This window comes from Ovis canadensis, chromosome 10 (assembly GCF_042477335.2).
Source record: "Ovis canadensis isolate MfBH-ARS-UI-01 breed Bighorn chromosome 10, ARS-UI_OviCan_v2, whole genome shotgun sequence".
Classification (NCBI taxonomy): Eukaryota; Metazoa; Chordata; class Mammalia; order Artiodactyla; family Bovidae; genus Ovis; species Ovis canadensis.
Window position 1 is genome coordinate 69,593,581 of NC_091254.1, and position 72,089 is coordinate 69,665,669.

Here is a 72,089-nt window from a genome sequence, read left to right on the forward strand (position 1 = left end):
TTACATAGTGCTTTTGGTTTGGCTTAATAATAATATTTTGACATCTCTTACATATTTTTCTTTTCCTATTCTAAATGCTAAATCCTACTGACTTCAATATATCTTTTTTCAATTTTTATGCAGTATTAGAATGTGTTGTGTTTTTTTTCCTCCTGGTAAAGAAAGAATTTGGCTTTATTTAGGAGAGTTTTCTTTCCACTATGTTCAAGCAATCTTTTGTGTTTTTAGGGGTTCCTTCCTTTTTAACATGAGAAATGATTTTTATTTGAGTCATAGGCTCAATCATAATTGTTAGAGAGACCCATATTCTGCCATTAGATTATCTGAATACTGTGGGAACACATTAGCCAACTCTAATGTATGTTGTCCTGAATATAATGTAAACTAATTCATTGAAGATGTGGACAGAGCTCATGCTGGGGCTTCAAGTAAAGAAAGTTTTTATGCTGTAAACATGCTCTTCACAAGTGTGGGTGTTTCAGGAGCGTAGAACAGGTTCTGCTCCATACATGAACCCCAAATGGCCTTCAGCCCATCTGTCCAACAGGTTGCATGAAGTGAAAGTGTTAGTTGTTCAGTTGTATCTGACTCTTTGTGACCCTGTGGATGGTAGACTGCCAAGATCCTCTGTCCATGGGATTCTCCAGGCAAGAATACTGGAGTGGGTTGCCATGCCCTTCTCCATGGGATCTTCCTGATACAAGGATTGGACCTGTGTCTCTTACGTCTCCTACATTGGCAGGCAGTTCTTTACCACTGGGCTTCCCTGATAGAATCTGCCTGTAATCTACCTGTAATCTACCCAAGTTCAATCCCTGGGTTGGGAAGGTCCCCTGGAAAAGGGAAAGGCTACCCACTCCAGTAATTCTGGCCTGGAGAATTCCATGGACTCTATAGTCCATGGGGTCACAAAGAGTCATACATGACTGAGTGGCTTTCACTTTCTTTACCACTAGCACCCCCTGGGAAGCCCAACAGGTTGCATAGATATAGGTATTCCTCAAAGAGGAATTACCTGTGTCTCAGACTAAATTGATTTTCCTGGAAGCTAAACTGAAATTTTATTTATTTATTTATTTTAATTTTTTTGGTAGGTCCAATTCATTCTTTTATTTTTTAATTTTTATTTTTACTTTAATTTATTTTATTTTGCTTTTCAATATTGTATTGGTGTAAACAAAAACAGAACAACAACAAAAAAATCCAAGTACATTGTAATATCATAAGAAAACAGTTGCCGTATGTTTGTAATGTCAGATAAATATCACAAATTAAGCCAAATAGGACCATTGTACTTTGTGTAGAAAGAAGCTATAAGTACATTAGTGAGAAAAACCAAGGTAGGTGAATGAGCACTGGGGAATCTCAGAGGGGGTAACTTAATAAGCACTTCATTGGGGCACTCTATATAGACTTATTAATTATGTACATATTCTCCACATCATGGAGAGTCACATAGCCTCTATCTGAGAAAATATTCTGATAACATCTTTTGACTTTGGTTACTATGTGAGCACAAAGATAATAACATAGCATTTATAAGAAAGCTGTATAATTAATCTGGCTATCAGAAGTGTCTCTTTTTAGAGTATAATTCTTGCAATTAGAGCTAGGGAAATCAATTGACAGTGGGTATATTTTACTATCACTCTCTTGGAGGCAAATCTGTATTCCTTTTGCTAAATTGGGAATTCGCAGTAGCACAGTATAATCTTTGTGTAGCATGACAGGTCCCACAATTCAGCATAATTAGAGGTCAAAGATTGTTTGGGGATGGGAAGCCAAGTACATAATGACTAGTCACTTAAAAGTGTTTTCTAACTTTTCTACAAAGAATATTAATACGATGATACAAATTTGGTAAAAAATATCTTCCATGAATTAGGCTGTACTATAATACAGTTAACTACATTTGACACTGTGTGTGTGTGTGTGTATGTATGGGAATATGCTAGGTCACCATGCAATGCAATTTGAAATGTCTTCTGAGAATCAGAAGTTATTAATAATATGGAGTTGGGTCAAATTCTGGGCTTAGTTATTCAGGGAAAGTGACATCTGCAAAGTTCAGTGTCTAATAAAAACATAAAGCAAATACGTAAATGTTTCCTTTTCTTACATTAATTTTTTTTTTCAGTATGAGATGAATGTTATTACATTACCTTATTCTAAATGACTACTACAGAGTGGAGAACGAAAATAACATTTTACTTTTTATGTTTATAAACTGAAGTGATCTAATTTAATTTGCTTGTTTTAAATAAAAGATTTTAATAGTCTTATAAACTAGGATTCTGTTAATTAATGGAGAGTGCTGCCGAAATAGAATACATTTCTGGTTTCTTTGCTGTAGGCAAAGATTTACTAAAGCTTTATACAGACAATTCTAAGCGACCATGATTATATGTGTTGAGTGTAGAGGGGATGTGTTGGGCTCACTGATGTTTAAGGTCCTTTGGGCTTTCAAATTCTCTGTGGAGTTATTCCTCAATGAAGTTTAGCATTTTCTAACTTGTTTAAAAGGAAGAATTTTCGAGTTTTTCTTCAGCATTGCTGAAACACAGTATTTGCATTATTTTAAAAATCTTTAAATTGTAAATGAATTATTGTCCCATTGGTGCAAGCAAATGCATAAAAACACACGAGAATATTTGCTGCAAATTAAACAACTGCATGTGTGTGTGTGTATATATACATATGTATGTATATATATATATATATGTTTTACCCAGAGTTAACTATGTTTCTGCTATGAGAAATTGAAATGTAGACTTTCATTGAGTTTAAAGAGCATGTCAAACTGACCCAAAGTTATGGGACAATTTCTGAAGGCCTCAGTATAGACTTTAAGACACACAGACTTTGACACACTGACCCTGGAGAGTGGAGGTGGCCCTGCAGAGAAAAACAGCTGGCTTTCAAATGCTTCATTCTTGGCCAACTCAACCCTCATCTCTGAATGCTTCCACAGGCTGGAAGCAGACTGTGTTTTAGTGAACATTTAATTCCCATCCAACGACTGTTGCCAACAAGGTCACCAGGAAGATTTTGGGTGATAGGGACAAGGCCACAGGCTATAGAAAAAAAAAAAAAAAGAGAGAGAGAGAGAGAAACTAGGGATGTTTCAGGGTTATGTTATGATATTAGGAAATTTCACTGATTCTGTCAACAAATAGTGGTTGAATAACTGCAAAGTAGCAGACACTTGTGCTGTATCTTATAGAGGGTCTATCCATGCAGTCACGGTGACTATTTCAATTTTAATGAATTGAAATAATTAAAGTTCAGTTCCTTAGTCACTCTGGCCACTTTCCATGTGCTTGGTAGCCATCTATGGCTAGTAGCTACCATATTGGACAGTGTGAATAAAAACATCTACATTGTCACAGAGAGTTCTCCTGGGGAGTGCTGGGGAACAGTTAAAGTCATGGTTCTATGCTGTTCATGTTAGTAATCCATTTTTGGAGATTATGTAAACAAATAGCTTCAATACCAAGCGGTGTGAATTAAGAGCCATTTGGGAAGTAAAGAAAAGTGCAGAAAAGGATGGCAAGTAGGCTGGTATAAACAGAGATGTGAGCAACCGAAGCCATTGGAGTTCTGGCTCTGAAAGGCTTTGTGAGCTAAGTTTGGTCTTTTTCCTAGAGGGATGGAGAAACCACTGGAAGTTTTGAATGGGAAATGTGATCCAAGTATTATTTCAGGAAGCTATTTTTGGCAGCAATGTGCAGACCGGATCGGGTGGAGAGAGAAGGTGATAAACCACATTAATGCATATTGAAAATAGACCATATGTGCAGCTGTGAGGACCTGGGCTTGAATATCAGCAGTTCACTCTAGATGCATATTACAGTGACTCTTGATTAAAATAAGCTTATTTTGTAACAGTATTCTTATAAACCCAGGTCTATATGTCCCTAAATGACTCATTCCTGTGTATTTTTCTTTATCTTCGCAGTCAGAGGGATGCAGGTTCCTCAAGATTCATAGAAAAAAATAGGAAGAACCAAGGACAAGAAGGTAAGATCAGTGGGAAAAATGAAGGGAATGGAAATAGTTCAGACAGAATAGAGAAACAGAATCCAATAATTATAGAGCAGAAGTGATGAGAGAGATCTAGAGAGCTAAAAGCTCCCTCAGTGCTGGGTCCATTTACACAGTGGTGCAGCGGAGCTGGCTTGTCCTGGCTGGATGTATGGGCTTCTCCGTTTTGCTCTCAGTGAGGTCTCATGATGGGAATGTTTACACTATGGAAATTGGCAACTGCTACAGATCACAGCTTCTGCCACCCCAAGCTGTGCTCATCCAGCTGTGCTGCCAGTGCAACCACACGATCCACACAGATCAGCTTGATTTGCTCTGTAAAAGACAAGCTGGGAAACCAAAGACACTGTTGTGCCCACTGTCATAGCAAGGGTGGGGAGACTGGTGCCTCACACCTAGAGTTGATAATTTTCAGTACACATACGAACTACAGTGGTTTGTATTGTCGTGTACCTACGTCTGAAACTAGGTATGAACATGCTCCAAATGTTCTAGGCATTTATTTTTTTTCGTCCTGTACGTGGAGATGCTCAGGACTGTACTGTAATAGGTTTGTAATACAGTACCTTTCACACAAATAATACCTTGAAAAGCAAGCACAAAAAAATAAAGAAAATGATTTTCATCTTATAGTACAGTACCTTGAAAAGTACAGTAGTACCAGCTCCATCACTGGGGCTTGAAATAAAGATACTATACTGCTCTCCCCTACACAGCAGGGCACAGTAAAGTACCCAATACCACAGTCACTTGGAGAGGTTGCAAGCACATGACAGTGTGCCCCAGACTCACGAATGAGCTTACAGGATTGGATATTTGAACATAGGTTCACCTCTTTGAAAGTTCTCAACTTCAAGGTTCATATTGTAGGTGTGTGTGTGTTTTGTATTCGCTCAGCTGTGTCTGACTCTTTGCCACCCTTTGGAATGTAGCCCACCAGGTTCCTCTGCCCATGGGATTTTTCGGGCAAGAACACTTGAGTGGGTAGCCATGCTCTCCTCCAGGGGATCTTCCCGACCCAGGGATGGAACCTGTATCTCCTGTCTCAGCAGCTGGAGCCTTTACCACTGAGCCACTGGGGAAACCTTTTGTATGTTGGGGACTTGCTGTATTATGTTTATTTGACAGCTGAAGACATAGGATCAGAGACCTTAAGAAACTTTGCCCAAAGTCACATAAGTGTTTGATCTGGAATGTCGGTGTGAATCTCTCAGACCCCGGACTGACCCTTCCCCACCAATCTGCTGTGTGGAGGAAAAACTCTTTCTTGGCGGTGATGAGAGCCTCCAGGATCCCTGAGGGGGTGAACAGTGACAGCCCGAGGGCTCTGGCAATCAGGAATGAGGCTTTTTTTAGTGTGTGCATGGCAGAGTGCTTTGCTCTTACCGTAATGGGCTTGCGGGGAGAGTCAGACCCAAGGTTCATCAGAACACACAAGGGAACCTTGTTTTAGGGATCGCACATCCTCTGAAACCTCACAGGTAATGAGTAGATTCGGTGCTTTTAATATAATGCCAGTGAGACATCCCAGATTGACTCAGAGTCCCAGAGTGAGAAAATTCTATGATCAAATCTTTCCAAGTCTTGCCTTATTCCAAAGCTCTCATATTTAAAAACAACAATAACAAATGGTTCAGGTGTTTCTGAGATTTGTAAGTAGGAAAATAATCATTTCTGAGAGGCAATCTATGCCTAGAGTTGTGGGGGAGTAAAAGCACTTTCTGAATACCTAGAAGGCTATAGAATGGGTGAATGACCAGGGTCAAAAACGCACAAAACAAACTGGCAAAAGGACCCAATTACAATAGCAAATAAGGTTTGTGGAACCGATAGCTTTTCATGAATGGGGTGTGTAACGTGGCAACGCCATCTGCTTGTATAATGTCATGTTTGTGTATATTCGCACTTACGCACGGACATGCATCTATTATAACAACTCGGAAAAATACCCACAGGGTATGGAAATTCCAGCCTAGACTTGGGTTTACAGACATGCTTCCTTTATTCTCAACACCCGTGCATGTGAGAAACTGCAACTCGAGCACAGACTTGGCAGGCAGACCCCGTTCACTGTCTTCTTCAACACTCTTCTTTCTCTGCAGTGGCACCTATTTGAGGGGCACTAAGCAGACTCACGCCTCTCAGTCTTCCAAGGGGTGTTGAAGACTTGTTTGGAGGACATCATTTATGCTGCGCTGTAAAAGAGCCGAGACTGTAATGGAGCCCCAAGGAGCTAAATTCTCCAAAGCCCAGGATCATAGTAATATGCAGTATTTCATTTACAACCCCCTTCTAAGTAGGTTTGGGAGGATAATGCCTTGTTTAAATAATAATATGCCACATTTTACCATTCAAAGTACTTTCACACAAATCATCTATCTAATTTTCTCTTTGAAACAATGAAGGAGATAAGGCCCGGATAATTACCTACAAGAGAATCAGGAGCTCAGAAAGGTGAAGTGATTTACCCAGTCACACTGCAAGTTCTCAGCAAAGCCAAGATAAGAAGCTGTGTCTTCATTCCCAGCTCAGCTGGGTCTTTTTACCAGAATGTTAGTGCCTGAAGCTTCATAGGTAGAATGCTGAAATTCTCAGCACAGCCTTTTGCCTCTAAGCATTCTTTTCCATGGTTGGCCTTTAGCATCATTTGGATTTTATGACCTTATAAGATGGCAGGGAATTTTGAAGACAAGTTTATAATTTAAATTTTCGGACTTTAAAATCTGACCTGAAAGCGTATCAATTTCTTACACTAAATTTGCAAAATTAGATACAAGTTGCCCATAATGACAGTGAGTTTTACTCTCTGATTTTCATCCTTAGGCAAGGTTGTGAGTTTCATGTGAGATGGGAGAGCATTTGGTGGTCTCCAAAGCAGTGAATAAGGAGAGCTGACGGGGCACTACCAGTGTCAGAAATTGTTTCACTTAATTTGTAATTAAAAAAAAATTATTTGTTTGACGGTGCTGAGTCTTATTAATCGTTGCTGCATTGGGGGTCTTCTAGTTGTTAATTGTGGCATGCGCACTCTTAGCTGTGGGATGTGAGATCTAGTTTCCCAACCAGGGATTGAACCTGGGGCCCCTGCATTGGGAGCATGGAGTCTCAGCTACTAGACCATCAGGGAAGTCCCTAATTTGTCATTTTAGTAGTTTCAACCTGTTAGAAGTAGAATTTTGACTTGTTCATACACTGCTTTTTCACTCAAACCCACCTTTAAATACCCATGTATTATTTTGCATAATGTATAAACATATACAGACAGACACACATATGTATAGCTGTATGTAAGCTAGAGGTTTATAGTACAGAACTATTTTCTTATACTTTTCTACTTGTGATCCCTTTTCTCTTTTCTCACATTTTCCCCCCACATCCAGTGGCCCATAAAAACCACATATTCATTCATCTTTTATATATTTGATCACATCCATGTAATTGCAAAAAATACACAGATATACATACATGTACATGTAAATATATACATAATACACATACCTATGCACATGAATAATGGGGATTTTAAAATCATTTTTATTAAGAGATTGTATCAGAACCTTTCTGCATTTTACTTGCTAAATTACCAATAACACATGAAAATATTTCTACTTTATCTAATGGTCTACTTCTATTTTCTTATCTCTAGTGGCTACATAATATTCCATGATAGAGTTATGCCATGTGGATTCAATCACTCATTTATAAGCAGACTTCCATTTGTTTCCACTTAGTCTTCTTTTTACTACTTGAAACAATTCTAAGTGAAATATATTCAAACAGTGTTGCCTGAGATACTTATATAGTGTATATATTTTTTTCTATAGGATGACCAGACAGAATTTTGTATTGAAGAGTATATTTAATATGATAGATTTTGCCACATTGCTTTCTGAAAGAGACTGCAGCCCTTCATCTTTCCAACAGTGTGTGTGTTCATTTTTATTCAAATTGTATTATTTCCTTTTATCCAAATCTGTAACAAGTGTTCTTCTTCATAACATTGGCTAGTTTGAGGGCAAATTGATAAAGTAATACATTATTTTCCCATTAAGTTTCCCTTCCCTGAATGCTAGTGAAGTTGAGCATCCTTTCACACAATTGCCATTTGGATTTGCTCTCCCATGAGCTGCCTACAATTATCCCATTCCTATAACTCAGTAGTTCTTTTTTTTCTTTTATTGGTAATATCTACCTATCTATGGGGCTTCCCAGGTGGCTCAATGGTAAAGAAACCACCAGCTAATTCAGGAGACTCAGGAGATGCGGGTTTGATCCCAGGGTTGGGACCATCACGTGGAGACAGAAATGGCCGCCCTCTCCAGTATTCTTGCCTGGAAAATCCCATGGGCAGAGGAGCCTGATGGGCTACAGTACCTGGGGTTACAAAGAGTCAGACATGACTGAGAGACTGATCATGCACCTATCTATCACTTGTTTATCTATATATCTATCATAATGAACATTATATATTTGCCCCTTATTATTTAACTGAAAGCTGTTTTTTTCCTATTCTAAGTTGGTCCTTTGACTCTAATATCTTCTGTTTCCTGTGTTGCTTAAAATTGCACAAGGTATTCTAAATCTTCTTCAAATATTTTTTATCAATGTATTATTTACTATTGTCTTTACTCCATCTGAACTAAATGCTACAAGACTGATTTTCTTTCTGTCATTGTCAGTGATTAAATAACCCATTCTTTCCCCAAAGAATTAAACTACTACTTTGTCTTTATTAAATTCTCATATGTACTGGAATTCTTTCACTTAATTCTCTGATGAATTGTGTGTGTGTGTGTGTGTGTGTGTGTGTGTTTTAATCTTCTTAAAACTGATAGAAAATGTATCCTTTAATTCAGTCTGGGACCACAATCTGCCTGATGGTAACTCCTGGAGTTTCTGGTGTAGATTGTAATAAATAGTAAAATAATTCAAGGGGCTGTTCTCAAAATCCAAAAGTCTTCAATTAAAGGCAATTACCTGACAGTCAGAGGAAAATGAATGCATTACAACCCACAAATGTAAAGTATAGGATTCACATCATAAACAGCCCAAGGACTAAGAAGTATAAGGGAGCCACATCACTGGCCATGCATTTCATGACTGTGAGCACAATAGCAGTGACCATATTATTGTTAGCCAAGACAGGAGTGTAAAGATACGTGTTGTGCTGGACATGAGGTGACTGGCATTGTTCTTTCTGTTCATGAGTTTTGACCACGTCAATTTTTATGATTGTTTTAGCTCAATTGTGCAATTGGTGTCAGCTCTGAGACTCGTGTCATAGTAACAAATTTACAATGACGGTGGACTCAAATATATCTTTGTCAGCAAAGATTTGACAGAGTTTTGGAATATCCTTGCATATATCAAAGAAAGGCAGGCTAGATAAGAACATAACTGCCAACAAAAATCTCACATTCCGATGCTGTTGATTGTTGTTATTTAGTTGCTAAGTCATGTCTAGCTCTTTGTGATCCCATGAACTGCAGCAAGCCAGGGTTCCCTGTCCTTCAGGATCTTCTGAAGTTTGATCAGATTATGTCCATTGAGTTAGTAATGCCATCCCACCATCTCACCCTTCGTCGCCCACTTGTCCTCAACCTTTACCAATACCAGAGTCTTTTCCAGTGAGTCAGCTCTTTGTAACAGGTGGCCAAGGTATTGAGCTTCAGCTTCAGCATCAGTCATTCCAATGAATATTCACGATTAATTTCCTTTAGGATTGACTGGTTTGACCTCCTTGCAGTCCAAGGGACCCTCAAGAGTCCTCTCCAACATCACAATTTGAAAGCATCGATTCTTCAGCACTCAGCCTTCTTTATGTTGTCAATCAGTTAAATGAACTTGTTTTCATACTACTGAATTCTTCCCTTGGCCATGGACTTAAAATTTTTATCAAAGTCTTGACAATAACATTGATACAGTTATCACATACCTGGGTGAAAAAGAGCAGTGAGGAGTGATTCCATGACAGGCAGAAAAATCAGGATTCAAAACACCCCCTTAGGTTATAATCAAAGAGTGACATTTACTTGGGATATTAGTAAAGTTCCTCATGTCATTGAAATAAGTGACACTGCTATATTTAAAAATGAATAATGAACAAGGACCTACTGTAGAGCACATGAAGGTCTGTCCAGTGTTACGTGGTAGCCTGGGTGGGAGGGGAGTTTGGGGGAGAATAGATACATGTATATGTATGGCTGAATCCCTTCACTCTTCACCTGAATCTATCACAATGTTATTAACCAGTATATCCCAATGCAAAATAAAAAGTTTAAAGAAATGTAAAAAAAATCATGTAGGTAAACATTGCATTTGATCAAGGTTGCTATCACCCAGAATAGATATGATGAGGTTTTTATGCTTTTATGTGTTTTTTAGCCACAAATGAGCTGTATATTCTGCCTAGAAATACCTAGGGAAATATAAAATTTATCTACTTCAGTTTGAAAATATGATTCAACCTCTGTACTCTATGTATTATAGGAGATATTTTTATAAATATTTTTGTTCCAAATCATTTAATGTCAGTTCAATTGAGTAAATGTGTGACAGGTGCCTACTGTGACTCAGACACTGTGGAATATTCCAGGAAAAAGGTTGCAAATAAGATGTCTTCTCTGACCTCAAGGAACTCAGAGCTTAATTGGGAAGGCAGACCTGAAAAACACATGATGTAAACATAGTCACAGGAAGGGCACTGTGGTTACCTAACTATCGGTTGTAAAAGTTGTTAATGGATTTTCATTTTCATTTATTCTGCTTTGACCTGAGAGATGTCCCTGGCTCCCTTTTCACTTTGCCACTTAAGAGTGAGGCAGTGAGTTATTTTCACATGGCTATGGAGTCATAAGTCTCGCTTTCCTTGACTGATGGCTATAAAGCAGCAAGAGTTTCCTGACTAACTGGCATTCCAAAGAAAAATAAGGATCATTTCAACATAATATATTTATTTATAAAACTATTATCAAAGATAGGTTTAGTTTGTCTGACCTTCTAGTAACTGGCACTCATTTATAATAGAGTTAGGGTGCTTCAAATACATTTATTATTATTATTCCTATGGCAAAGAACCAAAGCAAACAAAGCAAAAGAGTACAGTTGACTCTTGAACAATGGGGGATAGGCCCTGCAGTCAAAAATTCGAGTGTATAGAAAACTAAAAACAGAGTTACCATAAGTGCCTGCACTCTCACTCCTGGGCATCTATTTAAAAAAATACATGCACCCCTATGTTCATAGCAGCATTGTTCACAATAGCCAAGACAAGGAAACAACCTCAGTGTCCGTCAAGAGATGAATGGATGAAGATGTGTTACATATATATACAACAGAATACTACTCAACTATAAAAAAGAATGAAATAATCCCATTTGCAGCAACATGGATGCAACCAGAGATTATCATAGTAAATGAAGTAAGTCAGAAAGAGAAAAGCAAATATCATATGATATAACTTATAGGTGGAATCTGAAATATGGCACAAATGAACAGAAACAGGATTAGAAACATAGAGAATAGGTTGGTGGTTGCCAAAATGGAGAGGGATGAGAGAGAGTTAGAATGGGAGTTTCGGATTAGCAGATGCAAATTGGTGTATATAGGGTGGATAAACAACAAGGTCCTACTGTATAGCACAGGAACAACATTCAATATCCTGGGATACACCATGATGGGAAAGAATATGAAATAAAATATGTATCAGTTCGGTTCAGTCACTCAGTCATGTCCGACTCTGCGATCTCATGAATCCCAGCATGCTAGGCCTCCCTGTCCATCACCAACTCCCGGAGGTCATTCAAACTCATGTCCATCGAGTTGGTGATGCCATCCAGCCATCTCATCCTCTGTCATCCCCTTCTCCTCCTGCCCCCAATCCCTCTCAGTATCAGGGTCTTTTTATACATACCTGAGTTGCTCTGCTGTATAGCAGTAATTGACACACACTGTAATTCAACTATACTTAAATAACAAATAAATAAAAGAAGATACCATTTAATAATAAAGGGATCATAACAGAAAAAAAAATCCAAGAATAACTTTGTAGTCTTCTTTCCACGTTGGAGGTTTCTCTCTTGCAGATTCAACTAACTGGACATGAGTTTGAGTAAGCTCCAGGAGATGGTGAAGGACAGGGAAGTCTAGCTTGCTCCAGTCCACGGGGTCACAGTCAGACACAACTTGACTGAACAACAATAACTCAGGTCTACTGTAATAGCAACAGTATCTTCTTGGTGGAAGTAAGAGCATGAAAGAATACCTGTCCATTTATCTTAGTCTCCTTTCTAAAGCGAAATTCTCACTCTCCATCAGTCTTATTCGGATGGGACATAACTTTCCTGTTGTTTAAAAAGCCACACATTCATTCACCTTTCTCAAACAGCAAAAGTCTAACAAAACCCTTTAGATGAGTATTTCCCCAATTGTTTTCTCGGAATAAGAAGTCTGAGAGAATTCAGTGATAAGAGGATCCAAAAAAGTTAGGAAAACATTACATTTTCCTCTCTTAGAATTTCACAACGTATATTATCATATTCAAGCAAGTCATATTACTGGATTTAATCAAATATGTTCTGAAATGATATGATCAAAGAGCTCTGTACATTAAACACCTATGAACATCCTTGGGAACTTGGAGAAGCCTACTTTAGATAATAGGATATGGGCATCTTGATAGTTTGATAATTAAAGTACCAAAAAGCACTTGTGGAATTACCTATTGATTTGCACTGCTTTCAGAAGTTTAGCATTCCTGCTATTGACTACATTATCAGGGAGGAAATTATACAGGGAAAAGTCTTCAGAATTCACAATGGGAAGAGGGAATTGTGTGGTGTGTGTGTGTGTGTGTGTGTGTGTGTGTGTGTGTGTTTTGGGTGGGATGGAAGTTGGGTAAGAGGATGTGAGAAAATATTGTATTGTTTTTTCCTTTACCTCGAGGGACTTTGCTGTTTATGGAAATTAAAATAACATGATAGAATTAAAACCAGCTTAAGCTAAAGTACTCTTTTGACAAATAATGTCATGCATTTACAAACTTTTCCAACTCATAAAAAGTATGCAGTGTTCTTTTCAATGGGTCAGCAGTCACTTTCGAAGAATGTTCAGGAACCTTAGATTCCTGGCAGTGGGTTAAAAACCAGTATCCCAGTTTTGCAAATTAACAGGCACAGAGAGGTTAAGAGACTTGCCCAAGGCCACAGAGGAAGTAACAGGCTGAATCTGGAACAAACTTTCTGTTCTCTACACCCAGAGGAAACCACTAAACCATGCTTCTCTCAACATGGAAGCTTAGAATATCTGACATGCTCATCTGGCCTTTTTTGTTTTTCTTCCCAATGACCATGGAAAGCTTTTGTTGATGATGTGGTTCAAACCCCATCTTTTCTTTTTCAGCCTTCCCTACGCTTGGCTCACTGGGGCTGCCATAGCAGCCTGTATTTTCCCTGCTTGGTATAGGAAGCCCCTTCTTCAGAGTTTCTGAATGGCTGGCCTCTGGGTGACATTTGAAGCAATCACCCTCTCTACCTGTAACCCACATCCCTGACCTCAGTGCTCAGTGAACTTTTTATTTACATGCACAGTCAAATTAAATTTGCCCAGCCTTTGAAAACTTACATCTGTTGAGTGTCTAATTTGTATTGCCATTTGTTCCACAGATGTGTAACAAGACAAATACCTGTCCAGGCTTACATGGGATTCAGAAATGCTTACGTTAATCATGCGGGTGGAAAGGGGGTTAAGGGCTCTACAATAAATCAGCCTCCAAATGGTTTCACTTGGAAAGGCCTGGGAGAACAGGGTTATTTTTATCCTAGGATGCTTTTAATTTGAATCAAAAATGCTTTACCACATGTTCTGCCACAAGTTCAAAAGGATTGGTAACAAACATTTAATCTTTTTCTTCTCGGATTGGCGCTAAGCCCTCATCAAAAAGCGTATGCAGTCAAGTAGCTTATCTCCACGGAGCTGCTTCCCTTAATGTGTTCCTAATTATAATCGTATATATGGCTCACTGTGGCCGATTGAACAATATGGCAGTAATTTCTTTACAGGCCTCCCTGCTCTTTGAACTGTGAGTACAGAGGGCTGGAACCGAACCAGATAAATGGGATTTGAGTGCTGGCAAATCAAGCCAGATGCGCTCCTTAGAGAATGAATCTCCAGCTGTTTCCCAGAAAGGAATTTCAGCCGACAGCTGGGGACCCTATCATTATCGTCGTGATTATGATAATCACCATTCCCACAACGTGCACCCACACGTCTGAGAAATGGGCAACTCTTCGCATCTCTTCCTGAATCACTACCCACCATAGAGTCTCCTGAAGGCTTTGCAAGGGATAGTGTGTAAAGCAGACAAGGCTGTGACTGAAGATATGTGATGGAAACCTAATAATACTATATCGACACAATATATTTGTTGGTGCTGCCTGGTGGCTGAAGGCAATCTCTCAAAGTCATTTTTCGAATACCCAAGGCTCACAGCATTTCTGAGCATTTGTAAGAGGGGGATAAGTGAGTCCTCTCTCCTTCAGTCAAAATGGCACGTTACTGCTTTGTACATACACCTCTGTGTCCCCCACATGACTGTCACTGGCCTTGTTTGAGGTACCATCCAATAACTGCTTCTGGAAGGACTAACTTCTTACTTTATATTGAGCCTTGTGCTAATTGGGAAGAAGCTGAGCTTAAAAAATCAGAAGGAAGTTGCCATGACCATCCAAAGAGACTTCCAATCTAAGAGAATCCATGAGTTTAAAATGATTATTAGGGACTGACTGCCTTGGTGGTCCAGTGATTAGGAATCCACCTGCCAATGCAACGGATATGGGTTCTATCCCTGGACTTGGACAATCGCACAAGCCTCAGGGTACCTAAGCCCATGCACCTAGAGCTGAGGCTCCACAAGAAGAAGTCACTGGAATGAGAAGCCCATACATCGCAACAGAGAGTAGCCCTGCTCACCACGAGTAGAGAAACCCCGTGTGCAGCAACAAAGACCCAGCGTGGTCAAAAATAAATGAAAATAAAATTAGAATAAATAAAAGATAATTACTTTGAATCATTTAAGAATCATTCAAGAGAAAGGAAATATCCAACAGGAGTGGGACCCACAGGATTTCCTACCTGTGACTTTCACAGCTTGCTGCTCTCTGTGAAATTATTTTTGTTTCTCTCAGAAGCCTAACTCGTAAAAATCCTTCACCTCTTGCCTACTCTGGTTTTCCCAGTTCCTGCCCCTGGCTTCCCTTCTTCAGGTTTTCTGTGGATATCTCATTTCTGTTGAATTACCCTTATACATTTCCAGGGAAGAACTTCAGAAAGGCCAGGATTAATCAAACTGTTGTTGTTCAGTCACCAAGTTGTGTTAGACTCTTCATGACACCATGGACTGCAGCACACCAGGCTTCCCAGTCCCTCACCATCTCCCGGAGTTTGCCCAAGTTCATGTCCATTGAATCGGTGATGCCATCCAACCATCTCATCCTCTCTGGGCCCTATTCTCCTTCTGTCTTTAATCTTTCCCAGCATTAGGGCCTTTTTCAATAAAATTAAACTCATTATCATCCATTGTCACCTAAATGAGGTTGGTCAGGTAAAATACATACAGAGGGGGCTGCTGCTGCTGCTTCTGCTGCTGCTAAGTCGCTTCAGTCATGTCCGACTCTGTGTGACCCCATAGACGGCAGCCCATCAGGCTCCCCTGTCCCTGGGATTCTCCAGGCAAGAACACTGGAGTGGGTTGCCATTTCCTTCTCCAATGCATGAAAGTGAAAAGTGAAAGTGAACGTGAAGTTTCTCAGTCATGTCCGACTCTAGTGACCCCATGGACTGCAGCCCACCAGGCTCCTCCATCCATGGAATTTTCCAGGCAAGAGTACTGGAGTGGGGTGCCATTGCCTTCTCCACAGAGGGGGCTGAGGAGTGGCCAAAGAGGCCAAAGCAGTGGAAATCTGAAAGAAGGAGCAGAGAGGGGTAATCATGGAGAAACTATCTACAAGGCTTTGTTCATATCTTGCTTAAAACTTTCTCCATTTTATTTCAGTTTGCGTCTTTTTGCCACTAGCCTCTAAACTCCGTAAAGATAGGAATCACCAATTCTATTTTGTTCATCACTTGATCTCATTACCTAATGCTTGAGAGAAGGAAATACTAAATAATATTTATTAACTTTTGTATCTTCAGTGGATCATACTAAGTGCTCCACAAATATTTGAAGACTATATGATTATATTTTTAGCTTGACCAGCCTTAATTGAAAACTCTTCTAGATTCTGATTCTCAAAAACCAACAGTCTTTAGGACTGAAAGTATATTGTACAATTAGCCCTTCCACATGGCTTTTGGCACTGAGGGTAAAACAGTGTTTTAAATCGATTGGAAGACCTAGAGTGTGCAAGTGACAAATCAATAAAGTTTAGTTTTATTTACTTAATGGAACTAAAAATCCAAGGAACTGTATCACTTTACATGGCTATGAAAGTGAAAGTGAAAGTGAAAATGAAGTCGCTCAGTCGTGTCAGACTCTTTGCGACCCCATGGACTGTAGCCTACCAGGCTCCTCCCTCCATGGGATTCTCCAGGCAAGAGTACTGGAGTGGGTTGCCATTTCCTTCTCCAGGGGATCTTCCCCACCTAGGGATCGAACCCTTGTCTCCCACATTCCAGGAAGACGCTTTAACTTCTGAGCTACCAGGGAAGCATGGCTATAGAGGAACATAATTTATTTTAACTTGCCAAATATGCATGCATGTGCATGCCTAGTCGCTCAGCTGTGTCCATCTCTTTGCGACCCCATGGACTGTAGCCCATCAGGCTTCTCTTTCCATGAGATTCTCCAGACAAGAATACCGGAGTGGATTGCCCTTCCCTCCTCCGGAATCTTCCCGACTCAGGCACTTCTCCTGTGCCTACTGTATTGCAGGTAGACTCTCCCATCTGAGCCACCAGAGAAGCCCCCATATACATATATATGCATATGTATTTATTCATAAGCTGTACTTCTATTGGTATTTAATCTATTTCTTCTTAACTTTAGATGAAAATAAATTTAAATAACAATTCAAATGACCTTTGTCCACAGTCTGAAGGCTCGACTTGCCCCGTCCTGGGTACAACCATCCCACTTGGGAACAGACCATAGCTCTAGAGAAGTGACTGGACAGTTGTGGATCTCACTATTCTCGATCCATTCTCCTCTTTAGAACAATGGTAGAGAGTTAGAAAAAAGCAGAAAGGTGCCTTTGGCCATGTGGAGAGAATTATTACTGAATATCTTTTTTTAATGGACAAAGAGTAGATATTATCCTGGAAAGAATGTTTTTAATGAGAAAATTCTAGAATTGTGTTTACTAGCATAATTTAAATAATCAGATATATAGGGGTTTAGAGACACTTAAATGACTCTGAATGACTCGTTGTAATGAGATGCAACTTGATGGAGCATGTTGTTAGAGAATTTGTTCTTCTTCCTTTTAAGTCCAACTTTGGAAGGGTGAACACTGTGGTATTAAAAAAATATGTTTAACTTCCTTTTAGGAGTACATACCAGTTCTCATAGCTTGTATAAATACTCTCTTTTATGCCAGTTGGATAGTCACTGGTTCTATAAAATCCTCCATTATAATTTTCATGAAAAACAAATCAATTCTAATTCAATTCAACAATCACACATTGATCGCCTAAAATGTGCCAAACATAATACAGAACATGCATTTTACAGGAAAATTGGAACTGCACTAAGATATGCAATAAATCATCTGCAATTTTATGAAAAGGGAAGCCAGGCACGTTAATGGAGTTTGTTTTCATAAACATGAAGTGTTTGGGCATGTTTGATTTTTCAGTTGGGCTGCTCAGCCAAGCTTAGTTAACACCTTGTAAAAAGTGAGTTGCTTCTCATTTCCTTAATGGAAAGAAGGGAGAGTCATAGTTAAGATCCCCCCTATCAGCTGGAGGCCTTCTGCAGCATTCCTTAAGCCTCTGAGGTTGGATCTAGGATGCAAATCCATCTGGATACTTGAGAGCAGAAAGTATGTTTCTCTGGAGACTTCAGACTCTCTCCCCATCAATCTTAGACAAGTAGACTATCTAAAAGCAGATCTTTGTTTCAAATTGCTACATTGGAATAAAGGTGCTATTGATAAGCTTTTACATCTTAATAATTTCTTGAAATATGTAGCTGGATTCTCATTTTTACCATCCCTTTGGCCTTCAGTACATACCATATTTCTGCATCTGTGTGGATATCACTTTTCTCAGTAATATAATGTTAACTTAAGAATGTGATAAAACAGGAAACATGCTGGAACTTTTCCTTGTCCTGTGGCCTTAACAAGCCACAGCTGTATCAGCAGCTGGTCATTGAAAGAGCCTGGCCCAAGCCTCTCCCAGAATCCTTTCTCAGCTAGATCAAAAGGCAATAGATGAGGCAGAAGGTTTTATCATCAAAGCTGATAGAAATATGTGGGAACCAATATTTCCATTTAGATTGCTTTATCCTCATCAGACTGAAGAGATTTTTCTCTAGTGAGAAGAGGCTGTTAAATCAGCCAATTTGAAAAGTGTTTTTTGTTTTTTTTTCCTTACAAGTTTATCCTTTCTGAGTCTGTCAAAGAAAAGCAGTATGGTTCCAAAAAGTTTGTTCACCTCCCAACATTCTTTGCTAAGTTGTCAGCTTATTCTCATACCAATTATTTTAAAAGTTGTATTAAATACTGCTAGTGATTGCTTGGATAGCATTTTCACTGCAAATAGCATCCCAGAGATTTAATAAATGAATATCAAATGTCTACTATTTCATTTGCAGGTAGAGCTAAGGAATAACTACTATGAGAGATTTCTAGAAGGAAGTAAAATAGACTGTTTTATTTGAGGCTGTTAAAAATGAGTGTATTAATTCTCTCAGATGACACTGTTCAAATGCAGTTGTTGGCCCATTCCCATAGGTTCAATTCAACCCATTCAACAGACTCACTGTGGCCATAAAGAAATGCTGAGAAATATTCTGTTTATGTTTTTAAATCTTTTTTTAAAGACTTCATTTTAGAGCAGTTTTAGATTTGCATTAAAATTGAGAGAGAAGTACAGAGCTATTTCACATACCTTTGGCCCCTACACATGCAGAGCTTCCCCCATTATCAACAACCATTTCAAATGGTACATTTGTTAAAATTGATGAACCTACGTTGACATACCATCATCACCTAAAGTACAAATGTTAGGGCTCACTCTTGGTGTTGTCCATTGTATGATCTGGGAATTGTTGGGGAGATAGTGGGGAAATGGAACCCTTGGACTTTATTGATGTGAATGTAAAATGATGCACATGCTCTGAAACATAGTGTGTGTGTGTGTGTGTGTGTGTGTGTGTGTGTATGTGCGTGTGGGTTAGTCACTCAGTCATATCTGACTCTTTGCTACCCCCTGGACTGTAGCCTGCCAGGCTCCTCTGTTCATGAGATTCTCCAGGCAAGAATATTGGATTGGATTTCCATTCCCTTCTCCAAGGGATCACCCCAACCAGAGGATCAAACCCAGGTCTTCCACATTGCAGGCAGGTTCTTTACCATCTGAGCCACCAGGGAAGCCTAAAACATAGTATAGACATTCCTCAAAAAAGGGTCTATAGAATTACCATATAATCTAGCAATTCCACTTCTAGGTATATAACCCAAAGAATTGAAAGCAGAGACTCAAAGAGATAGTTGTACACCATGTTTATACCAGCCTTATCCACAATAGGTAGGGACTGCCAACAATACAAGTGTCTTATCAAGAGATGAGTGGGTCCACACAATGTGGTATATACATATAGTGGAATATTATTCAACCTTGAAAAGAAAGGAAATTATGACACATGCTATAATATGGATAAACCTTGAGGCTATTGAAGTCAGTTATAAAAGGATGAATACAGTATGATTTCACTTATACAAGGTACCTGTAGTAGTAAAATTCATAGAGGCAGAACTTAGAAGAGTGCTTGCCAGAGGTTGGGAGGGAGGAAACAATAAGGAGTTATTGTTTAATAGGCATAAAATCTCATTTTTGCAATGCAATGAAAAGAGTTCTGTGGATAGATGGTGGTTAAAGTTGCATAACAATGTAAATGTAGGGCTTCCTAGATGACTCGGTAAATAAACTGCCTACCAACTGCAGGAACTGCAGGAGATACAGTTCGATCCCTGGGTTGGGAAGATCCCCCTGGAGGAGGAAATGGCAACCCACGCCAGTATTCTGGCCTGGATAATCCCATGGACAGAGGAGCCTGGCAGGCTACAGTCCACAGGGTCACAAAGAGTTGGACACAACTGAGACTGAGCACAGCATACCACAACAATGTAAATGTACTTAATGTCACTGAGTTGTACACGTAAGAATGGTTGTGATGGTAAATTTTATGTTATATGTATATATTACAATTTTTTAAAAAGTAAAACAAGACCTTTAATTTTTTCACTGAAGTATGTGAGTGAAGTTGCTCAGTCGTGTCCGACTCTTTACGACCCCATGAACTGTAGCCCACCAGGCTCCTCAGTCCATGGGATTCTCCAGGCAAGAACACTGGAGTGGGTTGCCATTTCCTTCTCCAGGGGATCTTCCTGACCCAGGGATCAAACCCGGGTCTCCTGCATTGTAGGCAGACACTTTACCGTCTGAGCTACCAGGGAAGCCCCCTTATTGAAGTATAATTGACTTGAAATATGGTAATAGTTTCAGGTATACAATACAGTGATTCAATATTTTTATAGATTATGCTTTATATGAAGTTATTATAAAATACTTGCTATATTCTTTGTGCTATATACATCATATCCTTGTAACTCATTTATTTTATACCTAGTAATTTGTATCTCTTAATCTCTTTCACTTATCTTTCCCCTCCTCCCATTCCTCTCCAGCCACCACTAATTTGTTCTTTGCATCTGTGAGTCTGTTTCTGTTTTGTTTTTATACATTCTCTGTTTTAAAAATTTAGATTCCACATATATGTGAAACCATATAGTACTTGCCTTTATCTGATTTATTTCATTAAGCATAATATCTTCCAGATCCATCCATGCTGTTGCAAATGGCAAAATCTCATTCTTTTATATGGCTGGGTAATATTCCATTGTATATGTATACCAAATCTTCATCCATTCATCTGCTAATGGACACTTATGTTGCTTCCAAGTCTTTTCTATTATAAATAATGGTGCCATGAACATTGGGATGCAAAATAGCACTTTAAAAGCAAAACAGAACACAACATATAGTGTTCAGATCTTGTTTTTTATATACCACTATCCAATAAAAAGAACCAAGACTCTTCTAAGAAATGGCTGTTTCTAGGACTGGACCAGTAAAAGTACAAGATAAGCTTGGAGAACCATGCCAAAAAGTAATGAAATATTCAAAGAGGCAAAAAGAATGAATGAAACAGAACAACAACAAATGTTGGGGCATGTCAAGGGACACTGGAGTCAACTGAGAAATCCAACTGGCCAAAACTTGAGAACAATTTGAGCAATAAGATAAATAATGTAGTACTATGGCTTCCCAGGTAACATAGTGGTAAAGAATCTGCCTGCCAGTGTAGGAGACATGGGTTTCATCTCTGGGTCAGGAAGATTCCCTGGAGTAGGAAATGGCAACCTGTTCTAGTATTCTTACCTGAAAAATTCCATGGACAGAGAAGCTTGGCAGGCTACAGTCAATGGGGTTGCAAAAAGTCAGATACAACTGAGCACACAGCATGTAAATTGGAATCTAACCCAAAGTATGAAGTGAATATCTATGAGTCCATACTAATAGAAATCAATATTTTATGAGTCAAGAAATGGAGGAAATGGGACCAATCTTCCTTATAGAATAATTTTAAATAATATATATCAGTATTTTCTCCTCCAGAAGGTGAAGGTAGGCTAGATTTAATGACTGCCTTGGTGAATAGAGTATGGAAGAGGGAAGAAGTAATTTTGCAATGGGGAAACCTAGCAAACACTACCTTAAGCAAGGTTAACACCAGAGACAATTGAGACTGATAGAATGTACTGGCTTATATGATGTGATAAGAGGTGGGTTTGTCTGTGTTATTCTTTCCCCAAGCCCATAACTCTAGTCATGAGAAAAACATTGGAGAATGTCAAATTGAGGAGCACTGAGGAAAATACTTGACCAGAGCTCTTCAAAGTTATCAGGTTCATCAAAAATGAGACTGAGAAACTGTCAGAGACTATAGGAAATGAAGGAGACAAGAGGACTAGGTGCAATACGGTACCCTACATGGGATTCTGGGGCAGAAAAAGAAAATTAGTGAGAAAACTGGAGATTTAAAATTTGAATTTATTTAATAATATATACCAGTATGAATTTCTTAGTTTTGAAAAATGCACTGTGATTATGTAACTATCAAATTAGGGGGAATGGGGTGAAGATATACAGGAATTCATAGTACTAGCCTTAGAACTTTTCTGTAAAAAGTTATTTTTTAAATGAATTTACTTTCAAAGCTTTTGCAGAATGAAGGAAACTATAAGCAAGGTGAAAAGACAGCCTTCAGAATGGGAGAAAATAGTAGCAAACAAAGCAACTGACAAAGAATCTCAAAAATATACAAGTATCTCATGAAGCTCAATTCCAGAAAAATAAATGCAATCAAAAAATAGGCCAAAGAACTAAACAGACATTTCTCCAAAGAAGACATACATATGACTAACAAACACATGAAAAGATGCTCAACATCACTCATTATCAGAGAAATGCAAATCAAAACCACAATAAGATATCATCTCACTCTGGTCAGAACAGCTGCTGTCAAAAAGTCTACAAACAATAAATGCTGGAGATGGTGTGGAGAAAAGGGAACTCTCTTACACTGTTGGTGGGAATGCAAATTAGAAGAACCACTATGGAGAACAGTGTGGAGATTCCTTAAAAAAACTGGAAATAGAACTGCCATACAATCCAGCAATCGCACTGCTGGGCATACACACCACGGAAACCAGAATTGAAAGAGACAAGTGGAGCCCAATGTTCACCGCAGCACTGTTTATAGTAGCCGGGACATGGAAGCAACCTAGATGTCCATCGGCAGACGAATGGATAAGAAAGCTGTGGTACATGTACACGATGGAATATTACTCAGCTATTAAAAAGAATGCGTTTGAATCAGTTCTAATGAGGAGGGTGAAACTGGAGCCTATTATACAGAGTGAAGTAAATCAGAAAGAAAAACACCAATAGAGTATATTAACACATGTATATGGAATTTAGAAAGATGGTACTAATGACCCTATATGCGAGATAGCAAAAGAGACACAGATGTAAAGAACAGACTTTTGGACTCTATGGGAAAAGGTGAGGGTAGGATGATTTGAGAGAATAACATCGAAACATGTATATTAACCATATGTGAACTAGCTTGCCAGTCCAGGTTCGATGCATGAGACAGAGACAGGTTTGATGCATACTCAGGGCCAGTGCACTAGGATAACCCTGAGGGATGGGATGGGGAGGGAGGAGGGAGGGGGGTTCAGGATAGGGAACACATGTACACCTATGGCTGATTTCTGTCCACTGGATCATGGAAAAAGCAAGAGAGTTCCAAAAAAACATCTATTTCTGCTTTATTGACTATGCCAAAGCCTTTGACTGTGTGGATCACAATCAACTGTGGAAAATTCTTCAAGAGATGGGAATACCAGACCACCTGACCTGCCTCTTGAGAAATCTGTATGCAGGTCAGGAAGCAACAGTTAGAACTGGACATGGAACAACAGACTGATTCCAAATAGGAAAAGGAGTACGTCAAGGCCGTATATTGTCACCCTGCTTATTTAACTTATTTGCAGAGTACATCAAGAGAAACGCTGGACTGGAAGAAACACAAGCTGGAGTCAAGATTGCTGGGAGAAATATCAATAACCTCAGATATGCAGATGACACCACCCTTATGGCAGACAGTGAAGAGGAACTCAAAAGCCTCTTGATGAAAGTGAAAGAGGAGAGTGAAAAAGTTGGCTTAAAGCTCAACATTCAGAAAACAAAGATCATGGCATCTGGTCCGGTCACTTCATGGGAAATAGATAGGGAAACAGTGGAAACAGTGTCAGACTTTATTTTTGGGTGGTCAAAAATCACAGCAGATGGTGACTGTAGCCATGAAATTAAAAGAGGCTTACTCCTTGGAAGAAAAGTTATGACCAACCTAGATAGCATATTGAAAAGCAGAGACATTACTTTGCCGACTAAGGTCCGTCTAGTTAAGGCTATGGTTTTTCCTGTGGTCCTATATGGATGTGAGAGTTGGACTGTGAAGAAAGCTGAGTGCCAAAGAATTGATGCTTTTGAACTGTGGTGTTGGAGAAGACTCTTTAGAGTCCCTTGGACTACAAGGGGATCCAACCAGTCCATTCTGAAGGAGATCAGCCCTGGGATTTCTTTCGAAGGAATAATGCTAAAGCTGAAACTCTAGTACTTTGGCCACCTGATGTGAAGAGTTGACTCATTGGAAAAGACCCTGTTGCTGGGAGGGATTGCAGGCAGGAGGAGAAGGAGATGACAGAGGATGAGATGGCTGGATGGCATCACTGACTCGATGGACGTGAGTCTGAGTGAACTCCAGGAGTTGGTGATGGACCGGGAGGCCTGGCGTGCTGCGATTCATGGGGTCACAAAGAGTCGGACATGACTGAGTGACTCAACTGAACTGAACTGATGGCAAAAACCACTATAATATTATAAAGTAATTAGCCTCCAATTAAAAGAAATAAATCAATTAAAAAACTGAATTTACTTTTGTTAGCATGATAAACAATATCTAATTCAAACCAATAGCTAATCAGGTAATAAACAATATTGGAGGTATTTTTAAAGCAGGAAAAAATTTAGGAAATGATGAACTAATGTATAATATATAATGTTTCTGAGGCAATTAAGATGGTGCCTAGCACTGTTTCATGCTCAGGAAGTGATAAATGTTATCACTTAATGATAGCTTGGATGAACTTGATTGAGGAACAAATAAACATTATGTTTTGAGGAAGGAGAAATATTATTTCTATTCATTATTTTTATTATGTATTATTGGTACATTCTTGTAAACAGTAAAGAATCAACTGACTATTATCTGTAGAAGCTATAATTATTTTAAAATTTTAGTGAACTGACTTGGCATAATATAAATAACTTTTAATAATTTTTCTATGCACCAGCAAAAACAATGTGCATAAACATAGTAGAAAAAGAAACTATTAACTGTATTAAACAACATAATCTATCTAGAAATAATATAAGTGCCTAACAATAGAGAAATGAAAGAAGTAATTTATAGTTTATCTGTGTGATGAGTATTAGGCACGTAGTTATACTTTTGTTTTAAGGAAAATTTGTGCTAGTAAGTCAGGTGTCTAAAGTTAGGTAAAAATTCAAGATTCCAAATCAAATACTAAGTAGATTAACAACTGAGAGGAAATTATGCAAATATAAAAACACTAAAATCAATCCACTTGTTACTTAGATCAAAATGGTTAAAGAGTAAAACCTCAGTAGTAGGGGGAGAAGAATGAATCCTTTTCAAAAAAGATAAAAAATACACATGTACAATGAATGTTTTTCATGTGAGCTGATGTGAGTCAATCTAGCCATTTATAGTTATTAGCTTTTCTATGAAATTCAGGCGGCCAGTATAGAAATGGGAAGGTGAATGAGATGCACATTAAACATACAACATTGAAAGGCAGCATGGAGAAACAGAAGCAAGTATGGCCTTGAAACAGATATGTTGGTTTTGCATAAACTTTTTGATCTTTTCTCTGCCTCAGTTTCTCTGTCTCTAAGATGGAACAATAATGTTTCTATGCATCTGTCTATATATGTATCTATCTCTTAAGGCTGCTGTGGGGTTGATGAGTCAATATAGGCAAAGTGGTTTGAACATCTCTTGTACGGTGTTCAGTTCAGTTCAGTCACTCAGTTGTGTCCGACTCTTTGTGACCCCATGAATCGCAGCACAACAGGCCTCCCTGTCCATCACCAACTCCCGGAGTTCACTCAGACTCACCTCCATCGAGTCAGTGATGCCATCCAGCCACCTCATCCTCTGTCATCTCCTTCTCCTCCTGCCCCCAATCCCTCCCAGCAACAGGTCTTTTCCAATGAGTCAACTCTTCACATGAGGTGGCCAAAGTACTGGAGTTTCAGCTTTAGCATTATTCCTTCGAAAGAAATCCCAGGGCTGATCTCCTTCAGAATGGACTGGTTGGATCTCCTTGCAGTCCAAGGGACTCTCGAGAGTCTTCTCCAACACCACAGTTCAAAAGCATCAATTCTTCGGCACTCAGCCTTCTTCACAGTCCAACTCTCACATCCATACATGACTACTGGAGAAACCATAGCTTTGACTAGACAGACCTTAGTCGGCAAAGTAATGTCTCTGCTTTTCAATATGCTATCTAGGTTGGTCATAACTTTTCTTCCAAGGAGTAAGCCTCTTTTAATTTCATGGCTACAGTCACCATCTGCTGTGATTTTTGACCACCCAAAAATAAAGTCTGACACTGTTTCCACTGTTTACCCATCTATTTGCCATGAAGTGATGGGACCAGATGCCATGATCTTTGTTTTCTGAATGTTGAGCTTTAAGCCAACTTTTTCACTCTCCTCTTTCACTTTCATCAAGAGGCTTTTGAGTTCCTCTTCACTGTCTGCCATAAGGGTGGTGTCATCTGCATATCTGAGGTTATTGATATTTCTCCCAGCAATCTTGACTCCAGCTTGTGTTTCTTCCAGTCCAGCGTTTCTCTTGATGTACTCTGCAAATAAGTTAAATAAGCAGGGTGACAATATACGGCCTTGACGTACTCCTTTTCCTATTTGGAATCAGTCTGTTGTTCCATGTCCAGTTCTAACTGTTGCTTCCTGACCTGCATACATATTTCTCAAGAGGCAGGTCAGGTGGTCTGGTATTCCCATCTCTTGAAGAATTTTCCACAGTTGATTGTGATCCACACAGTCAAAGGCTTTGGCATAGTCAATAAAGCAGAAATAGATGTTTTTTTGGAAGTCTCTTGCTTTTTCCATGATCCAGCGAATGTTGGCAATTTGATCTCTGGTTCCTCTGCCTTTTCTAAAACCAGCTTAAATATCAGGGAATTCACAGTTCATGCATTGCTGAAGCCTGGCTTGGAGAATTTTGAGCATTACTTTACTAGCATGTGAGATGAGTGCAAATGTGCGGTAGTTTGGGCATTTTTTGGCATTGCCTTTCTTTGGGATTGGAATGAAAACTGACTTTTTCCAGTCCTGTGGCCACTGCTGAGTTTTCCAAACTTGCTGGCATATGGAGTGCAGCACTTTCACAGCATTGTCTTTCAGGATTTGAAATAGCTCAACCAGAATATCATCACCTCCACTAGCTTTGTTCATAGTGATGCTTTCTAAGGCCCACTTGACTTCGCATTCCAAGATGTCTGGCTCTAGATGAGTGATCACACCATCATCATTATCCAGGTTGTGAAGATCTTTTTTGTACAGTTCTTCTGTGTATTCTTCCCATCTCTTCTTAATATCTTCTGCTTCTGTTAGGTCCATACCATTTCTGTCCTTTATCGAGCCCATCTTTGCATGAAATGTTCCCTTGGTATCTCTAATTTTCTTGAAGAGATCTCTCGTCTTTCCCACTCTGTTGTTTTCCTCTATTTCTTTGCATTGATCGCTGAAGAAGGCTTTCTTATCTCTTCTTGCTATTCTTTGGAACTCTGCATTCAGATGCTTATATCTTTCCTTTTCTCCTTTGCTTTTCACTTCTCTTCTTTTCACAGCTATTTGTAAGGCCTCCTCAGACAGCCATTTTGGTTTTTTGCATTTCTTTTCCATGGGGATGGTCTTGATCCCTGTCTCCTATACAATGTCACAAACCTCATTCCATAGTTCATCAGGCACTCTATCTATCAGATCTAGGCCCTTAAATCTATTTCTCACTTCCACTGTATAATCATAAGGGATTCGATTTAGGTCATACTTGCATGGTGTTCGTGATCAATAAATGTTGGCTATTGTTTTAAAAAACATAGAAAAGGAAATCTCAAATAGGCAATTAAGTGAGAAACAGAAGAGAGGTCAGACCTGGTGATAGGAATTTGGAGGTTACCCAACAGTGGGAAGTTACCCAACAGACCTAAGTGAGATTCACTCTGATCATGAGGACAGAGAAAAGTGAGCAGATGACTGAGCCAAGATACTTCACGAATTTTCCCTTTGACTTCATCTCAATAACTTCACAGAGAAGTGGAAACACCCACTGCTTTTGCATATTTCAAATGACTTTGCATGTTTAAAATTATGAATGATATCAACACTGGTGAAAGAAATCAAAGAGGACACTAATAGATGGAGAACCATGTTCATGGATCAGAAGAATCAATATAGTGAAAATGAGTATACTACCCAAAGCAATCTATAGATTAAATGCAATCCCTATCAAGCTACCAATGGTATTTTTCACAGAGCTAGAACAAATAATTTCACAATTTGTATGGAAATACAAAAGACCTCGAATAGCCAAAGCAATCTTGAGAAAGAAGAATGGAACTGGAGGAGTCAACCTGCCTGACTTCAGGCTCTACTACAAAGCCACAGTCATCAAGACAGTATGGTACTGGCACAAAGACAGAAATATAGATCAATGGAACAAAATAGAAAGCCCAGAGATAAATCCAGGCAACTATGGACCCCTTATCTTTGAAAAAGGAGGCAAGAATATACAATGGAGTAAAGACAATTTCTTTAACAAGTGGTGCTAGGAAAACCAGTTAACCGCTCGTAAAAGAAGGAAACTAGAACACTTTCTAACACCATACACAAAAATAAACTCAAAATGGATTGAAGATCTAAATATAAGACCAGAAACTATAAAACTCCTAGAGGAGAACATAGGCAAAACACTCTCTGAAATAAATCACAGCAGGATCCTCTATGACCCACCTCCCAGAATACTGGAAATAAAAGCAAAAATAAATAAATGGGACCTAATTAAATTTAAAAGCTTCTGCACAACAAAGGAAACTATAAGCAAAGTGAAAAGACAGCCTTCTGAATGGGAGAAAATAATAGCAAATGAAGCAACTGACAAAGAACTAATCTCAAAAATATACAAGCAACTCCTGCAGCTCAATTCCAGAAAAATAAACAACCCAATCAAAAAATGGGCCAAAGATCTAAATAGACATCTCTCCAAAGAAGACATACAGATGGCTAACAAACACATGAAAAGATGCTCAACATCACTCATTATCAGAGAAATGCAAATCAAGACCACAATGAGGTACCATTTCACGTCAGTCAGAATGGCTGCGATCCAAAAGTCTACAAGCAATAAATGCTGGAGAGGGTGTGGGGAAAAGGGAACCCTCTTACACTGTTGGTGGGAATGCAAACTAGTACAGCCACTATGGAGAACAGTGTGAAGATTCCTTAAAAATCTGGAACTAGAACTGCCTTATGACCCAGCAATCCCACTGCTGGGCATACACACCGAGGAAACCAGAATTGAAAGAGACATGTGTACCCCGATGTTCATCGCAGCACTGTTTATAATAGCCAGGACATGGAAGCAAGCTAGATGTCCATTAGCAGAGGAATGGATAAGAAAGCTGTGGTACATATACACAATGGAGTATTACTTAGCCATTAAAAAGAATACATTTGAATCAGTTCTAATGAGGTGGATAAAACTGGAGCCTATTATACAGAGTGAAGTAAGCCAGAAAGAAAAACACCAATACAGTATACTAACGCATATATATGAAATTTAGAAAGTTGGTAATGATAACCCTGTATGTGAGACAGCAAAAGAGACACAGATGTATAGAACAGTCTTTTGGACTCTGTGGGAGAGGGAGAGAGTGGGATGATTTGGGAGAATGGCATTGACACATGTATAATATCATATATGAAATAAATCACCAGTCCAGGTTCAATGCATGATATTGGATGCTTGGGGCTGGTGCACGAGGACAACCCAGAGGGATGGTACAGGGAGGGAGGAGAGAAGGGGATTCAGGATGGGGAACACGTGTATGTATACCTGTGGCAGATTCATGTTGATGTATGGCAAAAGCAATACAATATTGTAAATTAATTAACCTCCAATTAAAATAAATAAATTTTAAAAAAGGTTTTTTTCTGATTAAAAAAATGAAATAAAATTATGAATGATATCAGAGCTAAATCGGAAAGTGTGTAAAACAATGGAAACACATACACAATGCCTGTAGAAGCATAACTTGGTACAACCACTTTGGAAACTGATTTTGCATTATCCATGGGGTCACAAAAGAGTTAGTCACAACTTAGGAACTAAACAACAGCCAACTATTTTGTGCAGGCTTGTCATTTCACTTTTATGTTTGTTTTTGTGAGTTTTTTTTCTTCTTTTGAAATATAGTTGACTTTTAATATTATATTAGTTTCAGGTGTACAGCAAAGGATTCAGTTATATATGCATATCTCTCTATATTTGTTCTATTCTTTTCCATTATAGCTTGTTATAAGATATTGAATATAGTTACCTGTGATATATAGTGGGTTCTTATGTTTATGTATTTTATTATTTATAATATTGTGGATCTGTTAATCCCATACTTCCAATTTATCCATTCCCCCTTCCCCTTTGGTAACCATAAGTTTGTTTTCTATGCCTGTGAGTCTGATTCTGTTTTATAAATATGTTTTCTAGATTCCACATGTAGGTGGTATCATATAACATTCATCTTTCTTTGTCTGACTTACTTCACTTACTATGATAATCTCTAGGTTCATCCATGTTGCTGTGGATGGCATTGTTTCACTCTTTCTATGGCTAAGTAATATTTCACTGTGTGTATGTACGTATGTGTATATATGTTTGTGTATGTGTGTGTGTGTTCACATATATATTTATACCACATCTTCTTTATCTATTCACCTATTGATGGACATTTAGGCTGCCCTCACGTCTTAGCTATTGTAATAGTGCTGCTGTGAACATTGGGGGCTTCCTTGGTAGCTCAGCTGGTAAAGAATCCACCTGCAATTCAGAAGACCCTAGTTTGATTCCTGGTTCAGGAAGATCCCCTGGAGAAAGGATAGGATACCCACTCCAGTATTCTTGGGCTTTCCTGGTGGCTCAGATAGTAAAGAAACTGCCTGCAGTGCCAGAGACCTGGGTTCAATCCCTGGGTTGTGAAGATCCACTGGAAGAGGGCATGGCAACCCACTCTAGTATTCTTGCCTGGAGAATCTCCATGGTTAGAGGAGCCTGGTGGGCTGTAGTCCGCAGGGTCACAAAAAGTCAGACATGACTGAGAGACTAAGCACAGCCCAGCATGAACATTGGAGTGTATCTCTTCACTTTTTTTTTTTATAGTAGTACTACTCAATTTGTTTCCATAGACAAAACAATAATTTACTTTTATCTGTATAATTGAACTAGTTTGAATGTTCCTGCCTGCCTTAAAAAAAAAAAATCCTTTTTGCCTAATTCAATATAGCTTGAGGGGAAAAGGGGATAATAGAATGCCATAAAATCAAACCATATGATATATTTCAAAGATTCTACAACTCCAGCTGACTTACTACAACTACTAAATTTTAAGATTTACACAGTAAGAGTTGATTAGTGGTCTACCATTTAGTGGGCAGTGGCTGGTCTAGAGACTCTAGGTTGGTTGGAGTATGACTTATATGGCTAGAATGGATGTGATTGGAGCATCTGTCCTGAGGTTGGGGCATCTATCCTGAGGTTGAAGGGAAAACTGAAGACTAACAAAATATCTTGACAACTCCAGTGCTGCCCCTCAAGCTTTGCATTTTCTCCCAAAGATTATAACATATTCATAGTCCATCAAAGTTACTTTAAACAAATTCCTGCTTTACCAAAAGCTGACATAATGTTTTATACTAAGAATGAACAAACAAGCATTTGTCCAGTAGGAGCCTCCCAAAGAAAAATCTTTATGCCAGAGGATAAAATTGATTGAAAGGTTGTGTCCCATGGATGCAAAATTTTGGCTTTTTGCAATTTCTTTTAGAAGATGTTGAACAGAAGTGGAGATTTTCTGGGACATGGATTCAATAATAACATTGTCCCTCATGTGGACATTGCACTTGAAATTAAGCTGTAGAATCTTAACCATGTGGTGCAATCTGACACTATCCCTCAAGGCTGGTCTGAGCCTTAAGTCATTACATCAGCCCAAGTAAAACTTCTTTCTTTTCCATGCTCTTCACCTTTGTGAAACTTCTTTGTAACTGTGCTCTGTAAAGTTAAGAGCAGGAGAATGCCAGTTGTGCTGCAAAGAATGAAGGGTTCGCAAGCTTAGAGCAGAAAGCAAAATTACTAAACTATTAAGCTTAATTAACAAGTGAAAAATAAACCAAGTTGTACCACAGTGATTTTTAATTCTGTCAAATAAAGAGGAACCAGACTGCAGGGTAAATTCTTATTTATTAGTTTTGGTTAATGAGTTTTTCCATAAGCAGAATTTCTTAAATTTTATTGAATCAATAAAATCACCATTTGGAAATCTGGTTTTTCCCACCAGAGTATGACTTTAATTGAACATACAGCAAACACCCCAGTGCTGTAAAGTGACTGGACGCAGGTGATACTGATCTGGCAGACAGGGTTACAGAAGTCCTTGATTTGAATGCAGTCTCTACCGTGTACCTCTTGTGCATTAATTTTTGTCTTCAGGATGATGGTATTTTCCTTGAATTTATTACCAAAGAATCATTGTAAGAATAGTAATGTCAGAGCCTCCCTTTGATGGAGGAACACTATAGCCTCCCTTCTAGCCTCTGAGAAGACAGAGCATCCTTGGTCACTGTGTAGAGAATCTCAAACCTCTCCTAAGAAGAACCAAGTCTGGAGTGTGGCTGTCTCTATATAATACAGATGGCTTTGCTGAACACATCCTGTCCTGATCAGCTGCTTTGTGAACACCTGTGTGGTGTTTTGTTTTTTTTTAATAACAGAGGCAAAGGAGAAAAGTATGAATCTGTCCCCATAATTTGAAAGCAACATGAAACCTGTGCTTTGCAGATAACTGGTCAATACAGCAGTACCCCCTCCAAAACGCCCAGCAGATTCCTGAAACTACAGATGGTACCAAACCCTATATATACTATGTTTTTCCTATACATATACATCTACGGTGAATTTTAATTTGTAAATTAAGCACAGTAAGAAATTAACAATAACTAATAATAGCACAGAATACAGAATACAGAGAAGGCAATGACAACCCACTCTAGTACTCTTGCCTGGAAAATCCCATGGATGGAGGAGCCTGGTGGGCTGCAGTCCATGGGGTTGCTTAGAATTGGGCATGACTGAGCGACTTCACTTTCACTTTTCACTTTCATGCACTGGAGAAGGAACTGGCAACCCACTTCAATGTTCTTACCTGGAGAATCCCAGGGATAAGGGAGCCTGGTGGGCTGCCATCTATGGAGTTGCACAGAGTTGGACACAACTGAAGCGACTTAGCAGCAACAGCAGCAGCACAGAATAATTATAGCTAAATACTGTAATGAGAGCTATGAGGATGTGGTGTCTCATCAAAATATCTTATTGCACAAATGTAATGCCTTTTCCACCTTAATTAAGCACTTATCAGGCACCATGACTGTAACTTCTGCATTTTGAAGTGAGACAGCAAAACTAGCACCAATTTCTTTTTCCTTCTTTACAATTTCATGGATAGAAGATCCATCCTTACCATGTTGTTGTTGTTGTTCAGTTGCCCAGCTGTAGCTGATTCTTTGCCAGCCCACAGACTGCAGCATGTCAGGCCTCCCTGTCCCTCACCGTCTCCTGGAATTTGCCCAAGTTCATATTCATTGCATTAGTGATGCCATCCAGCCATCTCATCCTCTGATGCCATTCTTACCATAGAAATTAGCAACCTCAGCATATGAAATTTCTCTTAAGTCAAGAACTTTCACCTTTCCCTTATAGAAAAGATGTTATGGCATTTCTTTGGCATAACTGAGTTGCCAGCATCACTACTGTTGTGGTTTAGGGCCATTAACAAGTAAAATAAGGGTGACTTGAACACAAGCACTGCAATACCATGGCAGTTAAGCAGATAACACAGTGGCCACAGAGTGACTAACCAGCTGAATAGTCTGGAAAAGGAGATGGTTCATGTCCCTGGCTGGATGAGGCAGGATGAAGCAAGACAACATGAGATTTTGTCATGCTACTTAGAACGGCATGCAACTTTAAATTTATGAATTGGTTATTTCTGGAACTTTCTAGATAATACTTTCAGACCATGATTGACCACAGGAAACTGAAACCTTGGAAAGTGAAGCTGTGGATAAGAGGGGATATTGTATTTTCTTCCTTGTTTCAGAAGTTTGTTGGTGGAAAATAAAATTCCTACAGTGTGGCCCCAAGTCCTCACATTTGTTTGTATTATGTTTTTAAAGACAAAAAAAAAAAAAAGAAAAGAAATGATAGGACTTGGGGATTGTTAGGTGACTCCTAGGAGAATGCCTAGACTAGGCGGAAGGCTTCTTCATGGGTTCTTTGTTAAATGAAAGTTTTCTGATGTCTCATGACAGTCATATACCAAGGATCAGAAGAAGTGGATTTTAGTGCTATTCTCCAGATCATGTATTTACCAACGAATTGGCTTTGTGTGAATTCTACAGGGCCTCAAGCCAGACATATCAAGAAAGCAAATGTACTTCCCTTCCTCTCCAAAAACTCTCTCTGTAGTTCCACCTCACAAATGGTAATCCCAGGGATGGGTTCAGGTTTCATGGAATCTGGAGCTTATAAAATTTGGGGATGCTCTTCAAGAGGTTCACTTGAAATTGCTATCTACTGCACCATGCTAACTATGGGGATAGTGTCGATGTTAGATTTGTACCACTGCTCCAGGGAGCTGTGCTGGCATGGTTTCCTCCCACCTGGTAAGCCAGAGGGCTGTGGCCCTCAGAAGATGTCCCCAGGTGTCAGAGGACAGTCAGGCAGGGCTGCAGCCAGGTAGCAGTGGCTGAAGGTGACAACGGCCTCATCATTACTGCCTGCTTGAGGGTGTGTGTCATCATGGAAGCTTCTGTGTCTTGCATTAGGATTGTATCTTTTTTAAATTTATTTTTAATTGAAGAATAATTGCTTTAAAATATTGGTTTCATTTTTGCCATACATCAACATAAATTAGCCATAGGTGTACATACGTCCCCTCCCTCTTGAATCTCCCTCCTATCTCCCTCAGCATCCCACCCCTCTAGGTTGTTACAGAGCTGGGGTTTGAGTTCCCTGAGTCATACAGCAAATTTCCATTGGCTGTTATTTACATATGCTGTTGAATATGCTTCCATGCTACTCTCTCCATTTGTTCCACCCTCTCCTTCCTTCCTTCCCCTACCCCAACCTCCCCAACCCATGCCCATAAGTCTGTTCTCTGTGTCTCTGTCTCCGTTGCTGCCCTGCAAATAGGTTCATCAATACCATCTTTCTAGATTCCATATATGCATCAATATATGATATTTGCTTTTCTCTTTGACTTACTTCACTCTGTATAATAGGCTCTAGGTACATCCACTATATCTTATTTACAAAGATTTGGCTGGCTCTGTTGCTACCTTGTAAGCACATTTCCATCCTCTGGTAACTTCTGGCAAGCGTCCTCAGAGGTATAAGAGAGGCTACTCAGCCTGCTTTGTTAGTACTTCCTGGTCAAACCCAGAAAGTCAGGTTGAAAGTTCTATAGTGGCCTCCCCCAGCTACTCAGACACCCCACTGGATGTGTGTTCCAGATGAACCAGCAGTCCCTGGGAACCCTGTCCTGTTACATATACTTTATTTCCTGAAAAGGATTAACTCATTTTACATTATAACACACAGTCATTTCAGCACTATCAAAATAATTCTTGCCTTCAGATTCTTCCAGTTATTTCCCATTGTCATTTTTTTATTCAAGAGAGAAAAGGATACTTTTTTTAAAAGTTCATCCATTTGATTGGAAAGGAAAAAGCAAATATCCAAAACCAGATATTAGTTTCCTATAGGTCTGTCCTTCCTACCATGAATAACAGATTTTTGTTTTTGCTCAGCATAAGCTAGAAATTTCTCCGCAGTCATTTTTTTTTTTCCTCTCTAGCTCTTAATACTGATGTTGGTGTCATGATCATTTTTCAAATTTGCTTTAGGAACCAGGTTATTTATTCTCAGGGTTCCTTTCCAAGACTCAGAGCCTGGGGCTAATAGAAGCTTTGGAGAGGAGATGATTGGGGGGTGGGGGGAGGTAAATATTTACATTCTAACCAGTACAGCTGAAGATGACATGTACCTAAATCGGTATCACTCACGAAACCAACTTACCAAAGTATTAACAATGCACATCGCCGGCCTTTTAACGATGGGTTGCCTCCAGACTCTCCACATTGGTTGTCTGGCGTCACCCTCCTGAACCTCTGGACTTGCAGGGCCCCAGCTGATAAACTGAGAAGCTTTTCATACAGCATGAGTGCCCTGATGCCGGCCGACAACCACTGTCTCCAGCCTTGCCTGTGGGATATTCTGTTAAAGGTCAGGCCCATAAAATGGAAACATGGCTGGTATGAAAATAAACTTCTGAAAATAATTTCTGTCGCTCGAAAAAAGAAACCTTTAATTCCAAGCTTCAGAACTTTTCTAATTCTGTTGGCAGCTGCGACATAAGCTCTCTCCTTTGAGGTGACGCTTTCTACCCTCATCTATTGGTTTGGTTCCTTCCAGAGAACGCACTTTCTCTAGCCTAGCTTCTGACGACCTACTAGGAAACAATCTGGCATGTATACCTTCCGGGGTTTCCTGATTTCTCTAATACACCTAGAATACAAAATGGACAGATCTATTACCAGTGCTTCCTTTTTAAGTTACCTAATTGTTTGGGTTCTGTTCTCATACTCTGAAAAAGTCCTTTTTGCTGTTTTCCCCTACTTTATGAAGGCACTTAAAACTGGGGAAGAATACTGAATTCGGCCCCCGCCATTTTTTTCTGGTTATCAGACATTACAGGCTTCTGCAGTGTTTTCTCAGTTAAGCTCCTCTTTGATTTGTGAGCAAAGGTTTAAAAGGCTAAAAAGGGGGAAATTGGTTCAATATTTCAGGCACAATGAAACATTTCTTTTGTCACTTTATTTCCCTGCTGTATTAATTTGTGGTTACTCACCTTCTCCTCAGAGATCCCCCGGGAACCCCAAATCTGACTCTCTATGATCTGACACATGAACCCAAACATTTCTCCCAATAAATTACATCTCATGTATAATAAAGCAAAACTGGCTTCTTTCGAATCTTGAAACATGTTTCAGGCACCACTGGGCCATGTTTTGTTTGTGGGGTCACATACATCCTGACTATGAGGCTCTCTGTGGCCCATGCTCGCCTGGGAAGAGGAACCTTGGGTTCACTTTGCGGACGGAACAATGCTGGAATGTTTTTTTCCCTGTCCATTCACTTCAACAATGTGCCATTCTCTACCTCCTAAGCACTTAATTTATTCCAACTCTTTGGCCTGACCTGTAATCCCCCTCTCCTTACCACCTGACCCATCTGTGTTTCATTTCCCACTCGTCAGCGTCCAGAGAGCTAGGCCCAGGCCCTGTTTGGAACCATTAGACAGAGATTGGCCCTCTTCCCTCTTCCTGCACCACATCCTCCGCTGGAAAAAAAAAAAAATGACCATCAGATCAGAGAACAGAGCCTGCTTTGTCCCTTGCAATGGGGATCTGGAAGCATTTTCAATCATTTGCACTCCATACTCACTCAAACGCATTAATGTGATCAACATTGGGCCTGTTGTGGGCATTTTTTCCAGCAAATAGCTTGCTAACATTCCAGGCATGTACTCCCCTGAAAACAAGACTGAAACAGGGCCCTGAATATTCAATTGGAAAATCACCAAGAGCAAAAGCTTAGCTTGGCACGGCTGGTGTTGATTCTTAATAAGTGACTTCCTAAAGCTGAGGCATGGGGCTTACAGCGTCAATGACTTGTTTGAAAAATATTTTGTAGGTGCCTCATACCACTCTATTTCCTGTGGTATGCGTCATATTGTGAGCTATTCCAAGCCAGCCTGGTTAAGCACGCTAACTTTTTTCTCTTCCTACCCGCTCCCCCCCCAAGATTGTGGTGTTTCACTAAAAATGTCTTTATACAAGATGAGCTCATAGCTATTAGTGCTGATGTAGTTTTAACTGCTTGGATACCAACGGCCGTGGGTTGGAAATGTGCTGAAAAAAGGGTAAGCCTGAGCAAAAACATCTCTCACCCCGTCTAAAATGGCGGGATGACAGTCCCAGTGGCAGCGTTTCTTCAGAAGGAAAAAGTTCCAGATTTAAGTACAATGCATACCTTTCACTTTCATTAAAAAGACTTACTGTTCTTAGTGTATTACTAAAGTCAAGGTGCTGAAGACATCTGGAACATTGGAATAAAATTAACCCTTTTTATTGCTTCGGGTACTTTGTAAACCTTGCCCAAGAGTAGAGCGAAGGTCATTGGAGAAAACAAGCATATCCTTTCAGTAGTGTTTCCTTAAAGGAAACGAAAAGAAATGCAGAGACCTAAAGTTCTGCCTCAAAGATTAAAATATTTGTGAGTAGGATTTGTGTAAAAGATCAAATAAGATCATGTAAATGAGGTGTCTTGACAAGCATTTAGAGTTGTACAAATGAGGAAGGGAACTCAAATTGTTGACTGCCTATTATATGCCACATAGAACTTTTGGTACTTCTACACAGTAGATAAACTATTCTTTGTAGCAGTTAGGATGCCATTATCATTATTTTCATTTTGCAAATAAGGAGAGAGAATCTCAGAAAGGTTCTGTAAACTCCCCAAAGTTACAAGGATGATTAATTATAGAGGCAGGATTCACAACAAGATGAGGGTGAATATCAAGCTTGTGTGTGACCCCTTTACCTTGCTACTCACAGGTCACAGCGGCTTCACTGGTGGCTCAGATGATAAAGCATCTGCCTGCCGTGCAGGAGACCTGGGTTTCATCCCTGGGTTGGGAAGATCCCCTGGAGAAGGGAATGGCAACCCACTCCAGTATTCTTGCCTAGAGAATTCCATGGACAGAGAAGCCTGATGGGTTACAGTCCATGAGGTCACAAAGAGTCAGACATGACTGAGCAACTAACACACACACAGATCAAAACAGTCTCATGTCTATTATGATTGTAATTGTTTACTGGTTTGAAAGGATGTGTGCCTGCCATGGTGTGAAGTGCTAGAACAGGAGATGAATGCAAATCTGTGTCACGTTCTCCCCTGCCTTCCTCTGGTGAATAAGTTACAGACAGTGTCTCGTTTGGGCCCCATACCCAGTGGGTGCCCAGTAGCTATTAAGTGATTAGGCATTGTGCATGCCATCTCTGAGTGATTTGTGTTTCTACAATAGGGCCTTTTATAACACAGAAGAGAGGGATTGATGCTTTGGACACTGCCCGGTCTGTCTTTGCCTCTCAGGGCAAATAATTTTCCTTGGTGCCAGGAGCAGCTCTGACGTGGCTGCTCTACCCTTGTGTGGCCTGGGGCTCTGAGCTCCCCAGCAAGGGCTTCACTGGATCTGGGATGAGGCAGGCCTACTACAGCAAGGTGAAGCCAGGGAAGCCAAATTGTTTGTTGGAAGAGGCAAGTATGGATGCTTCTATTTCCAGGACCTTGAGGACGCTGGAGATTATCTCATAGGATATGACCAAGACCTTTTCTGGGGCAAGAGTTATGAGACAAATGCAGTATCTACAGTACTGTAAAGAGAAAGAAGAGCCTGTATTTCCCTCCACACTTGGGAAAGCACACAATGAGGCTTTACCCATGAAGTGGAAAAGGGGGCTCTGTGTTGAGTATTATCTATAAGCGATTTGGCTCTGTCAAACTTACAGGCTGTAGAATTATGTACTGGGATGGTAAATTGTCAGTTTATCCCTTGTCTGATATTTAGTTCATTGCTGTTGTTCAGTCACTAAAGTCGTGTCCAACTCTTTGGGACCCCATGAACTGCAGCACGCCAGGCTTCCCTGTCCTTCACTATCTTCTGGAGTTTGCTCAAAATTCCATGCCTTATCTAAAGAAAAAACTTGTTTCATGGTTGAAATTTGCAAGAAGTACAATTTTCTTTTCACATTATGGTTTTTTAGAAATAATTTTAAAAATTTAAAATTCTGGGACTTCCCTGGTGGTCCAGTGGTTAAGACTCTGTGCTTCCAGTGCAGGGGGCACAGGTTCAATCCCTAGTTGAGACTAAGATTCCATATGCTACAAGGCATGGCCCCCAAAACAAAACAAAATAATTAAAAATCTTAAAAAAGGAAAGAAAAGAAAACAGCCTGCTCTCTTGCCCCAAGCATCTTCCTGTCTGTATTCATCCTAACCCAGCCTAGAGATGGTGCCTCCTAGGTCCCAGCCTGGAGCAGAGGTTGCCACACTTGAAAAAAGAAATTAAAATTCTGTGACTACTCCTCCATCTCCTTACAGTTTATATAAGTTCGCAAAGCCATAAATTCAACATGTGTAGCTGGTAGAAGAGTCAAGATGATCAAATAGGAGGCATGGAATTCATCTCTCCTCACAAGTACATCAAAAATACATCTACAGATGGAACAATTCACAGAGCACCTGCTGAACACAAGCAGAAAACTCAGGACACCTAAAAGAACAAGAAAAATGCCCTGGCAACTGGATATCAGGAAAGAAAGAAAAAAAGAGAAGAGGAATCCAAAAAAGGGAGCAGAGGAGTGCTGAAGGTAAAAGGAGGTCCCCATACTCAGAAAAACCCCCAGATGGTGGAAATATCAGCTGGGACAGAAAGGGACCTTTCGGGTATCCAAGGGGGACACCATAGAGGGTGGTCTGTGGAAGGCAGGGCAAGGTAAGAACTGTGCACATGGTCTGTGCCGCAGCCCTGCGTTTCCCAGCTTGAGCCTTGTATCTCCTGCTGCAGAGGAGGTCTGGGTGCTGGAAAGTGGGTTTGGAGAGCCGACCCAGGGAAGAGAGAGCTGTTGGCTGTGAAAAGACAGCCTGAAGGGACAGCAGTAAGGATCTCCAGAATCAGGAATGTTTGTGGAAGAAGCCCAGGACACCACAGAAGCAAGATGTCATTGTTGAGTGGCACAATGTAGCAGGACGACCCACCTTTCATACCCCCTGCCCACCATGATTGCTCTTGCACCCAAGTTCAACTCCCATCAAAGGGGAACACAGGGTGTGCACCCAAAGTCAGTCCCCCGTGGCACATAGTGAGGACAACCACGATGAGGTGGGATTGTGGCCCTACAGTGGGGGAGAGGCAGGCACACCTCCCTCACTGTCTCCATTCCCCACTCCCCCACCAAGAGAGCCCCTCATGGGACTTACCACCATGGGCAGGGACCCAAGAAGCTCACTGGGAAAAGGCAATGACTCCACTGTTCAGCCTTGGGGGGACACATCCTTAGAATCATGTGATATTTTGATATTTTTAAAGTTTGCATTACTAATCCTTGAATGAGTAGTGATGTCTCATTGTGATTTTAATTTCCATATTTGTGATTACTAATGAGGTTGAGCACAGTCTCATATGCTTATGACCACTTGAAAGTTCTGTAGTTTAATGAGCCTTTTGAAATCTTCTGCCAGTTTTTCTGAACATTGACTTGCTTGTCTATTTCTTACTGAATCACAGTAGTCTTTGTATATTCTGAATGTAAGCCCTTTATGAGTTATCTATGTTGCAATCAAATTTATCACTTGGAAGCTTGCTTTTTCACTCTCTTAATGGCAATTTTTGATGAACAGAAAGTTTTTGATTTTTTATAGCCCAATTTATTAGTCTTTTGTTTATGGTTTCTGATTCTTGTGTCGCTTAAGAAAAAAATGTTCCACTCCATGCTCAACATCACTCATCAGAGAAATGCAAATCAAAACTATAATTAGGTATCACCTCCCACCAGTCAGAATGGCCATCATCAAAACATCTACAAATAGTAAATGCTGAGAGAGTGTGAAGAAAAGGGAACCCTCATACACTATTGGTGGGAATGTACATTGATTCAGCTACTATGGAGAACAGTATGGGAGTTACTTATAAAACTAAAAAGAGAACTACCATAAGACCCAACAATCCCACTACTGGGCATATACCTGGAGAAAACCATAATTTCAAAAGAAATATGCACCCAGATATTTGTTGCAGCACCATTAACAATAGCCAGGACATTGAAGCAACATAAATATCCCCCAGTAGAGGGATGGATAAAGATGTGGTACATATATGTAACTGAATGTTTTTCAGCCATACAAAGAAATGAAATTGTGTCATTTGCAGAGATGTGGATGGACCTAGAGTTGTCATACACAGTGAAGTAAGTCAGAAAGATAAAAACAAATACTGTTTATTAACACATATATATGGAATCTGGTAAAATAGTATAGATGATCTTACTTGCAAAGCAGAATTAGAGACACAGATGTAGAGAACGAACATATGGATACCAAGGAGGGAAAAGAGGGATGGGAAAAACTGGGAGATTGAGATTGACATGTATATACTACTGTATATAAAATACATCACTAATGAGAAGCTACTGTATATAGAACAGGAAGCTCTACTCAGTGCTCTGTGGTGAACTAAATGGGAAGGAATTCCATAAAAGAGGAGATATATGTATATGGATCACTTTGCCGTACAGCAGAATCTAACAAAGCAGGTAAAGCAACTATATTAAAAAAAAAAAGTCCAGCTGAATGACAGCTATGAGACTGGTTTCTGCTCTCAAATTGTAAGCAGTTCATATTTTCCACGTGAGGCATTAGAAGAAAGCTTCCTTCAAGTGAATTCAAAAAAAAGTTGCTTACTATTTTGAAGCAATTCTGATTTCTGAACTTTATCACCTCTGGATAGTGATATCTGGGGAGAAGTCATATAAATCTATTGCTGAACTAAGAAAACTTTGAGAGTTTTTAGAATTATGTAAATTTCTTTTATTCTCACAGTTTACATCACAGGAGTGAAAGAGGATGAGATGGTTGGATGGCATCACTGACACAATGGGCATGAGTTTGAGCCAACTCCTGGAGTTAGTGAAAGGCAGGGAAGCCTGATGTGCTGTAATCCATGGGGTCACGAAGAGTCAGACACGACTAAGTGACTGAACAACAACATTTAATAAAAAGGCAGCCTTAGGAAAGGAAAATAGATTTTTCTAATGAAAATATATAAAGTGGGTAGCAGTAAGAAATCACTCAATTTAAGGCCTTTTGTGACCTCAATCAAAAGTCAAAATTTTTTTGTTGCACTAGATACTGTTGTATTATTATTATGTTTCTTGCAGGCTGATTTACTCTCTCTTGTTAGAGAGATTTTCATCCTCAACAAAGTAATGGGAAGGAAACATGTAAGAAAATGTCAAAAGATTAAAATTGCAGGATCCATCATGGTGTTTAAGCATAAATTTGGAAATATTGGCTGGGAACAGCCAAAGTCCTTGACTCATGATGTTTGAGCTGATTTGAGTTTTCCCTAAGCTGACTCTATAGCAGGCTTTCATGTTTACCATGGACATAAATTCACCAGGGCTCTTAAGTAAGGACTACGCCTGAAAGAAGTGAATAGAATGCTAGGATTTTTCCTAAGATTACACGTACCCCTTCAAGTAAAGTTCCATGCAACTTTCCTTCCCAGAGCTGTGCACACAAAATTTCAGGAAACAGCAGGTCTTAATTAGAGCTCCAGTTTATAGTTTCACCTGAAAAAATACATTTAAAAAAATCATATACATTTGGCTGTCGAGATTTTTCAAGTCAATAAATTCTTGCTAATTAATCACATTAACGGTGCTCCTTAAAAGTTGAAACAGAATCAGAAAACAAACCAAATTCCCCATAAATATCCAACATAAAGGCCTATTCAGTGATGCATTTTCAGTTTCTAAGAATTTTACAAGTGTTTTTTGCTCCCTAACGGGACACACACACACACACACACACACACACACACACACACACACTGTGGCACTATCTGTAGTAGTATTACATTATCCGCATAGGAAAACAATTCTGGTAACAAATTTTAATACTTCACCATGATGTCATTGTGCAAACTCTGCTGCTTAGTGCCTGTGTGTGCGACTGTCTTAAGAGATTAGAGGCCCCAAACACTCAGCAGCAACACATCACCTCATCTTGGAGCCCCCACAAAAGGAGAAATTAACAATGTAGGGGATAAAGAGATGATGAACTAACAAAGCAGAAGCTAAGGGGGGCAAATAGACTTCCTCCTGCTTGTCCACCATTGCGTTCTTCAAAAAGACGGTAACCTTTGGTATAAACATGCCCCACGAATATCCTAGTGGCTGCCTTGGTCCGGTAGAGCATGTACTGTACAAAATCGGATTGCTTAAATCCCCTTTGGAAACATCAACAAATAGATCTAAAACCCCACCTCCCCCTGTGGTATGCTTCCTGAGAATAGTGCTACTGTTGTTCGTTAAGAAAATAACCTTTCACACTCATAAACCTTAAGCTGCCCAAATTTCTTTGGTGTGTGTTTATCAAGATGCTGGATTTGAACATACGCTGCAATTTCAAATCTTGTTACTACTCTGTGTGCAGTAGTGAGACATTTCTCTGAAAGGATTTCTGAATGTGGTAGATCCGTTAGAGGGAGAGAGGGCCAGTTACTGTTTTCAACAGGTAATTAATTTTTAATTCAGCAAAATGAGAGAATGCCACTTTCAAGGAAATTTAATTTCTTTTAAATGTTTCATATATTATTATTATGAGGAGAAGCTACTAATTTTATATAGATATCTGTAGGGGAAAATGGCTGTAAGTATTTCTGTTCTAATTCATCTCCTAAGCCCAAATAGTTGATCACGGCAAAAACACAGCCTTCTCTAAGGTGCCTGTTCAGAGATTTGAAGAGTACAGATTTGAGAAGATTTGATGCTGTATAGACAAAGAAAAAACCATACTATTTTACTTTCAGATATTTGCTTTTGGATTTCATTTTTGAAGTTCAGTTTTTCTTTGAGGGGAGAACTTTTGATTTATTATTTCTTCCTGGCTCCCTTCTTTGCATTTGGTCTTATATTCTAGGCTCTGTATCACCATGAAGGATGACTAGGTAAAAAGCAGAATGTCATGTTGAAAAGAAAACTTGACCTGGTCTAATTACTATTTCACTTGGGCAATATATTTCACCTCAGTTTCTTTACAAATAAAATAAATAAGTCACTTCATGGCAAATGGATGGGGGGAAAATGGAAACAGTGACAGACAATTTTCTCTTGGGCTCCAAAATCACTGCAGATGGTGATGGAACCCATGAAATTAAAAGATGCTAGACCCTGGAAGAAAAGCTATAACAAACCTAAAGAGTGTATTAAAAAGCAGAGACATCACTTTGCCAACAAAGCTCTGTCTAGTCAAAGCTATGGTTTTTCCAGTGGTCATGTATAGATGTGAGAGTTGGACCATAAAGAAGGTTGAGCATCAAAGAACTGATGCTTTCAAACTTTGGTGCTGGAAAATACTCTTAGAAGTCCCTTGGGCAGCAAGGAGATCAAACCAGTCAATCCTAAAGGAAACCAGTCCTGAATATTCATTGAAAGAACTGATGCTGAAGGTGAAGCTCCAGTACTGGAGCCATTTGATGAAATCAGCCAACTCATTGAAAAAGACTCCGATGCTGAAAAAGATTGAGAGCAGGAGGAGAAAGAGGCAGCAGAGGATGGTTGGATGGCATCATTAACTCAATGGACATGAGTTTGAGTAGACTCCAGGAGATGTGAAGGACAGGGAAGCCTGGTGTGCTGCAGTCTACGGGGTCTCAAAAAGCTGGACATGACTGAGCAACTGAGAACCAATAAATTAAGGAGATCCATTGATTCGTTCAACACACTTTCAGTGAGTGCCAATTATAGGCAAAGTACTGGGTTATATGCAGTTGATGCAAATATGTGTATCTTTTGAGGGTCTATTCTATGGGCAAATGTGTCAAGGACTGGAATGAGCATAAGTCCCCTTTTTGATCAGCAGGTTTGCTGCTCTTTTACTCACCACATGAAAAGAAGAAGGAAAATGTGTGTAAAACAGTTGATGACAATTCCTGGAAGAGGGAAAGAATTGAAGGAGACAGAGAGAGAGAGAGGAGCAGCAAGCATCCTTTGTTCTTCAATTTTTTCATTGAAACTCAAGGTGAAGAATGGAGGCAAAATGAAAAGAATAGGTTAGCTGTGAAACCAAAGCCAGGATGGGCTTGTATCCATTTCTTTTTTTATTTTTAGTAGTTTATTTATTCAGTTGGCTGCACCGTGTCTTAGTTGTAACACACGGGATCTTCATTGAATCTTGCAGCATTTTTGTTTTGGCTACTGACTCTCAGTAGTTGCAGCATAGACACTTAGTTGCTCAGCAGCATGTGGGATCTTCCCGGACCAAGGATCAAACCCATGTCCCCTGCATTGGCAGGCAGATTCTTAACCATTGGACCATGAGGGAAGTCCCTTATGTCTCATTTCTGATTTGGGACTCTGGGTAGAGGTAGCTGGCATATTGTTCTCTGCCAACAAGAAACAGCCACAGTGACTGTAGAAGTGGTGGCATAGCGAGAGAGAGAGAGAGAGAGAGAGAGAGAGAGAGAGAGAGGATATTCTGTTCCCTAGCACGTGCTGTTTGCACTGGAGAAATCCAGAATTTCCCACAAGTTCCCAGTGATGAGTAAGATAGGGAGCCGGCATTACAGCAGGAAGTGGGGAGCACCACACAGAGGCTGAAGGGAGGACAACCTCACCGGAGGTCAGGTGGAGTCCAGGGCCAAGATTTAGATGATATGACACTGAGGAAACTGTTTCTCAGAGGAAGCTGAGGTCAGGCTGAGGCACAGAGTGTGGACCACTGGACCATGGCTACTCTGAGAGAAGAAACCAGCATGACATCACCTAGAGAACTTCATGAGCAGATGCAGAGATGATAGAAACCAAGATGGGGATGGGGAAAAGTGAGTTTAGGGTTTCCCAGGTGGTGAAGTGGTAAAGAATCCACCTGCCAGTGCAAGAGATGCAGGAGACGCAGGTTTGATCTGGGATTGGGAAGATATCCTGGAGAAAGAAATGACAACCCACTCCATTATTCTTGCCTGAAGAAGTCCATAGACAGAGAAACCTGGTGGGCTACATTCCATGGGGTTGCAGAGTCAGATACAACTCAGGGACTGAGAACAAAAAAATGAGTTTACCTCAGCCTAAGGCCAAGGAGAAACCAGGAGAGATCAGGGCTGGGTGAACACCAGGGTCCCTCCCATGAGGCCATAAAATTCTGTAAGCATCCCCTGTGCTCACTTGTTATCTGGGAATAGAGTGGTGGGATCTGTGAATCAGGGGAGACAGTCACGATGCAGAGTTGCAGCTTCACTTTGGCTCTGCTAAAAATGGTCCCAATTAACCTAAAAGGGGATTGTTTAAAGCTGGAAGAGATTGAGTCACTCCGAGTTGGCAGGCTTAGGTCCTCTCCCACAGTCCATTATCGTGGGGCCTCAGAACAAGGTGTAGATCTGAAATGAATACTATGTATGTCTTTTTGCACAATACCTTACAGTATTGTAACGTATATGGTAAAAATGTGTCCTCTTTTATGATAATATAATAACAAGTTACCTTTGGTTTCTAGTTTTTCGGGCACTCCTCCATCCATTATTCTATTTGGTCCTCTTGGTAAAGATATGAGAGGTTGGCAGGTGAGCAGTATCATCTCCATTATACAGGTGAGAAATCTGAAGCTCAGTGAGGTCACCTTGCACCTCATCTATAGCTTGTAGACAAAATACTTACTTGGCCAGTTTCATGTTGTTTTGTGAGGATCACATAGGAATAGAGATCTCATAGGAAGATATGATTTCCTGTAACATCTAAAAGCAGATGAAGCAAGATGATATTGAGTCAAAATGACTACATTGCAAATAATGCTGTCAGAATCCTGGAATGTTTTACCCTGTGAGGTAAAACCCCATGAGGGGTACCCTGTGAGGATACCTATAAAGGTCTCAGCATTCAAGCATGTGATATTCTGGTGAATGCCACGTTAAATGAAATGCTGGAGTACTGTCTTTCATGATGTTATACAATGATTTGGAATGTCTGATTACAGTTTTAGCTTCAGCACTTCAAGGAGGATATGTTTGACAGGGATATGAAATACATTTTTCTTGGAAGATTAAGTTTATCTTATTTTTCAGTTGTCTTAAATCTGTGAAAGCTATGATAATCGTGTGCTTTTTAAAGAATGTCATTTAACTTACTATGGCAATGTTTGCAATGTGATAGAAGTGTGGTACTCAATTAACCCAAGATTTGGATCAATGGTAGGTCGAGGCTGCCTCCAGGCATTTCTATTTTCTCAGGCTAAGCTTCTCAAGGCACAAGGAATGGAATAGCCTCGGATCTTGTCCATCATGGCCCTATGTGGTCTGGTCCCTGCTGATGTCTCCAATTTGATTTCACATCCCTTCCTGTTCATTTACTAGGTGCTAGTCACAGGCCCTTCATTCTGCTCCTCACTTCCCTGATTGAGATTTGAGTCTATGATCTTCCTTCTGCAAGGAAGGTTTTCTCTTCCCTGGATTTTTGACTCCTTCTCATACATTTGTGCCCTCCATCCCTGCCCCCTCATCAGTGAAGCCTTCTTTAAGCCTTCCTTCTAAATACAGTCCCTCACCCTTCTCCACTATAGCACACTTTCTTCTCTTATTGCACTTCATAGTTTGTAAATATTTCTTTGATTGACTGTCATCTCACCAAGCTATAGGGGGCCAGTTTTTTTCACTCACCACTGCACAACCAGTCACTGGGACAAGGTACAAAACTGATGAGTGAAAAGTAAATAAATGAATGATCCATCTGTATAAGCTCCTTCCTACCCTTGAATCTGTGGGTATTTTTACACTATTTTATCATTTTTGTCATGCATTTTAAGGATCTGTACTATCTCACTTGCTTCATAGTGTTAGTGTGAAATTAAAGGAGAATTTGTGTACAGCATTTAGCTCACTGGCTGAAGTGTATGCAGGTCTGGGGGGCTTGGAAAAACATTGTGTTTAAAGAAGAAACGCTTTGGACATAATATTTTAGTGATAAGAAATTATCTACAGTTTATCTTCTATTTCCTAAAAATATCCGTCTTATACTGCAGACCTCACACACAATGAACATTCAATTCTTCTAATAATTTCAGTGAGAGGAATACCTTACTGATTTTTCTGTTTGTGCAGGGCAAAAGTAGCTATAAATTGATATATAGAAATATCAGGTTAAGAGTTTAATTTCCTAGGAGCCCACGGACTAAGTGAACCAAGAGAGGAAGAGACTTTCACAAACAATTGGAAGATTTCTTTGCTACTTTTCTTTTCAATCTAATTTTCTTTCCATTGAAAGCAGCTGTGCTTTCTCTCATTCTGACAATTCAGAAATCAGTGTAATTCATTCTTCATAAATACTGTATAAAATGCTGGCAGAAGCTGCCTCTGACAGTAGGCTGCTGGGTGTTCAATGCTGCTTGATTATATGGAAGGTTAAAAGACCACTGTGATTATTTCCTTCTTTGTAAAACTATCCTTGTCTTATTACAAAACTGCTAATTCTTCCAGAAACCAGAAATTAGCTAAACAAGCTAGGGCAGAATAAGTACTATGTAACACCATCAGGTTCTACTCATTTCCTCTTTTTTTCCCCCCCGGGGAGATGGTGAATTTAAAAAAACAGCTTTACTGAGACATAATTTCCATACCATGTAAGGCACACTTTTAAAATATACGTCACAAAAATTTTTAGGATGTTCAAGTCAGTACATTTTCAGTTTTAAATGCCACCACCATCTCCATGGTCTATTTTAAAAATATTTTTAATCACCTCAGACAGAAGCCATGTACCCTTAGCAATCCTTTTTTACCTCCAGTCCCCTCCTCCCAGCCCTTCAGTTCAGTTCAGTTCAATTCAGTCGCTCAGTCATGTCCAACTCTTTGCAACCCCATGAATTGCAGCACATCAGGCCTCACTGTCCATCACCAACTCCCGGAGTTCACTCAGACTCACGTCCATCAAGTCAATGATGCCATCCAGCCATCTCATCCTCTGTCGTCCCCTTCTCCTCCTGCCCCCAATCCCTCCCAGCATCACAGTCTTTTCCAATGAGTCAATTCTTCGCATGGTGGCCAAAGTACTGGAGTTTCAGCTTTAGCATCATTCCCTCCAAAGAATCCCAGGGTTGATCTCCTTCAGAATGGACTGGTTGGATCTCCTTGCAGTCCAAGGGACTCTCAAGAGTCTTCTCTAACACCACAGTTCAAAAGCATCAATTCTTCGGTGCTCAGCCTTCTTCACAGTCCAAACTCTCACATCCATACATGACCACAGGAAAAACCATAACCTTGACTAGACGGATCTTAGTTGGCAAAGTAATATCTCTGCCTTTGAATATACTATCTAGGTTGGTCGTAACTTTCCTTCCAAGGAGTAAGCGTCTTTTAATTTCGTGGCTGCAGTCACCATCTGCAGTGATTTTGGAGCCCAGCTCAAAATAAAGTCTGACACTGTTTCCACTGTTTCCCCATCTATTTCCCATGAAGTGATGGGACTGGATGCCATGATCTTCGTTTTCTGAATGTTGAGCTTTAAGCCAACTTTTTCACTCTCCACTTTCACTTTCATCAAGAGGCTTTTTAGTTCCTCTTCACTTTCTCCCAGGCCTTAAACAACCACTAAACTACTTTCTGTCTCCACAGTTTTCTCTTTTCTGGACTTTCATATGAATAGAATCATATAATATGTAGCCTTTTGTGACTGGCATCTTTCACTTAGCAGGGTGTTTTCAAGGTTCATCCAGGCTGCAGCATGTATCAGTAGTTCACTTCTGTTTACGGCCAGTTGTTGTTGTTCGGTCCCTCAGTCATGTCTGACTTTTTGCGACCCCATGGGCTGCAGCACACCAGGGTTCTCTGTCCTTCACCATCTCCCAGAGCTTGCTCAAACTCAAGTCCATTGAGTCGATGATGCCAATACTCCATTATATGGGTATACCACATTTTGTTTATCCATTGATTAATCAACTGATGAACATTTGGATTGCTTCCACATTTTGGCTCTTATGGATGGTGCTGCTATAAGCATTCATGCATGGCCTTTTCTGTGGACACGTGTCTTTATTTTCCTTGGATACACACTTAGGAGTGGAATTGTTGGCTCTTATTGTAACTCTATGTTTAACCATTTGAAAAATTGCCAGACTATTTTCTCAAGTGGCTTCTTCATTTTCATTCTCATCAGCAGTCTAGGGTGTCCCTGTTTTTCTACATCCTTGTCAACTCTTGTTATTATCAGACTATTTGATTTTAACCATCCTACTAGTTGTGAAGTGGTATACCTCATAATTTTGACTTGTATTTCCCTGGTGATTAATGATGTTGAGTATCTTTTCTTGCATTGCTGACCATTTGTGTATTTTACTTGAAGAATGCTTATTCAGATTGTTTGCCTGTTTTTCATTTGGTATAAAGGCATATTTTTTAAGCTTGTTGATGAGGTATCTATTTAATAATATATGCAAAACACTTGGCAGAGTATAAGGGCTATAATTCTTTTTTTTAAAACCAATTGAGCATAATTAAGATTTATACAATTTTAAAGTTGGCTTAAAGCTCAAAATTCAGAAAACTAAGATCATGGCATCTGGTCCCATCACTCCATGGGAAATAGATGGGGAGACAGTGGAAACAGTGTCAGACTTCATTTTTGGGGGCTCCAAAATCACTGCAGATGGTGATTGCAGCCATGAAATTAAAAGACGCTTACTCCTTGGAAGGAAAGTTATGACCAACCTAGATGGCATATTAAAAAGCAGAAACATTACTTTGCCAACAACAGTCTGTCTAGCCAAGGCTATAGTTTTTCTAGTGGTCATGTATGGATGTGAGATTTGGACTGTGAATAAAGCTGAGTGCCAAAGAATTGATGCTTTTGAACTGTGGTGTTGGAGAAGACTCTTGAGAGTCCCTTGGACTGCAAGGAGATCCAACCAGTCCATCCTAAAGGAGATCGGTCCTGGGTGTTCTTTGGAAGGACTGATGCTAAAGCTGAAACTCCAATACTTTGGCCACCTCATCTGAAGAGTTGATTCATTGGAAAAGACCCTGATGCTGGGAGGGATTGGGGTCAGGAGGAGAAGGGGATGACAGAGGATGAGATGGTTGGATGGCATCACCAACTCGATGGACATGAGTTTGGGTGAACTCCAGAAGCTGGTGATGGACAGGGAGGCCTGGCATGCTGCAATTCATGGGGTGACAAAGAGCTGGACATGAGTGAGCGACTGAACTGAACTGAACACAGCAGAAGGATACAAATTCTACTCAAGTTCAAATAAACTATAAACCAGGAGACAGTGAAACATATCCAGGGGCATAAAACAAGGTGCAAATATTTCAGAGTCTCAGGGTATTGAAATCATACAGTCTGTTCTCTTATCACTGTGGAAATAACCTACATATTTTCAAGTAAAATGTGACATTTACCAAGAAACATATTTGACTTAGCCATTGAAAGCTCAATAAATAAAGGCAGATTTTTAAAAATTATTTCTAATTTATAAATATTTTGTAAAATCTAACATCTCCATGTGTATATCATATCGAATAATGTCCTTAGGAAACTCACTTGATTATAAAGAGCAAAAGTACTTGACATTGGAACCCCTTAAAAACAAGTTATTATATAGATCCTTCAACTAAAAACCCTTTACAAAATAATGATTAAACGTTGCTGATCACCCATGACTTCTAGTTTAGTGTTCTCCAAGATCTCCTATAGGTTTTCCTTTGTGCCCAGCTGGTAAAGAATCTGCTTGCCATGTGGGAATCCTGGGTTCGATCCCTGGGTTGGGAAGATACCCTGGAGAAGGGAAAGGCAATGGGAAATCGGAAAGACTAGAGCTCTCTTCAAGAAAATTAGAGATACCAAGGGAATATTTCATGCAAAGATGAGCACAATAAAGGACAGAAATGATAGAGACCTATCAAAAGCAGAAAATATTAAGAGTGGCAACAATATACAGTAGAACTATACAAAAAAGATCTTCATGACCCAGATAACCACGATGGTGTGAGCACTCACCTAGAGCCAGACATCCTGAAATGTGAAATCAAATGGGCCTTAGGACGCATCTCTATGAATAAAGCTAGTGGAGGTGATGGAATTCCCGTTGAGCTATTTCAAATCCTAAAAGATGATGTTATGAAAGTGCTGCATTCAATATGCCAGCAAATTTGGAAAACTCAGCAGTGGCCACAGGACGGAAAAGGTTGGTTTTCATTCCAATCCCACAGAAAGGCAATGCCAGAGAATGTTCAAACTACTGGACAATTGTACTCATCTCACATGCTAGCAAAGTAATGCTCAAAATTCTCCAAGCCAAGCTTCAACAGTATGTGAACCATGAATTTCCAGATGTCCAAGCTGGATTTCAAAAAGGCAGAGGAACCAGAGATCAAATTGCTGACATCATCACAAAAGCAAGAGAGTTCCAGAAAAACATCTACTTCTGCTTTTATTGACTATGCCAAAACCTTTGACTGTGTGGATCACAGCAAACTGTGGAAAATTCTTCAAGAGATGGGAATACCAGACCACCTGACCTGCCTCCTGAGAAATCTGTATGCAGGTCAAGAAGCAACAGTTAGAACTGGACATGGAACAACAGACTGGTTCCAAACTGGGAAAGGCGTATATCAAGGCTATATATTATCACCCGACTTATTCAACTTATATGCAGGGGACACCATGCAAAATGCCAGGATGGATGAAGCACAAGCTGGAATCAAGATTGCCAGGAGAACTATCAATAATCTCAGATATGCAGATGACACCACCCTTATGGCAGAAAGTGAAGAAGAACTAAAGAGCGTCTTGATGAAAGTGAAAGAAGAGAGTGAAAAAGCTGGCTTAAAACTCAACATTTAAAAAATGAAGATCATGGCATCCAGTCCCATCACTTTGTGTCAAATACAAGGGGAAAAAGTGAAGGCAGTGACATTTTTATTTTCTTAGGCTCCAAAATCACTGCAGATGGTGACTGCAGCCATAAAATTAAAAGACTGTTGCCCCTTGGAAGAACAGTTATGACCAACCTAGACAGCATATTAAAATGCAGAGGCATTACGTTGTCAACAAAGGTCCATCTTGTCAAGGCTAAGGTTTTTCCAGTAGTCGTGTATGGATGTGAGAGTTGGACTGTCTAGAAAGCTGAGCACTAAAGAATTGATGCATTTGATCTGTGGTATTAGAGAAGACTCCTGAGAGTCCCTTGGACTGCAAGGAGATCCGAGTACCTGATAGACTCCAGTCTATCCTGAAGGAAATCAGTCCTGAATATTCATTGGAAGGACTGATGCTGAAGCTGAAACTCCATACTTTGGCCACCTAATGTAAAGAACTGACTCATTGGAAAAGACCCTGATGCTGGGAAAGATTGAAGACAGGAGGAGAAGGGGACGACAGAGGATGAGAGAGATGGGTGGATGGCATCACCATCTTGATGGATATGAGTTTGAGTAAACTCTGGGAGTTGGTGATGAACAGGGAAACCTGATGTGCTGCAGTCCATGGGGTCACAAAGAGTCTGAGATGACTGAGCAACTGAACGAACTGACTGAAGGTCTCCTATGTTACAACTTGTATCTATATGTCCCAATGAATATCATTTCCAAAAATATTGTATTTGATTTCCACAGTTTTCCTTTGAAAATTATCACTCTGGTTATGAGCCATGTTCTCCAAGTTTCGTTTGTCTATTCCCCTGACAGCCCTTTAAGAACTCAGAGTTAATGAGAAAGATGTTTTGATTTTTCTTTCTCAAACAGAATCTCATCTTCTCTGGCAGGAAATTCTCTTACCTTACTGTGAACAGAAGCCTATTGACCTATAGTAACTAGAAGCTATTGATGTCCAACACTGGGTCTCTGTCACTCTAAGCTTGCCTGGGATTGCAAGGTTTCTCACACTTCAGCATCAAATGCTGCCATTGACCTTCCCCACTTTGTATCTATGTGGGTGGTAACCATGAGTCTTGGGATTTCCAGTAGAATTCCAATTTCAATAAATTGATCACTTTTCAAATGTGTAAGTAGGACTTAATTTCCCTAGGGTTTAAAAATTTTCATATAAGTAAATTTATAAATCTTAAAAAAATTTTTCTTTTTTTATTGACTCAGTATCTTGATTTGTGTCAGGTATATGTGATCCAACTTAGAAAGAATACTAAAATACCAAGATAAGCTGAGGGCATGTGGAAACCCTCAGTGGCTTAACTGCTCAAGCTGCTGCTGCTTAGTTGCTCAGTCATGTCCGACTCTTTCCAACCCCATGCACTGTAGCCCTCCAGGCTCCTCTGTCCATGGGGATTCTCCAGGCAAGAATACTGGAGTAGGTTGCCATGCCCTCCTCCAGGGGATCTTCCCAACCCAGGGATTGAACTCAGGTCTCCTGCACTGTGGGCAGATTCTTGACTGATTGAGCCACCAGGGAAGCCCTAATACTTAATATTCCATAAACATTGGTTTAATATTTATTTGGAGTCTAAGCAGAATCTGGTTTCCAATTAACAAAAATTACATACAACAAGGAATTTTGCACCGGTATTATGGACTCCATGAAAAATAATACATAATAAAATTAATTGGAATATCAGTTTTTCTCAGTCATGTCTGACTCTTTGCAACCCCATGGACTATAGCACTTCAGGCTCCTCTGTCCATGGGGTTCTCCAGGCAAGAATAGTAGAGTGGGTAGCCATTCTCTTCTTCAGGGGATCTTCCCAACCCAGGGATTGAACATGGGTCTTCTGCATTGCAGGCAGATTCTTAATCATATGAGCCACCAGGAAAGCCCTTCACTTCTTCATTCACAAAGGTTAACTGGAATATCAATTATAATAGACATAGTGTATAAACAACTGAATATTCATCACTAGGAGTTTATATAGTAATTATGAATAAACCACACAATAAAATACAATGTGAGCATTTAAAAATATAAAATTCTATATTTATGATATGGAATTGATGCTTTCAAATTGTGGTACTGGAAAAGACTCTTGAGAGTCCCTTAGATTGCAAGGAGATCCAATCAGTCAATCCTAAAGGAAATCGACCCTGAATATTATTGGAAGGACTGATGCTGAAGCTGAAGCTCCAATGCTTTGGCAACCTTATGTGAAGAGCCACCTCATTGGAAAAGGCCCTGATGCTGGGAAAGATTGAGGGCAGGAGGAGAAGGGAGTGGCAGAGGATGAGATGATTGACGGGCATCATTGACTCAATGGACATAAGTTTGGGGAAAATCCAGAAGACAGTGAAGGGACAGGGAAGCCTGGTGTGCAACAGTCCATGAGGTTGTAGAGTTCGACATGCTACTGAAAAACAACAACATAATATAAAATGTTCTCAAGGTGTTTTAATTGAAAAAATACAAAGTATATAATGACATATATAACATGTTGTGAGTGAAGTGAGTGAAATCGCTCAGTTGTGTCCAACTCTTTGCTACCCCACGGACTGTAGCCTATCAGGCTCCTCCATCCATGGGATTCTCCAGGAAAGAATACTGGAGTGGGTTGCCATTTCCTTCTCCAGGGGATCTTCCTGACCCAGGGATCAAATTCAGGTCTCCAGCATTGCAGGCAGATGCTCTACCCTCTGAGTCACATGAATCCCCTATATAACACATTCAGTTCAGTTGAGCTCAGTTCAGTCACTCAGTCATGTCTGACTCTTTGTGACCCCATGAATCACAGCACGCCAGGCCTCCCTGTCCATCACCAACTCCCAGAGTTCACTCAAACTCATGTCCATCGAGTTGGTGATGCCATCCAGCCATCTCATCCTCTGTTGTCCCCTTTCCTCCTGCTTCCAATCCCTCCCAGCATCAGAGTCTTTTCCAATGAGTCAACTCTTCACATGAGGTGGCCAAAGTATTGGAGTTTCAGCTTCAGCATCAGTTCTTCCAATGAACACCCAGGACTAATCCCCTTTAGGATGGACTGGTTGGATGTCCTTGCAGTCCAAGGGACTCTCAAGAATCTTCTCCAACACAACAGTTCAAAAGCATCAATTCTTCGGTGTTCAGCTATCTTCACAGTTAAACTCTCACATCCATATATGACTACTGGAAAAACCATAGCCTTGACTAGATGGATCCTTGTTGGCAAAGTAATATCTGTTTTTCAATATGCTATCTAGGTTGGTCATAACTTTCCTTCCAAAGAGTAAGCGTCTTTTAATTTCATGGCTGCAATCACCATCTGCAGTGATTTTGGAGCCCAGAAAAATAAAGTCTGACACTGTTTCCAATGTTTCCCCATCTATTTGCCATGAAGTGATGGGACCAGATGCCATGATCTTAGTTTTCTGAATGTTGAGCTTTAAGCCAACTTTTTCACTCTCTTCTTTCAATTTCATCAAGAGGCTTTCTAGTTCCTCTTCATTTTCTGCCACAAGGGTGGTGCCATCTGCACATCTGAGGTTATTGGTATTTCTCCTGGCAATCTTGATTCCAGCTTGTGCTTCATCCAGCCCAGCGTTTCTCATGGTACTCTGCATGTAAGTTAAATTAGCAAAGTACAAACTTCTTTTCCTATTTGGAACCAGTCTGTTGTTCCATGTCCACTTCTAACTGTTGCTTCCTGACCTGCATATAGGTTTCTCAGGAGGCAGATCAGGTGGTCTGGTAGTCCCATCTCTTTCAGAATTTTCCACAGTTGATTGTGATCCACACAGTCAAAGGCTTTGGCATAGTCAATCAAGCAGAAATAGATGTCTTTCTGGAACTTTCTTGCTTTTTCGATGATCCAGCGGATGTTGGCAATTTGATCTCTGGTTCCTCTGCCTTTTCTAAAACCAGCTTGAACATCTGGAAGTTCATGGTTCACGTATTGTTGAAGCCTGGCTTGGAGAATTTTGAGCATTACTTTACTAGCGTGTGGGATGGGTACAGTTGTGTGGTAGTTTGAGCACTCTTTGGCGTTGCCTTTCTGTGGGATTGGAATGAAAACTGCCCTTTTCCAGTCCTGTGGCCACTGCTGAGTTTTCCAAATTTGCTGGCATATTGAGTGCAGCACTTTCACAGCATCATCTTTTAGGATTTGAAATAGCTCCACTGGAATTCCATCACCTCCACTAGCTTTGTTCATAGTGATGCTTTCTAAGGCCCACGTGACTTCACATTCCAGGATGTCTGGCTCTAGGTGAGTGATCACACCATCGTGATTATCTGGGTCATGAAGATCTTTTTGTACAGTTCTCCTGTGTATTCTTGCCACCTTTTCTTAATATCTTCTGCTTCTGTTAGGTCCATACCATTTCTGTCCTTTATCGAGCCCATCTTTGCATGAAATGTTCCCTTGGTATCTCTAATTTTCTTGAAGAAATCTCTAGTCTTTCCCATTCTGTTCTTTTCCTCTATTTCTTTTCATTGATAGCTGAGGAAGGCTTTCTTATCTCTCCTTACTTTTCTTTGGAACTCTTTATTCAGATGCTTATATCTTTCCTTTTCTCCTTTGCTTTTCGCTTCTATTCTTTTCACAGCTATTTGTAAGGCCTCCTCAGACAGCCATTTTGCTTTTTTGCATTTCTTTTCCATGGGCATGGTCTTGATCCCTGTCTCCTGTACAATATCATGAACCTCCGTCCATAGTTCCTCAGGCACTCTATCTATCAGATCTAGTCCTTTAAATTTATTTCTCACTTCCACTGTATAATCATAAGGGATTTGATTTAGGTCATACTTGAATGGTCTAGTGGTTTTCCCTACTTTCTTCAATTTAAGTCTGAATGTGGAAATATTTCTGTGAATAAACTTACAAATGCATGAAATATCTCCTGACGTTTATCCAAGGAACTGGGAACTGGCTGTCTCTGAGGAATGAACTGGTAGCTGGGAGCAGTGGAAAAAATGGAGACTTCTCACTGGACACCATGGAGTATCTTTCCACCTCATATGTACTAATCCTCTTTAATAATTCACAAATCTTATAAATAAATAAAGCAAACTGAGAAGTTTATCACATGTTTTTGTTACATGCTATTTCTCCTATCATTCATCTTGGGAGGCATTGTAACGCCAAAGATTTAGGTAGTCAGATAACTTCTTCTGGGTAATATGGACTAGGTTCACATTATTAGCTTTCAGATATTCTGCTGAGATGGCGAACTTTAGGCAACTATGTGCAAGCTGACTCCAGAGATTATGGGGCTCTTTATAGAGGGAGTACCAGTGAGGACTTTAAAAAAATCTGTTTCCATTCAATGTCTTTTTATTTTTCTGGTTATTTAAGAAGTTAAATGAGGGAACCTGAATTAACTGGCACCATATTTCTGATTTATTCTGGTAAGTTTTATTGACCTTTCAGACTGGAGCCCTGGGACCCTGCCGTCTAGTTGTTTCTTAATCCTTCTGTGGTTTCACATAGATGTGAGAGTTTCCTAATGTTATATGACTTAAAACTTCGTAGAAAGTAAAATAACAAGAGAATCTAAACTTTCATTTCAATTTTAACCCAAACAGAAGTTTAAACTCTTGGGATTCCTTTACTGAAGGTCCTCTTTTTAAATCCATTGTAAGATATGACCATATAAAAATGTCTTCTTAAACATGACATGTGGTGAAAAAGCAAGCTATCAAGAAATAAGTATAAAAGATGTTAAGAGAATTTGTAACAAGAAGAATACAGAGTTATTTCTTCATATCTTCATGGTTTTGGTTTAATTTCATTTTAGTTTAATGACTCTTGTCATAAGTAGTGTTAATAATAATGAAAAATCATCATACAATAGAAAAAAAAAAAACAAACCTTTATCCAGCTGTTATGACCAGAGATCTTCCTTTAAGTTTTAGATAGACCTTTTCTCCTTTTACATATAGGTACTTAGCGTGTGCATGTGTGTATATGTTATAGTCCTTTTTGCTTTGTTACAAATGAAATCTGATTTTTTCCAATTACCAAATAGTTTCTCTATATATGACCTAGTAAACTTTCACTGAAATGATTTGACCTTACTTGAGAAAGACACTGCATACTATTTTCTCCAGAAAATGGAGCTAAATACATATATATCCTTAAAATTGTGGAGAGCAAAGTTTCAGCAGGAAAAATTAGGCCAGTTCCCTATTATTTAACATTTTGGCTATATGTTTTTTCATAGTATCAACTAATCTTACACTCTGGAGCCTGCAATATAATCCATGTTTGCACTCAAGAAAATCTAGTCCAAGAAGTTCACCTGTGAAAAGTGGGGGAGGGAAGAGTAAGGTCACAACCGTAGAGAAACCTGACAAGCAATCCTTCAGCCAGGTGATCTAGTAAACACAAAAGTGAGAAGGAATGTTGAGAGTAGGTGCCCTTGATGTGGGGAGATGAATATCATGCTTCCTCTCTATGTTTTTCCTCCCGAAACACACAGCTCCAGGTTAATCATGAGAAAAATTAGACAAATCTCAATTGAAGGAACTTTTACAAAACACCTGCCTGATACTTTTTTAAAGTGTCAGAATAATCAAACACTAAGTCAGAGAAGCTCTTAGAGCCAAGAGAAGACTTAGAGCACATAGTGTTAGTTGCTTAGTAGTGTCTGACTCTTTGTGACTGCGTGGACTGTAGTCCCCCAGGCTCCTCTGTCCACAGAATTCTCTAGGTAAGAATACTGGAGTGGCTTGCCATTTCCTTCTCCATAGAACACATAACAACAAAATATAACAATGCATCCTGGATGAGATCCTGGAGGATAAAACTAATATTTTATTTTCTTCTCTAGGGTCATTGAAATAAATGGACTTTAGTTAATATTAATGTATCAGTTTTGGCTCACTAGTTGTCACAAAGCTGTCAACCGAATGTAAGATGTTGATAATAAGGGAAACTGAGGGCAGGGTATTTGGAAACTCTCAGTACTATTGTCTCGATATTTGTGTAACCCTGGAACGGCTCTAAAACTTTATTAACAAAGGTTACCAAGACTTAAAAGAAATAATACATTCCTTTTGTTCAGCAGGAAATTCTGGTTCTACTAACAGTAATTCTACTGTCATTAGTTTAACACCAGGCATTATACAGGTAATTTTTTATTATTCTTTTTAGTTTAGATAAATGTAACAGGAAAACTCAGCAGTGGCCACAGGACTGAGAAAGGTCAGTTTTCATTCCAATCCCAAAGAAAGGCAATGCCAAAGAATGTTCAAACTACTGCACAATTGTACTCATCTCACACACTAGTAAAGTAATGCTGAAAATTCTCCAAGCCAGGCTTCAGCAATATGCGAACCATGAACTTCCAGATGTTCAAGCTGGTTTTAGAAAAGGCAGAGAACCAGATATCAAATTGCCAACATCCGCTGGATCATCGAAAAAGCACGGAGTTCCAGAAAGACATCTATTTCTGCTTGATTGACTATGCCAAAGCCTTTGACTGTGTGGATCACAATCAACTGTGGAAAATTCTGAAAGAGATGGGAATACCAGACCACCTGACCTGCCTCTTGAGAAACCTATATCCAGGTCAGGAAGTAACAGTTAGAACTGGACATGGAACAATAGACTGGTTCCAAATAGGAAAAGGAATACATCAAGGCTATATATTGTCATCCAGCTTATTTAACTTATATGCAGAGAACATCATACAAGATGCCAGGCTGGATGAAGCACAAGCTAGAATCAAGATTGCCAGGAGAAATACCAATAACCTCAGATGTGCAGATGATACCACCCTTATGGCAGAAAGTAAAGAAGAACTAAAGAGCTTCTTGATGAAAGTGAAAGAGGAGATTAAAAATATTGGCTTAAAGCTCAACATTCAGAAAACTAAGATCATGGCATCTGGTCCCATCACTTCATGGCAAATAGATGGGGAAACAGTGGAAAGAGTGGCTGACTTTATTTTTGGGGGCTCCAAAATCACTGCAGATGGTGATTGCAGCCATGATATTAAAAGACGCTTACTCCTTGGAAGGAAAGTTATAACCAACATTGACAGCATATTAAAAAGCAGAGACACTACTTTGCCAACAAAGGTCCATCCAGTTAAGGCTATGGTTTCTCCAGTTGTCATGTATGGATGTGAGAGTTGAACTATAGAGAAAGCTGAGTGCTGAAGAACTGATGCTTTTGAACTGTGGTGTTGGAGAAGATTCTTGAGGGTCCCTTGGACTGCAAGGAGATCCAACCACTCCATCCTAGAGAAGATCAGTCCTGGATGTTCATTGGAAGGACTGATGTTGAAGCTGAAACTCCAATACTTTGGCCACCTCATGTGAAGAGTTGAACATCAGGAAAAGACCCTGATGTTGGGAAAGATTGAAGGCGGGATGAGAAAGGGAAGACAGAGAATGAGATGATTGGATGGCATCACCGACTCAATGGACATGTTTGAGTAAACTCCGGGAGTTGATGATGAACAGGGAGGCCTGGCATGCTGCAGTTCATGGTGTCACAAAGAGTTGGACATGACTGAGTGACTGAATTGAACTGAACAGGAAAAAAAGAATCATGCATATCTTCATACACTTTTCCATTTTTCTCCTGGATTACACCCAACACTCCATGAAGGAAAAAGGAAAAGGATGAAAGTTATGCAGGCAGGTTGTCACTACAGAGGAATTCGGAACTGAGAATAGTGCTCTCTGGGACGTGTTCATGGTGGGATGGTGTGCATATGTGTGCATGTGTGCATGGGTGGGTACATGTATGTGCCTGTGTCTCTGTGTTGGGAGTAGACTGTAAGATGTTCTGTGGCAAAAGGCAGTGTGGAGAAGACGTAAGAGATCAGAATAGTAAGGGAAGAGATGAAGCTCTTTAGCTGAAGGAAATGTTTCCCAGGAATTTCAGAGACCCAAAGAGATAAGAATTTTTTAAAAATTAACTCACTACAGGATTGAATGAGATATAGGAATAAAGACTGGAATATCTATTTGGCTGTTCTTTGAATATAATGCATTCTGGGGTGGAAAGGTGTGTGTTATGTTAAGCATTGCAATTATATATGTATTTCCATTTTAAATTAAGTTTTAAAAAGGAAACAATTCATTACAATATGGATTACAATAATAATATCTTGTCAAAAAATAAAATGTTACCTATGGTTCAAATGTATTAGCAGGTGTAAATATATAGTTCTATTGCAAAATAGAAGTGTGATAATGTGAACTTATTTTGAATCAATAAATTTAAGTATTATATCCATTATTATTTTCTTGCAGGGTTTCTTTGAATATTCAGGATTAGCTGTTTCTTTTCTGATTTCTTTACGTGTGATATATATGCACTAGAAATGAAATTCAGAAAATTCGAATTTTCTACATTCAACTCTGAGTTTTCTTTCTGATAAAAGAATCATGTAAATTGATTCTAAATTTTGTATTTAATGCTTCCTTTTTATTTAAAAGTAGATGTACTAAATGTAAAGTTTAATATACACTTACAAATGTCTTTTTCTCATCAATAACCCCAAATTTTTGAGAATAATAAAACAAAATTTATCTCATTTGTAATACATTTTAAAGTGATTTTATTGCTGTAGTTATTAATTCACAAATGGCACATACAATTATGAATACAGGAGAAAAAAGGTTGAAATACTCCTACCAGAGGGGTAGCTAATTGCTAAGACATTCTGTTGATAAAATATGAATAATAAATAAAAAGTTGATAAGGAATATAATACAAGGAATATAGAGTTTATTCATAACCGCTAACAACTCAAACCCAGTACTGTCTGCTTTGGATGCCACTTCCACCCATAAAACACGAAGAGACACAGAGAACATAAAGCAGAAGAGTCATTTCTGTCACTCAGCTTTCTGTGGGGAGATAAGGCATATTCGGATCCAACTACGGTATCTGTGTTGTTGTTGCTTGGTGGCTAAGTCGTGTCCGACTCCTTTGCAAGCCCGTGGCAGTAGCCTGCCAGGCTCCCCTGTCCATGTGATCTGCTAGGCAAGAGTACTGGAGAGGGTCGCCATTCCCTTCTCCAGGGGATCTTCCCCACCCACGGATTGCACCCGCGTCTCCTGCATTGGCAGTTGGGTTCTGTACCACTGAGTCACTGGGAAAGACCAACTATGGTATAGAGTAATCTTAGTATAATCAGAGGTGGGATAAATTACTTTTCTCCAGTACAGATAAGCTATATTTGAGTTGGATCTTAACAATAAGTAGGATTTGAATTTGCAGTGTTGGTAAAGTAGGACTTTCTGGGTGCAGTTAAGACCCATGAGCAATAACACCAGAACAAAAAGGAAGAAGAAAGCTGTGGCAAATGAAGTGAAGAATTAAACTTGATTGAAGTGTTTGAACAGAAGTAGTTTGAGATAATGTATAGTAAGGGTAATGTGGTAATGATGCAGGGAAAATGGTTATAAAATGAGATAAGCAGGTAATAAAATCCTTAGCTATCTAGATGCTTAACTGAGTTGATCTGTTGTTTAATACAGTCACTTATTCATTCAAGCATTTCTTGACTGCCTACTATGTGCTGAATCATTGTGTACCCCTTGTGCAGAAATCAGTTTCTGAACTTTATTCCCAAAATTATTTAGAATTTAGAAAGTTAACTAGGATGTAAACTAAGTTAACAAGTTAACCAAATTAACCAAGAAGTAAACAAAGATAAGAAGTCAAGGCTTCTTGCTGCCTTTCATCTTCCCTGATAGAACAATCAGAGGCTGCACAGAGATCATCTGTGAGTGCTCTCATTTACAGAAAAGCAACACGGGGACATCCCTGGTCATCCAGTGGTTAAGAATCCGCCTTCCAGTGCAGGGACGCAGATTTGATCCCTGGTCTGGGAACTAAGATCCTGCAGGCCCGAGGAACAAGTAAGCCCAGGCACTGCAACTAGTGAGAAGCCCATGCACCTCAATGAGGACCTGATGCAATGAAACAAAGAAAGAAAGAATGAAAAAAATACATTGAGTAAAAAATAACCATTAAAAAGAAAAGAAAAGAAAAGCAACACAATGTGACCAAGGCCGCATGTGCCTACCTGGCTGACTTGGGACTCTTTCTGTGTGCGGAGAGGCTGTCTAGCATGTGGCTTCAGGGCAAGAGTTCTGGATGCAAGTCTGGCTTGGTGTCCTCACTGTCACTAGCTAGCTGTGTAGCCTTGGGCATATCACTTCATCTGTGATTATGCTTCCTCCGTGTCACAGTTTCTTCATCTGTAATACAATAAAGTGCTTGCTTAGACCAGCCTGGTAAAGGGCAAGTACTTAAACATCAGTTATCAAAGTTATAACATATTTGACCTAAATAACAAGGGATGACTCTCTGGAGAGTCTTGGGCATTTTATTTTTAAGTCTGTGATATCTCTCAGGGCCCAGGGAATGGAGCTCAAGGCCTTGCTTCCTTCTGTTCAAGACCATTGTCAGAGAGCTGAGAGCTGTCTTTTCAGTTGCTCAGCTGTGTCCAACTCTTTGCAACCCCATGAACTGCAGCATGCCAGGCTTCCTTATCCTTTGCTATCTCCCTGAGTTCGCTCAAACTCACGCCCATTGAGTCATTGATGCCATCCAACCATCTCATCCTGGAGAAGGCAATAGCACCCCACTCCAGTTCTCTTGCCTGGAAAATCCCATGGACGGAGGAGCCTGGTAGGCTGCAGTCCACAGGGTCGCTAAGAGTCGGGCACGACTGAGCGACTTCACTTTCGCTTTTCACTTTCATGCATTGGAGAAGGAAATGGCAACCCACTCCAGTGTTCTTGCCTGGAGAATCCCAGAGATAGAGGAGCATAGTAGGCTGCCGTCTGTGGGGTCGCACAGAGTCGGACACGACTGAAGCGACATAGCAGCAGCAGTAGCAGCAGCAGCAACCATCTCATCCTCTGGCACTGCAGCTAGAGAGAAGCCCATCACCCCCTTCTTCTTCTGCCCCTAATCTTTCTCAGCATCAGGGTCTTTTCCAATGAGTCAGCTCTTTGCATCAGGTAACCCAAGTATTGGAGCTTCAGCTTCAGCATCAGTCCTTCCAATGAATATTCAGAACTGATTTCCTTTAGGATTGACTAGTTTGATATCCTTGCAGTCCAAGGGGCTCTCAAGAGTCTTCTCCAGCACCACACTTCAAAAGCATCAATTCTTTGGTTCTCAGCCTTCTTTATGGTCCAACTCTCATATCCATACATGACTTCTGGAAAAACCAAAACTTGACTATACAGAACTTGGTTGGCAAAATGATGTCTCTGCTTTTTAATACACAGTCTAGGTTTGTCATAGCTGTTCTTCCAAGGAGCAAACATCTTTTAATTTTGTGGCTGCAGTCACCATTCCCAGTGATTTTGGAGCCCAAGAAAATGAAATCTGATACTGTTTCTACATTTTTCCCATGAAGTAATGGGGACCAGATGCCATGATATTCATTTTTTGAATGTTGAATTTTAAGCCAGCTTTTTCACTCTCTTTCACATTCATCAAGAGGCTCTTTCGTTCCTCTTCACTTTCTGGCATTAAAGTGATATCATCTGTATATCTGAAGTTGTTGATATTTCTCCCAGAAATCTTGATTCCAGCTTGTGATTCATCTAGGCTGACATTTTGCATGATGTACTCTGCATATAAGTTAAATAAGCAGGGTGACAATATACAGCCTTGACATACTCCTTTTCCTATTTGGAACCAGTCTCTAGTTCCATGTCCAGTTCTAACTGTTGCTTCCTGACCTGCATACAGGTTTCTCAGGAGGCAAGTCAGGTGGTCTGGTATACCCATCTCATCAAGAATATGCCACAGTTATTATGATTCACACAGGCTTTATCATAGTCAATGAAACAGAAGTAGATGTCTTCCTGGAATTCCCTTGACTTTTCTGTGATCCAACGGATGTTGGCAGTTTGATCTCTGGTTCCTCTGCCTTTTCTAAATCCAGCTTGAACATCTGGAAGTTCTTGGTTCACATAGCACTGAAGCCTAACTTGAAGGATTATGAGCATAATCTTGCTGGCATGTGAGACGAGTGCAATTGTATGGTAATTTGAACATGTTTTGACATTACCTTTCTTTGGGATTGGAATGAAAACTGACCTTTTCCAGTCCTGTGGCCACTGCTGAGTTTTCCAAATTTGCTGGCATAATAAGGGCAGCACTTTTAGGATTTGAAACAGCTCAGCCGAAATTCCGTCACCTCCACTAGCTTTATTCACAGCAATGCTTGTTAAGGCCCACTTGAGTTCACACTCCAGGATGTCTAGCTCTAGGTAAGTGACCACACCATCATGATTATCCAGGTCATTAACCAGATAAGAGCTGTCTTACCTCTGCCTTTTCTGTTTGTTTTATGCCACATCTATTTCCATTTAGTCTGGACATCCAGGTTGGGTAAGTAGATGCTTAAATATTTGAAAATACATATCTAATCCAAGTCTGATTCCTTTATTGTACTTTATCATAAACATAGTACTAATTAGGATTGTAAGGAAACATCAGTATTTTCAAGAAGAAAATCAATTGATCAGTTCCAGTTTCAAATTATCTTCACAGAATTTAACATTTCAGATCCAGTGCTCATCTTTTTTTGACTCAAATTCCCAGTCACATTATTAGCTAAGAATCCAAATACTGAATATTCTGTCACCCACCCCTTCTTTTTTAAAAAAATAAAATGTTTTTTTAGAGCAGTTTTAAATGAACAAAATTGAATGGAAAATGTTTAGGGTTCCCATTTACCCTCTCACCCCTTCACCCCTCTGTGTTTTCTCTCCTTTCTTTATGTATCAGTTATGCAACTTTGGACACGACTGAGTGACTGAACTGAACTGAGTTATACAACTTTTAGAATTTTTTTTTGGTGATTGCTCTAAACGTTATAGTACGTATTTAAAATCAGTCCAAGTCCATATGGGAAGGGGGAGTGGGGCATTGGTGTTTAACGGAGACAGAGTTTCAGTTTAGGAAGGTGAAAATTAGGCAGATGGATAATGGTGAGAACTGCACAAGAATATGAATGTACTTAGTGCCACTGAACTGTGCGGTTAAATATAATTAAAATAGTATGTTTTATATTATGTGACTTTTACTACAATGAAAAAAAATGTTATACCACCTCACAGGCAGTACAACTATCTTATAATAACCAAATATCTCCCATTCTCCCCCTTCCATCCTTTTTACCTTTGCAGTCATTCATTACAGTTACACATAAGCATATAGGTATACATACATTCTTAATCAGATACCTTGTTACCATTATTTTGTGTACAAATTATTATCTGTTAGATTAATTAAGAATAAGAAAATTAAAGTTTTTATTTTACCTTCACTTATTCATTCCCTGATGCTCTTTCTTTCTGTATGTAGACCCAAGTTTCTTACCTATGTCATTTTCCCTCTCTCTGAAGAACTTTCAGCATTTTTTTTGAAAGGCAGGTTTACCGGCTACAAATTTCCTCTAAAGTCTTTATTTCTTTTTCACATTTGAAGGATAATTTTGCAGGCTACAGAATTCTAGGCTTTTTCTTTTTAAATGTTCTAAATATATCACATGAACTCTTCTTGAGTGCATGATTCCTGAGGAGACATCAGGAGCACTTCTTTGCTTCTTTAAAAGTAGAATTCTTTTCTTCTGTTTTCTTTCCAAATTTTTGCCTTTATCTTTGATATTCTAAAGCTTGACTACTACATATTTAGAGTAGGTTTGTTTGTTTGTTTTCATTTATCTCGCATGGTGTTCGCTGAGCTTCCTGGTTATATAATTTTGTGTTTGACATTAATTTGGAAAAATCGTCAATCATTGTTGCTTCAAACATTGCTTATGTTTCTTCCTCGGTTTCTGCTTCCTCTGGTGTTCCCACTACATGTGTGTTACACCTTTTGTAGTTGTCCCACAGCTTTGGGACACTCTGTTATTGTTTTGTTTTGTTTTTTTTTGTCTTTTCTTTGTTCATTTTGGGGCAACTTTCTGTTGTCATATCGTCAGACCCAGAGATTCATTCCTCAGCTATGTCACGACCTACTCAGCTCATCAAAGGCACTCTTCAATTCTGTTATAATGTTCTTGATCTCTAGCATTACTTTAAAATTCTTTCTTAGAATGTCCATCTCTCTGCTTATATTATCCATCTGTTGTATGTTGTCTGTTTTTTCCGTTCAAACCCTTAGCATATTAATCATTGTTTTTTAAAAATTTCTGGTCTGATGATGCCAACATTTCTACTGTATCTGACTCTGGTTCTGATACTTGTTTAGTCTCTTTAAACTGTGTTCTTTGTCTTTTAAAATACTTCATGTTTGTTTGTTTGTTTGCAGGTGGGCAAGATGTAGGTGGGCAAAAGATCTGCAGTAATACAGCTCTATGCTGTAACACTAGTGTGTGGGGGAGGGGAAATGTTCTCTAGCCCTGTGACTAGATCTCAGTCTTTTGCATAATCCAATACCCCTGGACTTCGAACTTTGTCAGTGCTTCCCTGTCCCATCAACTCTTAGGTGGAGCAGGATGGGTAGAGGGAGCTAGGTTGGATAGTTCTGTTTCTGCCAGGTAGGTTAGGTTTTGATAAAATCCCATCACATTGCATGCCTGCCCCATCACTCAGTCGTGTTCAACTCTGCAAACCCATGGACTATAGCCTGCTAGGCTTCTCTGTCCATGGGATTCTCTAGGCAAGAATGCTGGAGTGGGTTGCCATTTCCTCCCCCAGCGGATCTTCTTGACCCAGGGATCCATCCAACTGACATCTCTTGTGTCTCCTGCATTGGAAGGCAGGTTCTTTACTGGTATGCTATGCTAAGTCGCTTCAGTCGTGTCCGACTCTGTGCGACCCCACAGACGGCAGCCCACTAGGCTCCTCTGTCCCTGGGATTCTCCAGGCAAGAACACTGGAGTGGGTTGCCACTTCCTTCTCCAATGCATGAAAGTGAAAAGTGAAAGTGAAGTCGCTCAGTTGTGCCTGACTCTTAGCGACCCCATGGCCTGCAGCCTACCAGGCTTCTCCGTCCATGGGATTTTCCAGGCAAGAGTACTGGAATGGGGTGCCATGCCACCTGGAAAGCCACCCCTTCCCCCAACCAGGTTAAGCTCTGGTATAAATAGTTTCTCTGAAGAGCAGGTCTGATTAAGAAGAACAGAATATTCTGACATATTTCCAAATAGTTCCTTTTTTCTTTAATTTTCCAGAAGTACGAGGGGATTTTTCTAAAATATTCACTGTGACAACTTGATAGAGCTCCAAGAAGTAAAATTATCTATGATTTTCTATAGCTTGAAAATGATATATGCCTGGCCTAGGTATAGTGTTCCTTTTTTTTCTTGCACTTGTCCACCTTGGTGTTTGCACAAAAAGTGTGGGACTCCCCTGTGGCTTGTTTCTCTGGGAATTTTTAACCCTCAGAATTGTCTGCACTGAACCTCCAGCAATTTGTCAATTACAGCTCAGGTTTTCCCACCCAGGCACTGGTACCATGGAGGTTTCTGTTTGTGGATATCTGTTCCAGTAAGGTGTGATTCTCTGTCTCCATTCGTCTCTCCAGTTTTAGGGGCAGTGGTTTCTCCTGTGACCTGACTTAGTTCACATATCTAAGAAGACATGTTGACTTTTCAGTTCATTCAGCTTTTGACTTGTTAGGATGGAATAGTGACTGCTAAGCTCTTGACATGTTGGACCAGAAACCAGAAGTCAACCCGTCCTCCACTAAATACTCACACTGATCCACAGCATCTGTGGAGCCCCATAAGTTTTGATTACTGATGGCTTAGTGTAGATCTTTCCGGTTTACAATATTTAGGTCATCGGGAACATTTTGTGTGTGTGTGTGTGTGTGTGTGTGTGTGTGTGTGAAGTTCTAGTACATCTAGTTCTCACTTTGTCCAGTAAATTTCAACAGTAATACCCTGCTTGTTGGCCTCTGAGGCAGCAGAGGTTTCATTGTGGAGTATGAGTCTGCCTTGCCTGTCCCTCCCGATAAACAATTGCTCACTGTGGCTCTGGGGCCCCCACCCAAGGTAAATGACTCAGTTGCAATTTTAAAAATATCATAAGCAAGCACAGAATATTTGTCAAGGAAACGGGACAATAAAGCCTCCTTTAACCAAGTTATGTCTAGCTGAATTACTATGGCGTTGAAAGGCATTGAGCAGAATCCTAAGAGCAATAAAAGAAGCTTTGTCATAACCATTAGTAATACTGTTCAATGTTGAGCATTTTCTTTTATTGCCTCTTTTCATTCTCTTTTTTGACAGATTTTGTCCCAGCACTGGTTATCCTGTGTGATCTTTTATTCCAGACATTTATTTTGTCTCATCCCAATGTGTCCCCTGATAAGCTGTATAAGCTCTGATAAGAACTTGGAAAAGTCTGGATTTCAGTGTTCACCACCAAATTTTGAAATCATAGAATCCCTGACATTTCTTCCTTCTAGTTCAAAAGCATTTAATAAACTATGGATTATTGAGCAAGTGACCCATTTGGAGTGGTGTTGGGCAGAGAAAGCAACTGAGAAGGCTTGGACCTAGAGTACTATCTCTCACCTTTCTTCCACTGTCCCCCTTCTCTAGCAAGTTTCTGCTGTGGCTTCCAGACTTGGTTCTAATTTCATCTGCCCTGAGAGAATGTTCCTAACTTTTCATGTAGTGATTCCTCTTTCCTGTCCCCCAAGTCTCTGATATGACTTAATAGAAACATTCTATGGCTCTGAAGTTTACCTGTGTGGCTGCTGCTTCTCCCCATTCTCACCTCATGCACCATTAGTGCACAAGAATAGGAGCCATATTTTACTCACCTTCAAGTGAACAGAGCTCATCCACCCTCTATGTGCTCAGTCGCTAAGTCACATTTGACTTTTTGTGACCCCACGGATTGTAGTCCACAAGGCTCCTCTGACCATGTGATTTCCTAAGCAAAATACTGGAGTGGGTATTCCTAGGCAAAACACATGGAGTGGAGCCATGCCTTCCTCCAAGGGATCTTCCTGACCTAGGGATGAAATCTGCATCTCCTGTGTTTCCTGTGTTGGCAGG